General features: G+C 48.9%; 1 protein-coding gene and 1 pseudogene across 2 annotated transcripts; both read left to right on the plus strand.

The window, feature by feature from the left end:
- The first annotated feature begins 3,446 nt into the window (after nt 1–3,446).
- LOC121158986 lies at nt 3,447–5,115 on the plus strand (annotated as a pseudogene).
- A 16,840-nt stretch (nt 5,116–21,955) lies between these two features.
- TMEM170B (transmembrane protein 170B) lies at nt 21,956–56,621 on the plus strand. Of its 2 annotated transcripts, XM_040984143.1 has the most exons (3): nt 21,957–22,138; nt 43,818–43,988; nt 54,326–56,621. In XM_040984143.1, exons 1-3 carry the CDS (start codon nt 22,042–22,044, stop codon nt 54,454–54,456), a joined length of 399 nt encoding a protein of 132 aa, XP_040840077.1. In that variant the 5' UTR covers nt 21,957–22,041; the 3' UTR covers nt 54,457–56,621. The 2 variants fall into 2 exon arrangements, with proteins under 2 accessions (XP_040840078.1, XP_040840077.1); XM_040984144.1 differs by lacking the exon at nt 43,818–43,988 and having other exon boundaries at nt 21,956–22,138.
- Nucleotides 56,622–70,756: the final 14,135 nt, after the last annotated feature.

Consider the following 70,756-nt stretch of genomic DNA (forward strand, 5'->3'; position numbering starts at 1 on the left):
CCCAAAAAGGTCTTTTTTCTTCCGTAACACTCTAGTACTCCTGGATGCGATGGGCATAAAGGTGGGGGAATTTTGACCGAGTTCTTGGAGACAGGAGCAGCCAGGACATTGTAAATAATACAGACAGGTACTGGGGCCTGCAGGAGTTCCAGCAGAAGTTCCGGGAAGAGAGAGGTTGGCTGGGAACAGGGTGGGCCCGGCATTGGTGATGCTCCCTGGTCAATCTCTAGACTCCAAGGAGAAATGTGGAATTTCTGCCTCCTGAAACTGATCAACCAACGCTGGCTAGGAAACCTCAGGCTGTGATAACCGAGATGTGGGGAGTGAAGAGGATGCTGATGTGATCCGGCTCAGTCTCCAAAATGCAGTCACAGCAACTACATTCTTAAAGTAAGGACCCAGGGGTTTTTTTTTTTTTAAAGATTTATTTTTATTATGTTTTTATTGGAAAGGTGGATATACAGAGAGGAGAGACAGAGAGGAAGATCTTCCGTCCGATGATTCACTCCCCAAGTGAGCGCAATGGCTGGAGCTGAGCCAATCCGAAGCCAGGATCCAGAAACTTTTTGCGGGTCTCCCACGCAGGTGCAGGGTCCCAAGGCTTTGGGCCGTCCTCGACTGCTTTCCCAGGCCACAGGCAGGGAGCTGGAAGGGAAGCGGGGCTGCCGGGATCAGAACCGGCGCCCATATGGGATCCTGGGCGTGCAAGGCGAGGAGCTTTAACCACTTGCGCCACCGCGCGGGGCCCAGGACCCAGGGTTTTTATACCTTGCAGTTCCTCTGCCTTCAACACATGTTTGTCAAGATCAGTTGTCCATGGCTTTGGGAGTAATTAAAGCTGTTTGGTCTTTCTCCTGTCAATCACAACGGCTTTGAAACTCAAAATATAATTTATGTGTTATTCCAGAACAATGAAGAAAAAGGTAAATGAACTGAAGAAAATTTACCATTGTCAACGTACAGGCATGTGTGATGCTCCTGAAATACTTGGGCAACTCCTGTAGTCACGTGTTTCATGAATGCCTTGGTGAGCTTCTATGCTCTGTAGTGCATTCACTGATTCGGACTTAACTATTGCTCTTGTTCATAAGAGTGTCCTATTTTTAGAAAGAGACTTCGGGAAACATAACCACAGCCCTGCTGTCTTCTATGCAGCCAGCAGCGTGACCACAGGAGCTGAATTCCCGAAGAAATGGAACACACTTGTAATTGTCACAAGTTTTGGGTTTGAGGAAGCCACAGATTTGGCAGCCAAAACTGATGCTGACTTCAAACTTCCTGAACAACTCTGGGAACTCAGCAAGATAATCTGGAATATACACTAAACACGGAGAGTGACTAAAGAAATAACCATTGGTTCCACAGTGAAGCCTTCTTATTATTCACTCCCTTAAAGACCTCTTCCGGGAACACGACTTCTTAGTTCGTCCAGGTGTACTCGCGGCCACCTCGGTCACACAGCGGCCACCTCGGTCACAGAGCGACTCCCACTCGGCACCAGGAGAGCCAGGACTGAGTGCTGTGTACGATCCCGGCATGCTCTCTGCCAACCTTCATCACGCTCTCTGCCAACCTTCATCACTGGGAGATGTGGCCAAACCCCAGGGAACGGATACTATTTTCACCCACCTTATGGGAAGCGCCTTGTTCATCCTGCTTCAGTGTTTCTCTTGTCTAGCACGCTTTGAATGCCTCAGTGCTCTTCCTTGAGGAAGGTTTAGAATGAGAGCCGTGATACTGCAAGAGAGTATCTCAAATAAGGCTAAGCAAACCTCAGGGGGTCCCCGGTACCATAGCCTAGTGGCTAAGGTCCTTACCTTGCACATGCTGGGATCCCCTAGGGGGCACTGGTTCTAATCCCGGTGGCCCCACTTCCTGTCCAGCTCCCTGCTTGTGGCCTGGGAAAGCCACAAAGGACAGCCCAAAGCCTTGGGATCCTGCACCTGTGTGTATATTAAAGCTTACAATTTCCCAATTCATGTTAATGATATTCACATGTGAGCCCTTCGGGTGGAACTTGGGATAAGGTGGAACATAGGATGGGCCCTTCCCAACGGCAGTCATGACTCTTGGTATGGAGCAGTATGCCACGCACCAGCATGGTCGTCCTGCCTCACCAAGTGATGTTCTCTGCCTGGTTCCAGTGCAGCAGGAATGGCACTCACCTGGCACTGGGCTTGCCGATTTCCCATCCTCCAGAAACGTGCACCACATCAGTCTTCCTTCTTTATAAACCATTCAGCCTATGGAATTCAGGTATAGCAACCGAAAATGGACCATTGCTAATGTTGTGTTTATGGTAATATTTTTAACATAAATTCCTTCTCTCCATCCCTGTCCAACATTCACTTTCTCAATGAAATTGTAACTTTATGTATGTATGATACATGCATGGATTTAATGGAACTATCCCCATAACGCCATCAAAACAAATCACACAGAACCTGAATGTTCCTTTAATGCTACCTTCTGGAAAGAGAGGTCTTCAAAGAATGAAGTCAAATCACGGTCATTTAACAGTGAACTATGAATGCTTGATGCATTCAGTGGGAAGTTTACAGGCAAAAGAAAAAACACCTGGAGGTGAAGGATTAACCAATCAAGTCATTGCACCAGACCCCGAAGTGTAAACTTTTGAGACACTTTCCAACCATAGTAACCATTGACTAGCAGATGTTTTAAGATGTTGTTAAAAAATATATATTGAGTAGCGCAGGAAATGATGAGCTAGAAGCAGCCACTGTGACATAGCAATGTGACACCTTTCACTTGATTTTCTCTCTGTGGAGCAGCTCTAAAGAGATCCTAGAGATTTGTTTCTTTTTCTGTTTGTTTCATCACGAACCAGCTAAGCAGGAGGACAATGCATCCTTCTGATGGGGCTTTGCCCCTGCTGTCATTCTGTTCCCGCACTTTCCTGGAGCCCCTACCCTCCTGCAGGAGAGTTCCACCTTTGACAACTCTTGTGTTGCTCACTGGAGAAAAAAAAATGGAGGTTGGAACAGAAGATGATCCAAAGCTGTCCCACCCCTGGTGGTTGTGCACTTTCGTTTTCTTGTGTTTATATTTTAACAAAACTATAAACTTTCCAGCAGGTGCGCAATGAATGCTGCTGTTACATGGTCAACACAGAATCAAAAGCAGAGAAGAGTGACAACCTCTGCAAGCCACCGCTAGGAGAAAGCCCAATAAATGGAGAAAACTGCTGAACGCACAGATTAAATGACCCAAACAATCTTGGAAAGAAAATAGTAAATAAATAAATAAAAAGCAGCAATGGTGGAGAACAACACCATCTGAATTCACAATGTACTGCAACTGCATTAGTCAAGTTGATGTGGTGCTGCCAAAAGGCTGAACAAATATAGACAGGACATCTTTTTTGACAACAGGTTTGCTGTCAGAACACAAGTGTTGTGAAAACCACCGCCAAATCAAAGCCAAAAATGGAAAGAAAAAAAAAAGAAAAACCCCATTTGGGCAGGCCCACCACTACTGGCCATCTGATCTACAAATGTGGCAGCATCAACAAAAGAGCCATTGCAAATGCAAGAAGGAGGCTTGCTGAGATGGACAGGGCTCCTTCAAGCAGTCCTGGGTCTTGGATGAACTAAAAGCAGAGTGTGTCACCATGGACATCTCCCTGTGGAAACTGCAGAGCAGCAAGTATTACATGACCATCACTGATGCCCCAGGACACAGAGACCTCATCAAAAACCCGACTACAGACACATCTCAGGCTGATGGTACTGCCTGACTGTTGGTGCTCGTGTCGCAGAATTTAGTGCTGGTATCTCCAAGAATGGGCCGTCCTGTGAGCATGCCCTGCTGGCTCACACCCTGCGTGTGGAACAACTAATTGTTGATGTTAACAAAATAGGTTCCGCTGAACCACCTAGAGGCAAAAGAGGCACAAGGAAATCCTTAAGAAAGTCAGCACCTACATTAAGAAAATTGGCTACAACACCGACACAGTAGCATTTGTACCAGTTTCTGGTTAGAATGATGACAACATGTTGGAGCCCAGTGTTAATGGAAAGTCACCCGCAAAGACAGCGATGCCAGTGGAACCACCTTGCTGGAAGCCCTGGATTGCATCCTCCCACCAACCAAATCAACTGGCAGGCCTCTGCATCTGCCCCAAAGGATGTCTACAAAATGGGTGGTTTGGAACTGCCCCTCTGGGCCGAGTGGAGACTGGTGTTCTAAAACCTGGCATGGTGGTGACCTTTGCTCCTATCAACGTCACAACTGAAGGCAAGTTTGTGGAAATGCTCCACAAAGCTTTGAGTGAAGTTCTTCCTGGTGACAATGGGGGCTTCAATTTCAAGAATGTGACTGTTGGGCCTGGGCCTGGCATGATGTCTCAGTGGCTAAACCCTTACCTGGCCCACACTGGGATCTCATATGGCTGCTGGTTCGTGTCCTGACTGCCCTGCTTCCCATCCACCTCCCTACCTGTGACCTAAGAAAGCAGTAGAGGATGGCCTGAAGCTTTAGGCCCTGCACGTGTGTGAGAGACCGAGAAGAAGCTCCTGGCTCCTGGCTTCAGATAGGATCAGCTCCAACCATTGCGGCCACTTGGGGAGTGAATTAGCAGATGGAAGATCTTCCTCTTTGTATTTCCTCCTCTCTGTGGCTATGCCTTTCTAATAAAAAATACATAAATCTTTTTTAAAAAAGAATCTGTCAAAGCTGTTCATGACAGCAACGTGGCTGGTGATAGCAAAAACGATCTACCAACCGAAGAGTTCGCTTTATGACTCAGCTCATCATGCTGAACCATCAAGGTCAAATCAGCGCTGGGCATGCCCCTACGTGGGATTGTCTCACAGCTCACATTGCTTGCCAGTTTGCTGAGCTGAAGGAAAAGATTGATCCTCCTTCTGGAAAGAAGCTGGAAGATGGCCCTGCATTCCTGACATCTGGTGATGCTGCCATTGCTAGCACTGTTCCTGGCAAGCCCATGTGTGCCGAGGCCTTCTCGGACTACCCTCCTTTGGGTTGTTTGGCTGTCCGTGATAGGAGACGCATGATGCCATCGGTGTCATCCAGAAGGCTGCTGGGGCTGGCAAGACTACCACGTCTGCCCGGAAAGCTCAGAGGTCTAAGTGAGTATTAGCTTTCATACCTGCCACCCCATCTTCATCAATGGTGGCACAACAGTCTCAGAGCCGTTGGTCTCAATTGGCCATGGAAGTTTCCTAGTAAAAGGCTGGTTCATGATAACAACACATCGTAAAACTTTCAAAAGGAAGGGTGAGTGTTTTGTGGACCATTTGTTTCTCATGTATGGTGGTTTTTAAGTTAAGAGTTTTTGAAAATCAGTACTTTTGCATGGCAACAACCTGATCAAAAATCTGTCACGGAATTTTGAGACCCATTAGAATAAAATTTAATGAGAAAAAAACAATAATATGGAGATCCCAGAAGTAGACTCATATTTACACAATTAATTTTCAACAGAGGCACTGAAGCAATTCTTTGAAAGCCAAGGAAACTCTCTCCTGTGTTGTATCTTTGAAGAAATTTTAATCTGTCTTCTACATGCTACCTGGATTTTATACATTTAAAAAAAAGGATGTATTTCTTTACTGGAAAAGCAGATTCACCGCCCAGATGACCTCAACCAAAGTCAGAAATCCGGAGCTGCATTGCAGGAGCCCCTGGAGCCACTCGGGCCACCTTCGCCTGCCTTTGCAGGCACACGAATCAGGAAGCTCGAGGTGATGGGGAGCAGTGAGGACTAAATTGGTGCTCACAGGCAGGCTGAGCGTGTAGATGAGCAGGAGATAATATCTCTAGCTTTAAAAAGGATACAAATGAAAATCATGAAGACAAGAAATCACACAAAAAATTATGTTTTGGAGTGGTTTTTTGTCACGCCACCTCCAGTGGAGCCTGTGTGAGAAATCACCGGAAGCTTCAAGGAAGGATGCCTCCTGGATCCGGCTGCATCTCTAGTGGTCTTGGCGTTCCTAGCTGTGCTCTCTTTGCTCTTATCTTTATGGCTGGAATAATACTGTTTATGTGCGGCAAAGGCTCAATGTTCCTTCATAGTTCTATGAAGCCTTCTGACAGGAGACTGGACAAGGACAGCAAGCAGTCTGAGATAAAAACTATCAAGTTACTAACTTGAATGAACCTACTTAGGACTATTTTTGAGAATTCCTAAAAAGAAGATTATAGTAGAAATCTATAGCTTAAAAAGCTACACAGGAAGAAAAACTAGAAATATAGGCAAGTTAATATTAAAACCTGTGTAACGTGCAAAACACAATGAGAGCTAACTGCTTAATGATTAAAAGTCAAATGGTGCCAAACTGCGTCCACAAGAAATAGCAACTACAGGCTGTCACCAGGCTAGTAGAGAACAATCTTTGCTCAACACACCTGCTTACCTCCCTGGAAATGTAACCACATGTATAAACAAAGAAAATGTCCCTTTGCAATAATCTATTGTATATAAGCTGATGCCTTGCTTTTGCAAAATGCACTCAGATACAATTGCCTTGAGTTGTCGTGTCTGTCTGTCACTTGCCAAATCCTTGCCCACCGTTCCCGGGGTCCTGTTCCCGTCAGACTGATTGCTCCCAGCCGAGCCGGTCCGTCGCAGTTTTTTTTTTTTTTTTTGGAAAGTAGGATATACAGAGAGGAGAGACAGAGAGGAAGATTCTCCATGCGTTGATTCACTCCCCAAGGGACCACAACAGCTGGAGCTGAGCTCATCCAAAGCCAGGAGCCGGAAGAGTCTTCCGGGTCTCCCATGCGGGTGCAGGGTCCCAAGGCTTTGGAGTATCCTCAACTGCTTTCCCAGGCCACCAGCAGGTCACTGGTTTGGAAGCTGGGCCACCGAGATTAGGGCGAGTGCAAGGCAAGGACTCTAGCTGCTAGGCTATCATGCCAGGTCCAGAATGATTTTCTTAATTTATCTGATTTCATAAAATTTTTATGTTTTAGCCTCATAGTTTCACGTGATTTTTTATCTCCAAAGTTCCCTTGCAATGCAATAGTTTTTTTTTCTGCATCTAATGACAACATTAGCTTTCTTTTCAACATAGTCTTATGATTTTTTAAATTCCATTTTAACTGTAAACTGTAGTCAAATTGCACTTCCAGTGTGTTATCATTTAAACAGACAGTTCTTGAACGGAAATTATTCATTTCACAATCCCTTATCTCAAACAGCAATTAAAGTTTTATGTTTAATGTTGAACAAGTACAGCTCAAGGAAGTAATTATGGAACAGATTTATTTTTGCTGTCTGTGGTCATTTAAGTTTATTCTGTATGCTTAGTTCTTCCTTGGGCCCTGATGAAATTTAGGCGAGTCACAAACTAAACATTTCAACATCACATTGAAATATGCTGTCACAAGTCCAGCCCCAGAAGCCGTCTCCTGGCAGCCAAATTTTCTGTAGACAAATCCAATCCAAGGCCATAGTTAATGACGTTCTGGCCATCTGACTTAACTGGCCAACTGTGCTCCCACTCAGGAATTCCAGAATTAACTCCAAGGATAAAGTTTATCTCTTCGCTGTGACCTGTGTTGTGGCTTGAAGACCAGGTCACAACCGTCTTCAGAGACGAACAAGACAGGAGATGCAGAAAGGAGAAGCAGAGGGGGGCCACAGGAACCTGCTGCACCCTGTCAGCTGTCAGATGCTGGTTTCACTTCCTTCTAGAACTCTAGTTGCATTCCTGTCTCTGGGTCTACGGAATTCCTCACTCATTGTTAGTAGTCAATTCCCAGCTATTGGCGGGGAGGGGACGGTGCCATGAGGCAACCTTATGTTTAAAAGGTCCAAATCAAACAAAAATGAAATGGCTTAGGAGCATTTATCCCTCAACCAACCAATCCTGTTTATGGTCCATGTGTCCTTGGTTTTTCCCACTACTGAATTCCTCGGTTCATTTGCTGTCAATTCAATCTCCTCGTTGCCCAAGTGCTGAACGTGGCACTACCCAGATCTTTTCTGTTCCACAAAACTTCAGGGTCACACTAGAATTTCCGCACACTAGATTTTCTTGATTGATTCAGTGGCTCTTATGATTGTTTTTTAAAATCCTAATAGCTTCATATCATCCTTGAAAAAAAATTTTTTTTGGTCCATCGCTTCAAATGTAGCCAATAACTTTAATATTGTAAAACTTGAGTATTTTTGGCTTTTGAATATCAATGGATTCTGTTTTTAGAATTCAGCCTGGGTTAAGCATAACCCAAGGGATTTCCAAAAATTCATCAAAACTGGAAATAAAAGATATGTTAAGTTTCCAGAACTTTTGGAAGTTTCTTTGTATCTTTAGTGATAACAGCAAAAATAAATAAATAAATAAATAAATAACATTCATTCACATTGCTAAATAAAAATTCAATCTTACCGATATGTTTTTTGATTATATATTTTAAGAATATGTCTAGAAAATGTGATAGCAGAGAATGAATACGACTCTATCTTGATAACTAATTTTTTGCTGCCGAGTTTGGGAGAAAATTATCTTCACAATATTAAAAGATTGTTAGCTTGGGGTAAAATATTTTAGTTTTACAAGTTCAGCAGCTAAAAATAGCTTTTGAAATCTTAGCTTTCTGCACTTTTCCAAGAAATGCCGCTCTCAAACTGTTGCAAAACTTTCCTACCTGAACTAGGCAGACGCTCTGCAGTATGCCTGGTGCTTGCGACATGAACTTTACTCTCATGTTTCTTGTAAACAATCTCATGCTTCTCTATTTGTGAGGAAGAGATGTACAGTCACAGTAAAAAAAAAATAAATAAATAACAGGACAGATTAGAAGAAGCTGAATCTTAGAAGTACTGAGACGAGAGAGAGAGAAATGGAACTTTTACCATTTTACCAAATGGAACTTTTTCCATTCTTACAGTTCCATTACAGACAAAGCGAAAACAGACACAGGCAGAGTCCATCCTGTATGCTGCCCACTCTTCTAGAACTCCCTTCTTTAGCTCCACAGACATGAATCAAATGGAAAGAATCATAAAGAACCTACTAGGGGGGAAAAAAGAGGCAGGATTTGGGAAGATGAAGGTCTGAGTGCACAATGTCATGCAAACCATGGAGCTGCCAACGCACCCCATTTCACACAGGGGCAACCTACCCTGCTTCGTGTAGGCGGCCGTAGGAAGTGGTACCAGCTGAGTACTGTGAACAGAGATACGGCCTGGGCGTTAACTTGTGAATCACTGTGCAGACAAGGAATAGGATGGAACTTGAGGTGGGGAGATCAGTTGGGCAAGGTTATGCAAGACCTGTTGGTTGGGTGGAGACTGGATCTGGGCAAGCTAGCGAGGGCATCGCTGGAGTAAACCTCCTGGGAAATAGTAGACAGTGTCGGTGAGGATGAGACAAGAAAAGGGCTTTTCAAAAAAGAAACGTCCTGGCCCTGAACATGCCGTGATGGAGATGAGACTGGAACTATTGTCTAAAAGAAGCCTGGGCCATGGGAATGTGGTGTAGCAGTTAACTCAGAGCTTGGAATACCTCCATCCTGTATTACAATGCCTAGGTTCGAATCCTGCCTCTGAGACCAGCTTCCTGTTAACACTCACCCTCGGAGGCAACAGGCGATGGCTCCACATGTGGGTCATCCACATGGGAGAACTGACTGGAGCTTTTGACTTTTTGCTTTAGCCTGGCTATTGTGGGCATTTAGCAAGTGAACCTGCAGATGGGAGGTCTCCCTGTCTCTGCCTCTCTTTCAAATAAAAATAATTAAAAATAAACACAATGAGTATGGCGATGCAAAGCTGGAGCAATGGGGACAGGACAGAGTGGCGAAGTAGACTGATGTAGCCCGAGTGGCCAATGGCGTTGAAATTACAACCGAAGCCAAGAAAAAGGAGGTGACTTTGAAAAGCAAGCATATGAAGGCAAGAAGAGAGGAAGCTGGGTTGAGATGCAGCTACATTTAGGGAGCAGCATCACTAAGGGAAAGCAAGGTCAAAGGGAACATGCAGCCTGGCACGTGAGTCTCTGTGTTGTCAGAGGGTTCAAGAAGCCGACTGGCTGACAGGGGAGACGTGGTCATCATGCAGGAGAGAGAGGAACGATCCAGAAGATGAGCAGCTTGAGGAGATGAGCTTCAATAGTGCTCACAGACTGGAAAGCGGACTTTGTGGACAAAGGAGGCTTGAAGGGGCGAGACAGTGTCCACGGCAAAAGGAAATATGAACTGCGATGGCCTCTGCAGCTGAACCCTGGGTCCACCCAGACTGGACAATTTAATGTGTGGGAGTTGATCTGAGTGTCACAGCACTTGGCAAAGAGTGTCTCTCGGATTCACACCCTTTCCAGAACCTCAGAATATGGTCACATTTGCAAAGAGGACTATCATTAGTTGGCATAGATAGTTGAGGTAAGGTTGTCGGTACCTAATCCTCACCCTGCAGCAAAAGCGGTTCTTCACGCCCCTCTCTATTGCATTTTCTGCACCATCTTTCACAGTATAAAATGGCAAGGTCCTTAATTTCCAGCTGGACAGTCCAGGTGAGGTACAGGGAGACCGAGCTGGATGCCGAAGCTCCTTGGTGGCCAGGCTCTGAAGATCAAGTCACATTTGGCTATGCAACTTTGTGGCTGTGTGTAACCCTTGGTCTAACTCTGAAAGATGACAGCTGGTCAACCATTGCCTAACTCGGTGACTTGCTCAACAAACTAGTTCTGAATTTAGCTTTAAAACATTGTTTTCCATTCCTTTGGGTGTTATTAGTGAGGATAGGGAAGCCAAGGGAAGGAGTTGCCTGCTTTTCTGGGACACACGCTCCTCAGGCAGGCTTAGGTCGCACGACCTGGCCCTGACGCAGGCCATCCTCCTTAGTCTATTTTTATAACTTTCTCAGCACTTGTGGAATATTTGCCTGTGATGGAATTTGCGTATCTCTGACTATGCTCATATATATTATGTATCATGTAAATTATGTAATATATTTCCCGATTACACACCTTATTAGGTATAAGCATACACTTACTATTATAGACACAATAAATGTATCCTATTATATACATGTTGTATACCATGCATATTATAACACATTTTATTTGGGTATGTACATATTTAATAGTAACACATAAGTATGTAAGTGTATAATCCATCCCAGGCTATTTTTTCTTCTTTTTTTAAAAAAAAAATTATTTTGGCAATGAAGTAGTCACAGGATGTGGTCAAGAACTTGCATTTTCTAACATATTGGTCACTCAATACCATGTCAATTAACTCCATAATGTAGTAAACTGGTGTTGATGTTATGTTGTGGCTTTTCATTGGAGGGGATGATATTTTGCCAGCTCTACTTTCAGACCAGGGATGGTCTCCCAAGGAAACTGTTGAGTTTATGGGGACAATAAGAGGCTGGACTCTATGCATGGTACATGCTCGCAATGAAGGAATCATGACTGGATATGAACTGTACTACAATGTGGAGGAATCCAACATGGGGGGAGAGCAGGGGGAGCGTTGGGGGAATCCCAGAGCCTATGAAACTGTGTCATAAAATGAAATTTAAAAAAAATACATATTTACTTATTTAAAAGAAACAGGGAGTCATGCATACAAACCTGCACACATTTCTGTATGCTGAGATCTTTCAACCACTCCCCAGATAGCCCTAGTGACTTGGGCTGGGCCAGGTCAAAGCAACAGCTTGCAACTTCATCCAGGTCTCTCACATGAATGCAGGGACTCAAGAACATGCGCCATCTTCAGCTGCTCTCCCAGGAGCATTGGCAGTGTCCTTATGGGATCCCAGAATTGCGGGCAGCAGCTTAACCCGATGAATGCCACATCTGCCCCCTGCAGGACTGCGGCTTGGCCGTGGCAAGGTTTCGTGAACAGAGAAGATTCACTGAGATTGTTTGAATTTAATGAAAGAATCATGAGAGCTTCTAAATGTGGTCATTCAGCTGGATTCAGCAACATGTTCCCAGGAAACAGAACCACCAAAAACAAACAGGATGTATTCCTACCAGAGTAATATTAGAATATTCAGTAGTAAATTGTGGGGGTAGGGGTGTGGGGTGGGGGGAAGATGACAAAATACAATAGCTCTACGCAGAGAAAATGCAGGTGAGCTTCCAGATGAGCCCTGGGGCTCTGTGCTCGGTTGCAGGCACACTTCCAAGGCAGGTGAGAGCCACTGGATCTTCCAGATGCAACTTTCCAGGACCCATGGGTATCACCACTCTAATGAGTCAGAAAAGGAGGCAGAGCACAAGGGAACGACTGTGGGAGCCTTGTACAGGCAAGACTTGATGTGGCAGGGACGCACATCAAGTCAGAGGCCACAGTGCAAGGCAGGCTGGCAAACCCATCCACGCGTGTGCCCGGGAGGAGGCACGCTCAGTGAACAGCACCTGTCCCCATTGCAACAGCCATTCCACATTCAAGTCTTTTAGGGGTTTTGTGAGCTTGCATTGCAGAAGTTTTGCTGAAACAAGGAGCAATTTGGAAAGCCGTGATTTAATTCAGAGGATTTGGAATCAGAGAGCATTGGGCTAGATAACTTTGGCAGGTGGATAACTGCTTAGAACTACCTTTTTTTTTCTTTTTTTTTTTTTTTCATTTGAAAAGTGGAACTGATAACAGCACAACCTGACAGAGGCAGAGTGAGGGTTAACTGAGGTTACAGTCTGCTATGCAGAAAGTAGAATGTATCAAATGAATGATAGCTTTTAAGTTGTCCCTGACAATTCCACTTTTCCTGTCATTGCTGCTTTCAGTAATATGAGAATTATGGCTTCTGTTCATCACATCCTACAGTGAAGACATCTTCAAAGCACTGGAACTTTTTGGGCTACCCTTCTGTGGTGGTTACCTTGATTGGGTCATGGGGTACCCAGATATATGGTCAAGTGTTTCTCTCAGTGTTTCTGTGAAGGCATTTTGGGGTAAGATTAAGATTTAAAGCAGTAGAATAAAAAAGGTTCATCGTTCTCTCCAGCCCATGAGGGGAAGGTCTGAATAAAGCAAAGTTGGTCTGAGTAAAGCAGAGTTCTTCCTGTCTGGGTGCTTTTGAACAGAACCATCAGCGCTGCTGTTCTCGGTCTTACACTTGCTCTGTGGCCCCCAGGTTCTCTTGGGCCTCCAGCCCCCAGCTCATGTGGCAGAACCCAAGCTCACCTGTTTCCCTGGGGAGCAATACTTTGTAACACATCTCATTCTACAGACACATTCAATGGATTCTCCAGAGAGCCCTGACAAATGCACCCCCCTCTAATTTTCAGTTACAATGTTGCAAACATTTGGGAAGCTCTGAAAGTCCCTGTATTTATAGCTGTTTCTGAAAAAGTTCTACCCTGGGGAGGAGAATAGGACTGAATTTCAATGGTCATTTCTCACCAAACTGGCATTTCTATTTTCTCCTGAAACACTAGCACATGTGCCTCGCGTTAAACTCTTTCTTCATGCTCAATCATGTCCTTCCACCATTTGCCAACGATGCAGAAGGCATACGTGGCACAGAAGGTGTTCAGGAAAAGCAGGTTGATTCCCAGGTAGTCCCAACTTTAAGGTCTCCCAGTCTTTCCATCACGGGGAGTTCTTCCTGGCCACATCTTTCCAATCTTGCTGGCTTCCTTCTATTTCTCAAATCTTGCCTCTTATTTTCTTTACTCATATGCAAACTTCATGGTTCCCAGTTCTGCACTGCTGGCCACCTTCTGAAAACTATTACTGTTGTTACTTTACGCTGCCAAGAAAAAAAAATGACTCCTTTGACAACTTTTATCTGGTGTCTGAATGTATTCATAAGAATGAAGGATTAGGGCGCAGTGTATGGTATAGCAGGTTAAGGTTCTGCCTTATGGGTGTCTACCCCAATCCTGGCTACACCACTGCTAATCTAGTTCACCACTGTTGTGCCTGGGAAAACATGCATGCAGATTACCTTATATCAGAGAGAACGTATGATATTTGTCCCTTTGGAATTGACTTGTTTCATGGAGCATAATAGTCTCTAGCTGGGACCCTACAGTTGCAAATGATAGAATTTCATTCTTTTCCATGACTGAGTAGTAGCCCATGGAATAGATGCATCATAATTTCTTTATCCCGTCCTCTTTTACCAGATATCTGGATTGTTTCCATGCCTTTGCTATTTTAAATTGTGCTGCTGTAAATATAGGATTACAGATCCCTTTTTTATATGCAGATTTCATGTCCTTTGAATATATTCCCACTAGTGGGATAGCTGATCATACAACAGGTGAATTTTCAGTTTTCTTAGCACTCTCCACACTGACTTCTATAGTGGTTGTACTAGCCTACACTCGCACCAACACTGAGTCTTGTTTTGTGGCCTACATATGTAACATGTTCAAGCCTGAAAAAAGTTCCATGAAAAAAAAGTATATTCTCCGTAGGATGAAAGGTTCTGTAGATATCAATTAAATTCATTTGCTCTAGTGTCTGGGTGAGCTCTATTGTTTCATTACTGAATTTATGTCCTGTCGATCTGTTCACTGTTACTTGGGTATCAATGTCCTCCATTATCATTTTATTCAAGTCTATTTCCTCACTTACATCCATTAACATTTGTTACACATAGCTAGGTGCCCTGGCATTTTGTGTATATGCATTTATTATGGTGGTCTCTTCTTGCCAGAGGGATCTTTGATCATTACGTGGTATCCTTCATCATCTCTTTTAATACTTTTCATGTCAAAGTCTACATTATCTGGTATAAAAATGGCTATGCCAGCTTGTTTTTTCTTTCCAGTAGCCTGGAATATGTTTTCCATCCTTTTACTTTCAGTTTCTACTGTTGCTGAGATGTGTCTCCTCTAGGCAACAGATGATTTTTCTTTTTTTATCCAGTCCACTAATCTGTGATGTTTGCTTGATGAATTTAAGCCATTTACATTCATGGTTAATATGGATAGGTGGTAATTTGCCGTTTCATCAATGGGTTGTTCCTTGTTTGACTTAGTTTACTGTTGGTATTTTACTGAGATGCTCTCCACATTTGCCTTTGATTTTGGTAGGTGCTATTCATTTTTTCTCTGTCAAGAGAACATCTCTAAGTATGCTTTATAGGGCAGATCTGGAAAAGGCTAATTCTTTGAGTTTTTTTTCTTTTACTGTGGGAAAATTTTATTTCATTTTCAAAGACAAAGGAAAGCTTTGCTGGATAAGTTACTCTGGGCTGGAATTTTTTCTTGTTAAACTCTGGTATATGGGACTTTTTTTTTTTTTTTTGGCTGCATCCCATGTGTTTTGATGCCTTTTATATCAGTTTTTTTTTATTCCAAATACTTTCTGTTCTTTCGTTGAATTCATTGCTGGCTCATGGATTACACGGTGGCATCATTTTTCCCAAGAGACTTTTGTGTTTCCTTTTTGTCACCCATGTGTTGGTTACTCAGTGGTGTGTTTTTTCATGGTGTTGTAACTTGTTGTTGTTGTTGTTGTGGCTGTTGTTCTAACTCATACAAGTTGTTGACCTTGTTTCATGGCTTTTCAGTTATGGAAACGTATAGTGATGGAGTCCTGGGTTCTACCATATCCAGATGTGGGGAGTATAATGCAATGTGCATCCCTGCTTCCAGACGAAGGATGGATTCCCAATGAAACTGTTGGAAATGTGTAAACAATGGGATGCTGGACTGTCTGTACCAGCAATGTCGGGGCACACTTAAATAAGAGAATGATGAAATTATGGTTCCTTATGAAGGACGACACCATTGTAGTAAAACAGGGACAATCTGGCAGGGGGTGGGTGGTTGGGGGGTGGAATCCCAGTCAATAGGGAAAAAAGGGTAAATAAACAAATATATTTTTAAAGAAATCTGGAATAGTCACCCCATTCTCTTCTGGCCTATGGAGTTTCCTCTGAGATGTCAGCTGTAAGGCTGATTGGGGGTCCTCTATAGGTCAATCAATTTTTATTGCATACACATTTAAGGATATTTTGCTAATGTTTGAAGAAAGCTTGATTATCATGTGTCATGGTGAGGATCGCTTTTGGTCAACCCTGTTGGGAGTTCTGTGCCCCTCCTGTATGTTGTGTCTCAATTCTTTCTCCATATAGGGAAGTTTTCCTTTATTATTTTATTGAATATATTTTTAAACCCAGCTTCTCTTTTTGCACCTTCTGGAACTCCCATAACTCATATGTTTGGCCTTTTAATAGTGTTTCTCAATTCTTGAATACTCGGTTTTTTTTTTTTAGCTTGACTCAGCTGTACTTCCAGCTTTTTGATTGTTTCTCATTGTGACAAAAAATATCTTCCAATTCTGATACTTTCTTTTGCCTCCTTCTTTCTATTATTGAGATTTTCCACTGAATTTTTAATTGGGTCTATTGCATCCTTCATTTCCAATAGTTTGGCTTGATTTTTTTTTTCAGTGTTGTTATTTCCTGTGTGACATATTCCTTAAATTCCTTGAATTCCTGCATGTGCTTCTTGTCATTGATAAGAAACTTTATCACGGGTTTTAAAATTCTTTATCTTATCCCCCATTTTCTGGATGTCTTCCTCAGTTAACTGATGTTGGCAGAGGCTTTTGCTCCTTTGCAGGGGAGTTTTCAGTAATATTCTGTTGAGCCTCTGTCTCTTCTTTTGCTCTTGATCATTGCACTTTTGGTTATCAGATTCTTCTCCTTGGGGCAGGTTTCTAAGCTTTGTCACCCACAGGTCTACAGTTTGATTATGCTTGGTACCCAGGTGTTCATGTGTAGTAACTTGTGCCACTCCTCCAATGAATTTCAGTCCTGGGCTTCTACCATGGTCTCCATACAGCCAGCTCCTGGCTCACAACTTTCCATCTGCTGTGACCCCATGCTGTGGCTTCATCATTGCCAGTACAGCCTTGCTCCCACTTCTAGTTTCAGCTATGCCCGGGATTAGGGAGACATCAGCCGTCCTAAATCACTAGATTGTTGGTGGTGCTGGACTTGCCAAGACCTGCTGGCCATTAGGCCTGAGGACCACCTGGCCATATTTTGGCTAGAACCCATATAGCCACATCACTACTGCTTTCCCTGTGCAATGCGCTGTGCTGGAAGTGAGTTCACTCCCTGATTAGCACAAGGAAAGCTTGGCATTGTCCCTCTAGTTTCACAGCCTTTGCCTCACTACACAAAATGGCACGTGGCATGGCCCTGGTGGAGTTCTGGGGCTGCTGGCTGTTATATCTGGGGGCCACCTGAACTCTTTAGGGTGGAACATATAGGATGCCAAGTCAGTACTGTTCCCCGTGGGACCAGTGCAATGGACTGGGCTGGAACCTAGCGCACCCCTTGGTTAGAACATATCCAGCTCACTGTTGTCCCTCCAGTGCCACAGCCTTTGCCTCACTGCACAAAATGGCGCCTGGTGTGGCACTGGTGGATTTCTGGATCTCCTGACCAATAGGTATGGGAATCATCCTGTCCTATTTTGTGTGGAACCTGTAGGATGCCAAGTCGGGGGACCAATGCAATGTGCTAAACCAAAAATGAGCTCGTTCCTGGGTTAGCACATATGTATCTCACTGTTGTCCCTACGGTCCTACAGTCTTTGCCTGACTTCACAGAATAGTACCCCATGTGGCACTGGTGGGGGTCTGCGCCATGAAATCCACCCTGGAAATCCACCCTGTTTCGGCACCATGCTTGGGGTCTGCTGCTCTTTCTCTGCTTGTAGTCAGATCAAATGAATCAGCAGGATGGGTGGTTCTTTGCCGGGTTCACCTCCTGAGCTCCTTGTGAACTCCCCTTTCCACCTGGCTGCTGGTGGAGCTCTGGCCACCACCCGCTGGCTGCTGTTGGGGTTTCTGGTCACAGCAACGCTCTTCCATTGTTTCTGTTGCTTCCCCCTTTGTGTTTCCAGGTACCCCTCTGTCGTCAGCCTGTCCGCTCCTATTTCCTGGTCAGTGATTCTCCATCAGTTTAAACCTGTTCATACTCTAGCGTTCTTTGTTACCAAATATAAGATTGTAAAAGTGTGTGTGTGATGCTTGAATCTTTTTCTTCTTACCTCCACATTCTGAGGTAAGAGTATAAATTCTTACACAGCAAGTGTTATTATTACTCTCCCTTTTGAAGACTTACAGGAACAGACTAAGAGCCACACTGCGGGTGGGCAGCAGGCCGAGGAAGTCCAGTAAGTGGCCTGAATGGGTGGTGCAGGGAGAACCCATGAATGCCTTGGAAAACATAGCTAGAGACTTGGGCAGCACCTCTCTCCCCCTCCTTCCCATATAGGCCCACATAGCCCCCTGGTCCTTCATTGTCTTTGCTGTGCAGTGCTCCAGTCCTCGGCAGCCCCATAATGCTAGGCCAGCACCCCATATCTTGTCATATTTTACTACTGATATAAACCGGGACCCAGAAATTCTAGCTTTTTAAATTCCTTAGGTGAGAAATTAGGAATGATTCAACTTCTATTGCGTAAGATGCACAAACGTAAAATGTGAACTTCCACAATTGTCTTTTTGCCACATTGTTTGGACAGCGGAGTTTTCCAGAGGAGGAAACTTGGCACCTCTGATTGACTGTGACATCAGGATATCAACTCTGACAGGTCCACTGAGAATCAGTTCATCCACGTAAATGGTAGTGTAATACATGTTTACGAACAATACGGATGAATCTTTCCTCCTATTTCCGTCCTTTCTCCTCCACCGAGTTTTGTTTTCTTCTCCAGAAAACAACCACCAAGAGCTTTCATGTCTTATGTTTGTGTGAGCGAACACGACTTGGGAAGAAGTGTGGGGGCGTGTGGCATTTGAAGAACATTCATCTAAGTTTCAATTCATCTTGGGAAAATTAAATGAGCTAATACATAGACACTGATGCCAAACCCGGCGGGAGGAAGAACTGTGACAAGCTCTGAGCTGACCAGGAGGTCACCAAGAATGCAGGGTGCCGCTTGTGATCACAAAGATACCCCAAGAGGATGTCATTGTAAACAATAAAGGGGAAAAAACTGAAAAGAGAATGGTGGGAAGGGTGAGAGGGTGGGAAGTTACATGACATTTCTAAATCTGAGAATAAGCAATACATGAAATTTGTTCACCTGATATAAATAAAAATTCTTGAAAAAAAAATAGATATTATATCTACGAAAAATTCCTAGGATTTGAGACTGCTGAAATGTGCAGCAGCATACAAGCACATTGCGTATGTAATATAAGCTTGCAATATAGTCCTGTATAGACTATTAAGGACAAGCTGGCAGCAGGCACGGCGGGAGGGAAAAGAAAAGTCTTTGATGGTTGAGATTTTTCACATAAGATCAAAATTTTTATGTTCCAGTTGATTTTAAAAGCTTTCTTCCAGGTTCTCCCTGGAGAATTACTAGAGTAGCTAAGACTTACAACTATTCCTTCACTCACATGGGAGAAATAAGCCAAAAAAAAAAAAAATCTGTGAATTGTGTCTTTTACACCAAAGGGCACAAGCTTGCCAAGTGCTTTTAGGACCCCCTCTTGGGAAGTTTTGCATCCCTGGTGCAAACGCGACTAGCTTATTCTTGGACTGCTGCAGTAACTCATCATCAGAAACCCACCAGAAAAGACTGCTATAACTTCTCCTCTGTGTGAACTAAGAGTTGGGTTTCCCAACACTGACTCGGGAAAAGCTTCCGTTTTCTCAAGCGCACAGTGGGCATCACTGGTTGCATCCAGGCCAAAACTAAAACAGAACAAAACGAAACCTAACTTAAAAGCAGCGAGGAATTTTCAAATCCGCACATGACGCTTCGTGCATACGCGACTATGCTACTGCTGGGAGATGCCGCCCAAATGCTGAACACCTTGGACTGAGCTTTCAGGCAGCTGGGGAGCTGTCCCCTGAGGCGCCACTGCTGAGCCTCATCTTCTCACTTCCTGACAGCAACAACTGGACTGTGTGTATGTGTGTTGATGCATGCAGATCAAGCAAAATGCTGACTTGATCCATCACTTATTTCTCTCTGGAGCAGCCAGGCGCTGGGCACTGTCCCAGGTTCTGAACGTTGGAGCTAACAGTGCGTATTTGCAGGAACCTCAATGGATTCCCTGTCAAGTCTTGCTCAGTCTGTGATGCACGCATTAGGGCATGTGGTCACACTTCACGGAGCTGGATGCTCAGGGTCAAAGCATCCTCTGTGATAACAAGAGCTCATCTACCCGGAACCTTAGTTAAGGAACTAAGGGTGAGTCCAGAAAGAAAGGACGGCTGCTGCTACGTGGAACCGCAGACAGGGAATACGGAAACGGGTCAGCTTTCCTGTCTAGTAAAATGAATCTGAAAAATAGTTAATTTTCTTTCATGTCTCAAATGAACATTACGTCCAGGAGGTCGAGAAATGCTACATTAAGACTTCTGACTTAATTCCCATCAACTACGCAGAATTTCTCTTTCCCACGTTGCAACACTCTAAGGATCATTTGTATGTAAATAAGTATTCAAGTGTTATTAACGAGAGCGGCTTATAAATGATTCAACGCTGGGCCCTGCCAGATAAACGTCCCCTTGTAAGTCTTATCAGAGGACAGAGGAGTTGAGAAAGATATGGCTACCGCATGTTCAGATTTCCACAAAAACTCCTTCTTGATTGTTAAATTTAAAATGTTTCACATTCCAAGGAGTTTAACCTGCCAAGTTGTATTTTCAATGCTGCAGGACTTGAACTGAAGAAGAGTACAGATTCACGTCCTAGGGAGAGAAACACGTTCATTTTAGATAAAACAACACTAATACTCACCCCTTCCCACTCCTCTTCTCAAAAGAGAAAAACGAGAGCCAGGGCCAGAGCTGGACTGAGCGTCTGGACACCTGAGGGGCCCTTGCTTCAGGGATTCCTGTGCTGTGGCCACAGGGGCGCCTGGTTCTGGCAGGAGAAGGCACCAACGAAAGCTAAAAGCGGGTCTACTGCCGTGTTGGCGACTGTAACATAAAATTCAGCAAGCGAGTGGTCCTATCTAGGTCACTGGACTGAGTCAGGAAAAAAAAAAACCCCGCAAATTAGCAACTGTATGTACTGAACTATGCACACCCTTAAAAACACTGAACGCAAAATCTCTACCGAGAGCGTTTCTTCCTTCCAGGGCAGCAAGCCGCAGGGTGGCAGCGCTTGGCTCCCAGCCCCGGGCGCACCCCGCATCCCACCCCGCACCCGGCCCCGGGGCGCACCCCGCATCCCACCCCGCACCCAGCCCCACATCCCAACCCGCATCTAACCCCGCATCCGGCCCCGCATCCCACCCCGCACCCAGACACGCATCTAGCCCCTCACCCAGCCCGGCTCCCAGCCCCGGGCGCACCCCACCCCGCACCCCGCCCGCACCCGCCCCGCACCCCGCCGGGGCACCCGCCCCGCACCCCGCCCGCACCCGCCCCGCACCCCGCCGGGGCTCCCCGGGGCGGCGCCCTCCCAGCAGCCAATCCGCCGCCAGGCCCGCGGTGGCGCCAGTGACGCGGGAGGCGCTCGGCCCCGCCCCACTGCGGGCCGAAGCCGGCCGGCCGACGGAGCGTGCGCCGCGGCCCCGGGGGGCGGAGCGTGAGGAGCGGCCCGGGCCCCGGCGGCGGCCGCGGGCGGAGGGGGCGGTTCCTGGAGTGTCGGCGAGCCGAGCGCGGGCGAGCGGGCAGGAGGGCGGCCGGCGCCGCAGCAGCGAGCAGCCCAAGCAGCCCGGCCTGCCGCTCGCTCCCGCGGCCGCTGCGCGCGCCCTCCTCCTCCTCCTCCTCCGGAGGCCATGAGCCGGGCCGCCCCTGCCGGCTGCCCCGCGGCGCCGGCCTCCCGGCGGCGTGACCTCGGCCTCCGGCTCGCGTGTGCGGCCCCCGCGGCGCGGCGCTGCCCCTGACACGGAGCGGCGGCCCAGGGCCTCGCGCGGGGACAGCGCCCGGCGCCCTCCGCCCGTCCGCCGTCCTCAATGTCTCCCCGGCGGGGAGGGGGCCGCCTGGGAGACTCGCAGAGCGGCACCCTCCGGAGGCCCGGAGCCCCGCAGCCTCCCCCGGCGGTGGCCCGGACGGGCCCCGCACCCGCCGCTGCCGCCCCCCGAGCCTCGCGGCCGCCGCTGCCGCCCGGCGCCCCCGGAGAGGGCGGCGGGCGCCCCCCGGGGAAGATGAAGGCGGAAGGAGGCGACCACTCCATGATCAACCTGTCGGTGCAGCAGGTCCTGAGCCTCTGGGCCCACGGGACGGTGCTGAGGAACCTCACGGGTAATGGCCGGGGCCGGGGTGCGGGGGACAGGGATGCGGTACCGCCCCTCGCCGCCGCCTCTGTCCACGCTCGTGGGGCGAGGCGAGGAAGGCGTTACGAAAGAGGGGCGTCCCCCGGGTGGGAGTCTCACCTGCAGCCCCGCACGGGGACACCTGGCTGCGGGGACTTGGGCGCAGTTGGCCTGGGCGCCCTCTACGCGTGCACCTGCCGCGCGACCCTTTAGTTAAGCTTAGCTCGTGGCCTGTCTGCCTGGCACATCACACGCCAAACGCAGGACTTCAGTTCCCTGCTTCATGAGAGTAGTTTGCGTCCACTTCTATTATTATTATTTTTTTGCAGAGTGGATGACTGAGTAGGTGATAGCGGCTCAGGGGCTGGGCCTAGGTCTACTGCTTCCTGCATTTTAGCTTTTAGACTTGCATGTCTTGTCTCCAGTGGTTTCCTCTTGTCCATCAGTCTCCAGCCAGAGACCCGCTGCCTCTGGGATACGTGATAATTTTGAGCATTTCCCCTGCTCAGCGGTGTCCTCATAACATCAGCTGGGTGTTTGTTACAGTGAGCCAGAAAGCATGTATTTTTCATCTCATCTGTAGTTTTCCCTAAGGAAGAAACTGCTGCTTAGGTTGGAGGCGAATGCTTCCCGGGGTAACTTCTGAGTTGCAGATTTTAAAAGCAGTCCCTGCTTGCACTCTGTACATGGGATTGAGTGAATGGCAATGTGACAGCTCTCAGAGCCCGCCCCTCAGACAGACAACTTCCATGGTGATCGCACAGGCACATCTGTTGGTGTGTGTGGTGTGAGATCCGGCAGAGCCGGGGGTCCAGCTGTTCATGCAGAATTGAGGGCTAGCAAGGCCACCTCTGGGGCTGTGAGTGCCTTCGAGTGTGGAAACTCTACAACCACGATAGTTCTGCCCTGGTTAACGGTGGCCTCACTTGGAGGCTGTGCAAACTGACCTGATGTGATAATTACAGTTTCCAGGCACGGTTGTAACATTCTGAGAAACAGACTTGACCTACAGACTTTCATGGTGTCAGCTGAAGGGGCTTGTGGATTGCTTCAACTTTATGGCTTTGCTGCTTGCTGCTGACCACTCTTTCCTACGGCAGGTGTATACTTTTATTAGAGTAAAATGAGAAGGACTTAGTGAATGTGTGGGTGCGTATTAAGGAGCAGGAGGTGGAGCTAGCTTTGGGGCCCGGGCAGTCCAGGTGCATGGCTTGTCAGGATTTGGCAGTTTGTACTGTGAAATTCTGAGGCTGATAGTGTCTGCCATGCCACTGGTCAGTCACTGGGTTCATAATGGGTGCCATCCAGGGTTGCTTCCAATGATCTTCTCACTGATTTTTTTTAAAAGTAATTATTTGTAAGGCAGAGGAACAGAAAGAACCTCCATGTGGAAGTTGACTCGTCAGGTTCACCCCTCAGGCCACAGCTTGGAGGGAGCCAGGCTCCATCCAGGAGTGTGATGTGGGCAGCAAAGACTGAATGGTTAGCACCGTCTCGTGGGTGATCAGCAATGCCCGACTAAGCGAGGTTCTGTGTGTCCAGAGCGAAAATCAGACCTTGTGTGAGGGGACCACACTGCCTCTGAGACGTGGAAGGCAGCCACTCCTGGTGGGCCTTCTGCGCTCCAGTGCCCTCGGTGAGCCCCTAGGCAGCGGAAATGAGCCCGGAGAGGCAGCGTGCAGCGCCACTGGCAGCAAAGGCGAGCGTGCACAGTGCCCTCTGAACTGAGACAGCTCCCAGTTAGGCATCTTCATGTACGGTTTCAGGCTTCTCACTGGCTCCTGGGAGGGTGAGAAAAGGGATGTGAGAGCAGTGGAGTTCGTCCCGGTAATGGTAGAGCCGTGCCAGGCCGAGCCAGGGTGGGGCCAGGGTGCCTAGGGTGGGGCCAGGGTCTGTCTGCAGAATGCCCTCTCTGCTTTGCCCTTTCAGGCGCAGTACAGGTCTTGCTTAATCTTGATATTTCTGCTCCTTGTGCATGGTTTTGTCATGCTTTTCAGTTACTTTGTATTGTCCATTTGTTTCCTCTGGACTGAACTTTGAAAGGAGTCTCCTCGGCGTTTTTTTGCACCTGACAGAGAGGTAGCCCTAAATCCATGATCACTGAGTTTGTGAAGTAATGCTTAACGCTTGCGCAGTTTAACCATTCTTCTTTATGCATTCGGACATTGGAGCAAGGGGAGCTTGCTTCCCAGAACAGGAGAGAACTCATCTCACTCCACTTTCTTTTCACAGTCGGAAGGGGTTTTTGTCATCACCCTGAATGTGGAAATACAGTAGGAATATGGTGCAAAACTGGGCTTTCAGGGATGACTGCGTAAAGGATTTGCAGAGCTCTCGTTAATGGGAGTCCGGTTACTAAGTACCAGACAAAAGGGAAGATGCTCCCCTTGAACAAACAAGTTTGATGCTATCCTCTTTGTATCCTAACACGGGAAAAGTTGTTGACCTTTTTGTGTGTGTGTGTATATCATGATGACGAGCCTTTAGAAAAAATAGCTTTGTGTATTTGTTATTTTGATAGAAATCGGATTTGACAAGTAGTACAAAGGACTAGCAGCATCACAGGGTGTTCGAGCTGGAGCCAGGTCACTTTGGGAACCTTGACATCACAGTTCTTTCCTGACGTGCTGTCACCGGGGGTCTCAGTGCCACGGTGTTCCGGGGGGGCTCCCAGTGCTCCGCTCTGCCCGCCCTGTCTGCTGGGACTCCTGTGGTGAACATCTGTCGCTTAGGCACAGGAAGGGAACTGGGTGCTATGCTAGAGCGGCCAGCGCCTCTTGCACTTTGGGGCCAGCATGAAGCTCTTCTAAAGGTTATTGGAGCAGAAGCGCTGTGAAACCATGGCAGTGTGCTTAGAGATGAGTGGGTGGCCATGTTGGCAGCGCGATGACCCCGTGCTGGGCAGGCCAGCGAGCGCTTTCGCCATGCTGCTCCGGCAAGCACTTTTTAAAAGCGATGACTTGTTTATTTCTGCAATGTTCCCTTTATTATTTTCACATTGCGGTTGACCAGCAGTAACTGAAACCGTGGCAGACCGTGTTGTAAGAGCTTGTGTTGGGGGCTGGGGCGGGGAGGGGCACGACTGTTGCAGTTTGGCGAATAAGCTGCTGGAGATTGTAAGGTGTTAAGAAATAACACGCTCTGAAATGGTAAGTTGCTACTGCACTTTGTGACTCGCCACGGTCGTTGATTTTTCGTGGTTTTAGAGACTATGCTACTGAGTCCGTGTGGTATTTAGTTTTCTTCCTTCTCGGAACCCAGTGCCATGAGGGTTCCAGACACAGCAGATGAACTGCTGGCCCCTTGTCCCTGCTGTGTCTGTCTCTTTCTTTCTCTCTCTCTCTCTCTCTCTCTCTCTCTCTCAGGTGCTGGGTCAGGCCCCTGGTTCAGCTTTGGCAGCAGGCGTGGGCACAGGTGCTGGGTCAGGTCCCTGGTTCAGCGTTGGTAGCAGGCATGGGGGCGCAGGTGCTGGGTCAGGCCCCAGGTTTAGCATTGGCAGCAGGCGTGGGGGCAGGTGCCGGGTCAGGTCCCTGGTTCAGCATTGGCGGCAGGCATGGGCACAGGTGCTGGGTCAGGTTTCTGGTTCAGCATTGGCAGCAGGCATGAGCACAGGTGCTGGGTCAGGCCCCTGGTTCAGCTTTGGCAGCAGGCGTGGGCACAGGTGCTGAGTCAGGTCCCTGGTTCAGTGTTGGCAGCAGGCGTGGGGGCACAGGTGCTGGGTCAGGCCCCTGTTTCAGCATTGGCAGTAGGCATGGGCGCAGGTGCTGGGTCAGGCCCCCGGTTCAGCGTTGGCAGTAGGCGTGGGCGCAGGTGTTGCCCTCCTGCTGTTGGTGGCTAGCACTGGGAGTCATTCAGATGGCACAGAAGGGCACATGCACTCTGGTGCTGGATTTCTGTTGGATTACATACGCTCATACTGTCATGCCTCACATTTAGTCTCTGCTTGCTAAGCCATTTTAGTATGATAATGCTAGCAGAAAGAAGGGAGGGTGCTTGGTGTCCATGAGCCTGTCTGAAGGTGCCCACAGCGTGCTGCCACGGGGCGAGCGTTTTCCATTCGGCTCCGAGGCAGGCACGTCCTTCCTGCTGTTGCTCTGGACTCTGAATCCCTGTTGGGCTCACTTGTTCCTTAACTCTGTCTTGTAAGGAGGCGAATTGATGTGTGTAAAGAGATTTGAGATGCTTGCGTGGAGTTTTTTTTGTCTTTTGTAAATAATCCTTAAAAGCTGGCTGCTTTGCAGTAATTAAAGAATGATTGTTCAGGATGAAGGTGCTGTTAATTTTATGATGATGGTCATGGTCAGGTTTTACTTTCTTAATTCCCACCTCATTTTTTTTGGAATCCTAAACCCACATACTCTGGCACTGTCAAATCAGGGACCTGATGCCATTTCTTAAACCTGAAGTAGTTCCTGGATAAGCGTTGGCATTGCTGAAATTAATTGTTAATTGCTGTAGTGAAAACGTGTTGACGTTGGCTTTGTGTAGTGACTGAAGCCAAGGTCCCCGAGAGTGGCCTTCACTTGGAGGACTAGATGCAGGGGGAGGCCTGCACTGAGGAGGAGCTGCCCGGGCTCGGGGGCGAGGTAGAAAGGCCGGCGGGCCGGGGAGAGCCCAGGCATGTAGGTGTGGAATTTTCATAGCATCGGATGAAGAATTCCTAGGCTGGCTGTAGTACTTGGTACCCACTGCGTGTCAGATACTGCGAATATCATTTGCATGTGTCTCATGTCCTAAAATTGACATGACCATGAAATCTATCTTATTGAACAAACGTGAAATATCAAGTGATTTAAGCTGATTGTAATTATATATTTTGTGACAGTATGCTTTAGTGGTATAGTCATGAACAAGGTGGTAGCAGCACTTTTTAAAGACTTCTCATTTGGGCCTGGTGCAGTAGCCCAGTGGCTAAAGTCCTCGCCTTGCATGTGCTGGGAGCCACTGTGGGCACAAGCTTGTTCCTGGCTGTTCCACTTCCCATCCAGCTCCCTGCTTGTGCCCTGGGAAAGCAGTCGAGGATGGCCCAAAACCTTGGGTCCCTGCACCCATGTGGGAGACCTGGAAGCTCCTGGCTCCTGGTTTCAGATTGGCTTAGCTCCAGCCATTGCGGCATTTGAGAGTGAATCACCAGATGGAAGATCTTCCTCTCTGTCTCCTCCTCTCTCTGTATGTCTGACATTGCAATAAAATGATTAGATAAATAGTTCTCATTTAACTATCAAAATTCTGTCTAGCATTCTTACCTTAGCTAAATGGATTAAGCCTTTAACACCAAAAAGGAAATTTTCACCAAACTTGTATCAGTTAATATTAGTTTATAGCATATTCTATTACTACGCCCCTTTAATCGATTTATTTTTTTTGAAAAGCAGAAAGAGAAAGAGCTGTGTCTGCTGCTTCATTGCTCCCTGCCCAATGTGGCTGCAGCCGTGGGGACTGGGGCAGGCCAAAGCCAGAGCCTCCAACTCCATCTGGACTTTTGATGTGAGAGGCAGGGCCGGACACTCGAGCCAGGAGCGCCAGCAGGAGCTAGGCTGAAAGAGGGACATCAAGGACTTCCTATGGGCTGCCAGTGTCACAGGTGGCAGCTTAACCCAGCGTGCTGTCACCTTGTGCCCCTTGCCCTTTGTTTGATGTACTGTCCCCTATATTTGAATGTACATTAGCATTCTAAATGGTCTTCCTCGTCTTTTTTGGTTTGTGGATAATTCTTACCGAAAAAGCTACAAACCTGGGATTTCTGAGTTTCAGGAGGAATCCAGCGGACAGCCTGGGCTGCTGTCCAGAGGCTGGGGCCGTGTCCCCGCAGTGCTGGCCAGAGACAGAACCCAGAAGCCCATTGGTCATCTGAACCTGATCTTGGAAGTGGCGTGCCACAGTTCTGCTGTGCTCTGTTGGTCACATGGACCATTGTGGTACACTGGGGAGGGAACTGCACGCGGGCAGACTGGGCATCCTTGGGGCCTTCTCGCAGGATGAGCTGAGGAGCAGGGGGACCTTGAGAGGGCTCACCGGGGGCCCCCGGAGCGAGGGGCAGGAATGACTGTGAGAGAAAGAGAAGGCGACCGGGAGAGGCAAAGAGCTGCGTGGATACGTGGAAGAGTCCTGGGGCACAGCGCTGTTAACAGGGTTCACTGGGGGTTCTGGAATTGAGTCCCATCTCATTTTCAGTGAAGATGAAACCACCAGCCCCAAGGAGCAGGTGACTTGCCCAGAGGAGCAGTGGGTCCCAAAGAATGAAGCAGGTGGTGGAAGAGAGCTAGCATGGACGTCCCCGTTGGAGGGGTGGGCAGGAGTGCCTGCCAGACTTGATCACGTTGCCAGGAGTTCTCAGCGGCTCCTGGTGCCTGTGCCTGGCAGGCAAACTTGTCTTCCTCAGTGAGTGGAAATCCATTTTCATGATACAACTTTCTCCTCTCTTCCCCTGTCTGCCTCGAATCTCCCTTCCCCAGGGCTTGTTAGAGAGCGTGGCCATGGAGCAGCGAGTTGTCTGTGTCAGGCCCTGGGCAGAGCTGCCAGGTTCCGATCTCTGAGACCCAGCCAGGAGGCCACATGTGAGGGTCCTTCTCTGATTTTGCTGGGTGCGTGGTGATGTCGAAGTTCACAGGGACTTTCAGGACCTCCAGATGCTTAGAAATTTCAGTATAGATGATTCCTTTATTTTCAGTGAGATTATGTGATAACCTGGATTTACTTTTAAATGACTATCTTTTACAAATACATTATATTAGAATGCATCTTTTAAAAATGTCCTCTTGCGCCAGGTGCGATAGTCTAGTAGCTAAAGTCCTTGCCTTACACGCACTGTGATCCTATTTGAGCGCCAGTTTGTGTTCTGGCTGCTCCACTTCCCATCCAGCTCCCTGCCTGTGGCCCGGGAAAGCAGAGGAGGACGGCCCAAAGCCTTGGGTCCCTGCACCCGCGTGGGAGACCCGGAAGAGGCTCCTGGCTTCAGATTGGCTTTAAAGCCAGATATACAGAGAGAAGGAGAGACAGAGATCTTCCATCGGATGATTCACTCCCCAAGTGAGTGCAACAACCAGTTGAAGCCGGGAGCCAGGAGCTCCTCCAGGTCTCCTATGCCAGAACTGGCGCCCATATGGGATCCTGGCAGGTTCAAGGTGAGGACTTTAGCCACTAGGCCACTGCGCCAGGCCCCAAAATAAATTAATCTTAAAAAAAGAAATCAAGGAATTTGAATCACAGAACTTTATAAAAGTCCTTTTTAATTGTATGTGCCATAAACCACAGAAAATAATGACTCTTGAATGATACTAATATAAAAAGTCTAAGTGGTGTAGTTTTATTGAATCTGAGTTATATGGAGGAATTAAGCATTGCAACGTTTATGTGTATACTTAGATAATGAGAAGTAATTGGAACAGCATATACCCTTCGGATTATTGAGATTCTTTTAGAGAAAGTTTTTAAATTAATAGTCTTAAGTAAGCAGCATGGGGCAATGAAATACTTTATACTTTTAATCTTCTGATTTTATTTATGATATTGCTTACATAGCTGAGTGGGCTGCACAGCCGCGTGGGCCTCTGGTTGGGGGAGGGGGAGGTCGAGGCCTAGAGGGGGAGGGGATGGGGGAGGGGAGGTCGAGGCCTAGAGGGGGAGGGGATGGGGGAGGTCGAGGCCTAGAGGGGGAGGGGATGGGGAGGGGGAGGTCGAGGCCTAGAGGGGGAGGGGATGGGGGAGGTCGAGGCCTAGAGGGGGAGGGGATGGGGAGGGGGAGGTAGAGGCCTAGAGGGGGAGGGGGTGGGGGAGGGGAGGTTGAGGCCTAGAGGGGGAGGGGATGGGGGAGGTCGAGGCCTAGAGGGGGAGGGGATGGGGAGGGGGAGGTCGAGGCCTAGAGGGGGAGGGGGTGGGGGGGGGGGAGGTCAAGGCCTAGAGGGGGAGGGGAGGGGAGGTCGAGGCCTAGAGGGGGAGGGGATGGGGAGGGGGAGGTCGAGGCCTAGAGGGGGAGGGGTTGGGGGAGGGGGAGGTCGAGGCCTAGAGGGGGAGGGGATGGGGGAGGTCGAGGCCTAGAGGGGGAGGGGTTGGGGGAGGGGGAGGTCAAGGCCTAGAGGGGGAGGGGAGGGGAGGGCGAGGCCTAGAGGGGGAGGGGATGGGGAGGGGGAGGTCGAGGCCTAGAGGGGGAGGGGTTGGGGAGGGGGAGGTCGAGGCCTAGAGGGGGAGGGGATGGGGGAGGTCGAGGCCTAGAGGGGGAGGGGTTGGGGGAGGGGGAGGTCGAGGCCTAGAGGGGGAGGGGATGGGGGAGGTCGAGGCCTAGAGGGGGAGGGGTTGGGGGAGGGGGAGGTCAAGGCCTAGAGGGGGAGGGGAGGGGAGGTCGAGGCCTAGAGGGGGAGGGGATGGGGAGGGGGAGGTCGAGGCCTAGAGGGGGAGGGGTTGGGGGAGGGGGCGTGGATGGGGGAGGGGAGGTCAGGAAGCCCAGTTTGGCCTTGATAGTGTCTGTTACCTTTTACATTTCGGACAAATCCCGTTTCTCAGGTCCAGTTTCCTCATCCTGGCCAGTTTGGCATACTGGGTGAAGGGAAAGCTGATCCAGACATTTCTGCTGAAGAAAACAAAAGGCTTAGACGTTTTATGAAGAGTTAAGAATCCAGTTGTTACGTTTGCAGCTAAACACGTTTCTTCAATCTCTGAGGTTAAGCCACTTTTCCTTTCCAGCAAGGCTGCTTCAGGTCTTGAGCGTGTTTACCCTCAGCTCAGAGCGTCTCTTCTCTGAACACCGGGCAGAAGCAGGCCGCCTTGACACCTGATCCGGGACCTCACAGATGCCGTGCAGAGCTGACATGGCCTCTTTGCTGCTGCCGCTGAAGCGTCACCTCTTGCTGACCTCGCGCTCGGGGTGTGCCTGGTCTGACCTAGCCCTGGGTTGCTTGCTGCCTTCCCTGCTTGTGCGTGTGTTTGTCCCGCCTTCAGTTTTAGGGATGTATCAGAAGGAGAGCATTATGGTTAAGTTTTAGTCACAGGTGTCCAAGCTCATGGTTGAGCACTCAATAGAAACAGCCCTTGGGGCCCGGCGCGGTGGCGCAAGTGGTTACAGGTCCTCGCCTTGCACGCCCGGGATCCCATATGGGCGCCGGTTCTAATCCCGGCAGCCCCGCTTCCCTTCCAGCTCCCTGCCTGTGGCCTGGGAAAGCAGTCGAGGACGGCCCAAAGCTTTGGGAACCTGCACCCGCGTGGGAGACCCGGAGGAGGCTCCTGGCTTCGGATCGGCATAGTATTGGCCCGTTGCGCTCACTTGGGGAGTGAATCATCGGACGGAAGATCTTCCTCTCTGTCTCTCCTCTCTGTATATCCGCCTTTCCAATGAAAAAATAATAAAAATAAATCTTTAAAGAAACAGCCCTTGGAAATGTCCTTCTGTAAGATTATAAAACATGGCATCTTGGAGCAATAAAATCAACAGCATCTCAGAACTATTGGAACCACTTAGGGCCCAGCACAGTAGCCTAGTGGAGCAAGTCCTCACTTTACATGTGCTGTGATTCCATATCGTTGCCAGTTCACATCCTGCCTGCTCCACTTCCCATCCAGCTCCCTGCTTGGGGCCTGAAAAAGCAGTCGAGGACGGCCCCAAACCTTGGGACCCTGCAACCACTTGGAACACCCGGAGGAGGCTCCTGGCTTCAGATGGGCTCAGCTCTGGCCGTTGCAGCCACGTGGGGAGTGAACCAGTGGATGGAAGATCTTTCTCTCTGTCTCTCCTTCTCTCTGTAAATCTGACTTTCCAATAAATAAATGAATCTTTAAAAAAAGAAAAGAAAAGCCACTTAAGCAGTACCCCCAGACCATACTCCACGCTGGGGACCCTGGATGGCGTCAGGTGGCTGTCCTTGTCAGTGGGTCCTGATGCGGTCGGCCCCGGGGAGCAGCCCTCCCCCCTGCCCTCTCCACCTTCCCCAGATACAGGAAGAAATGTGACTGGAGGCAGCTGTCTCATGCGCTTCCCCCACTCCTCAGCCCTCCCCATCCTAATCAGAGGCCCACGTGGGCATGCATCCATCGCAACTATGGAAACATCATCAAAAATACAACGAATTATTTCAGAAAGTAAATAGAAACATTGTATCTGATGTTGAGAAGGTTTTTAGGTCAGTGATTTTAAAAAAACATGTTATTGTTGCTATTTCTCTGCATAGTCTGTAAGTTCAGCTGTTTGAGGGGTATGAGACTTAGCAGCTGACACTGTTATGTAATTGTGCTGTTGTATTCCACTTTTTTACAATGGATCCTCAGACTGTTTAAGATTTACTTTTTTAATTGGAAAGTCAGATTTACAGGGGGAAGGAGAGACAGAAGGGAAGATCTCCCGTCCACGGCTTACTCCTCAAGTGGCCACAATGAACTGATCTGAAGCCGGGAGCCTCTTCCAAGGCTTCCACACCAGTGGTGCAGGGTCCCAAGGCCTTGGGCCGTCCTCGACTGCTTTCCCAGGCCCCAAGCAGGGAGCTGGATGGGAAGTGGAGCAGGCTATGAATCGGCCCGCATATGGGATCCCTGCGTGTACAAGGCAGGGACGATCGCGCTGGGCCCAGGAGCCTCAGACTCTTAAACACCGATCAGTTATGTGGAAGTACGTGCCGAACGGTGTCCTTCATGAAGGCAGCATCGTGGCTTAAATATAATGAGCTTTCGGGGCTGTTGCAACTAGTCCTAAGCTGATCTCTTTATTTTCACTGAGGTTACTTGATTTGCAAGGCAGAACAACAGAGAAGAGCAGGGAAGGAACTGACTGCTGGTTCTCTCTCCAAGTGGCGTCGTGAGCCAGGACTGGGCCAAGCTGAAACCTGGAGCTGGGAATTCAGAGCTCTCCCCTCGCGGAGGTGTCTGGCTGCTGCTGCTGCTGCTGTCCCCCAAGCCTCACTGCCCAACGGCGCTCCCATGTGGCATGCTGGCGGTGGCCAATGTCCCCTTTCGTGTTTCCTTAAAGCAAATGAGAATGTAATTGTTGCAAATTAAAACTCTGTCACTATTCAAGAAAGGACATTGTCATTTAGGGTTTACAGTGATGCGCTGATGAAGGGAAGGTGATTTTGTCTCTGTGGGTTGTGACAATGCCTCCTTCAGCCTTAGGGGCGGTGTAGCCGAGCAGTCCTACCGGGGTCTCAGTGCGCTTGAAAAGCCGTGCCTTTGCTCTACTCGAAGGAGCAGAAGTAGATCAGTATTAATATCCAGAGTAAAGGTTTCAGGTAGACAAATAGGGCCATTTTCTTTGAGTAATTAAAAAAATAACAAAAATGGTTTGACTATTTACTTCCAGTTTAACTTTTTGTTTGTCATTTCATTTCTTTGTGCAGTTGTTTCCACTTAGTATCATATTCCTTTTTATCTAAAGAGCCTCCTTTAAAAGGTTGAAACAGAGGTCCTCCGGCCAGGAACTCTCCACGTGACTTCTGTTTGAAAAAGTCCCTGGTTCACCTGCAGGTTTTTGCTTGCTTGTTTTGTTTTTTTCTCTCTCGCCTTTAGTTTTGAAGGAAGTTCTGCTTGATACAGGCTTCTGGCCTTTGAGGATCCCTTCCCCACGCCTCAGCCCCTTCTGTGCTTTATAAATGTGACTCTGGGTAGTTTCCAGTGAGAAGTTTGTTATACTTTTTATCTTTGTTCCTTCATATATATCAAGTCATTTCCCTCTGATTGCCCTCAATAATTTCCCCTTATCTCTGAGGTTTTGGTCATTTCACTGTGATATTGAGAGATGTGTATAGGGGGATTGTTTTATTGCTTTGAATTTTTTTTTTTTAAATTTTACATGAAAGAGTTTAAGACTTTTAGAGAGAGCTCTCCTGTCTGGCTGTTGGTTCACTCCCCACATGGCTGAGATGGCCAGAACTGGGCTGGCTTGAGGGTGGAAGGCAAGAGCTTCTTCTTGGTCTCCCACACGGGTGCAGAGGCTCAAGACTTGGGCCATCCTCCACTGCTTTTCCAGACTGGCTGCGAAGTAGAGTAGCTGAGACTCGAACCAGCAACCTTATGGGATGCTGGTGCCACAGACTTGGGCTTGATCCGTATACTACCTGGCTGGTCCCTATTGTTAGTTTATGATTCTTTAAGGTGACTGCTATTTATCTTGCCTGGAATGTTCTGGATGTCTTGAGTTTGTAATTGAGTGTGTTAAACCATTTGATATTGTTTTTGAGCTCTTTTATACTTCCTTCTCTGCTCTGTTTTTTTCTGTGATCTGCCAAACCTGTTGGTAGACCCCTTCAAGGTGTTTTCCGCTCTGCTGGTGCTTTCGAAGTGCTCAGCATTTCCTGGAGTCTTCTCCCCTCTCCGAGGGTCCTCATCTGGGAGCTGATAACCCACTGGACAGTTTCAGGCCTCTGGCTGGTGCCTGGGTGGGTTAGGGTCATCGCGGAGTCGAATCTGTGGCTGCTTTGTCTGTCCATGCTGGGTGGTGGTTTTTGTCTGTGGGTGTATTCTATAAGTTTTGCTTCCTTTATTTGAGAGGTAGAGAAGGGGTCTTTTCCAGCCTAAACAGAAGGTGTGTGTGTCGGCTTGTCCCTTCAGGATGATGGGTGTGGTGCCCTTGCCCCACAGCAGATGGTCAGAGAAGGACCCATTGGTTGCCTCCGTATGGGGATGTTCCCTGGTAGCACGGGGTAGGAGGTGATGGAACTTTTAAGGAGGAGAGGCCTGAGGGCAAGAAGTGATTGGGTCCTTAGGAGTGCTGCCCCCAGAAGGAACTGGGAGTTTACAGCCGTCGGGGGCCCTGCTGCCCAGCTCCCCGTCCAGTGCCCTGCTTGCTCACCTGCCGGTGCCTCCCGTCCTCAGGCCTCGCCAGAGCCCAGCCTGTCGGGACTTGAGCTTGCCAAAGTGTGGGCTAAATAGACCTGCTTTCTTCACATTTCACCCGGCCTCTGGAATGCAGCCACAGCAATGGGCAACTCTCGAATGCAGGTGTTCAGCAGTGGAAAGGTGTGGAGAGCCTCCACATTTTTCTGCATTTCACATCTTTAATCCTGCTTGCAAGAATTTGAGCACTGTTGTGATGGACTGAGCAGGTTTCCATGCTTCCAAATCTGGAAGCTTATCATCATGATCTATCCACACCAGAAATTAGAGAAGCCAGGCATCGCATCTCCTGGGCCTCCAGCTATCCGGGTCATCAGCAAACCCTTCTAATTATTTATCAGATTACTTGCAGTCCTGAGGCCTGAGTCCTAGGCCTTAGCATCCCCCTGGATTCTTGAGCTAGTCATGTAGTCTTCTATCTGCTTCTAGAGCTGCCTTCTGCTGGCTGTCAGAGGCATCTCTTCAAAAGGTCATTCTGGGTGTAACTCTTCAAAGCTTTTCATTGACCTCATAGTGGAGGCCACGCTCTTCAGGGTTCACATAGGACCCCCCACCACATATTCCCTGTATTATATGTACCGAGAGAGAGAGAGAGGGAGAGAGAGAGAGAGGGAAAGAGAGAGAGAATCTGAGAATCACCTGGAAGATCTGAAAAACCCAGTGTCTCAGCTGCATCCTGGACCGGTTACATGGGCGTTGCTGCTGCTGGGGTCCGTCCCAGGTGACTGTAGATACACCTGCCGGCGCCTACCCTCATCCTGCCTCCTGGGTACGTCCTGTTTGTTCTAGAATTCAGGTGTGGCTGTGACTATTCCTGAGGCCTTGACAGCGTTCCCCCTTGCTTAGGACTCTGTACCCCATAGAACATCACTTCCAGATGCCCTGTGCAACCCCAGGCAGCTGAACCCATGCCATTGGAGTATTGTTAATTAAGTACCTGAGTGTTAATTTTTGATAATACATGGCTGTAATTGTTAACCATGTGATGGGGTAGTTTAGTCCCCCAAAGTCAAAGTCAGCTAGACCAGGGCCAACGTTGTGGCATCGTGAGTAAAGTGCCACCTCTGATGTGTCCCATGTGCGTACCATTTGAGTCCTGTCTGCTCTGCTTCCAATTCAGCTCCCTGCTAATGTGCCTGGGAAACTAGTGGGAGCTGGCCCAAGACCCTGGTCCTCTGGTCTCTGGCATGTTACTACTGTAGCATGAAGCTGGTCACGGGCGGTATGAATGAGTTTTAGGGCTACAGAAACATGAGCTTCATACATCTTTAAAAATTATTTATTGAGAGACAAGCTCAGAGAGAGCTTCTTTCTGCTGCTTCACTCCCCAAAACCACACACCTGCCTGGGCTGGGACTGGCCAAAGGTGGATCTAGAAAATTCCATCCCAGTCTCTGAGGGAGATGGCTATCCAGAAGGCACGCTTGCCGGAAGCTGACCCTGGAGCAGTACTGTGATGGGAGCAGGTGTCCTGATACGGGATGCACACAGCTCAGTTGGGGTCCTAACTGCCAGGCCAGATGTCTGTTCCAAGTTGTTGGTCGTTTTTGCCTGTTGCTTAATTTTGCTTTGATTTTTTTAGGACCATTTCTAAGTATGAAAGGCATTGTTTAGCTCACAGATTGCACAGAAACAGTGATGAACTGCATGTGGGACATGGACCACACCTCGGTGTCGTCTAACGAAGAGGATGTTTTCAAATTATGGGTGCATTTTCTCATGAGGAAATTAATAAGCCCTCTGCATGGGTCAGACCCCAAATCCAGGCGCCTCTATCAGACATGTAATGGGAGTGAATTGCACACTTTTTATTTGGTGAAATAAAAAAACCGTAAAATATTTAATTTGCTTGAAAATATTATATAGATTGTTTCTATAATGGCAGAAAATTGTGAGCAGTCCCACATACTTTTTTTATTTTAACAGGTGAGCTATTTCCGTCTTGGTGCCTGGCATATTTTGAATGCACAAAGCATCCTGATATCAACTTGACGAAGACGGAAGGGTTGTTAATGCTTGTCTGAGATGCAGTAGGTTTTGGTAATGACATTTGGAAGTTTATGTGAAATTACCCTAGACTGGTAACAACTCCCGCCTCTCCTGTGGAATCCTTATTTGAGGGATTTGATTGGCGCACGCTTGTACTGGTGCCCGTCGAGAACTGTCTGAGTTCCCACGAGCAGCCCAGGGTGAGAACCACCGGCTTGCCATGACATCTTCTTGCATGAGCTAAAGGACAGAATGACACTGATTTCTGAAATCAGTATATTTGCAGCAAGCTTTTAAATTCTTCTTAAAAGATTTATTCATTGCTTTTTGAAAGGCACAGTTACAGACAGAGTGAAAAATTTTCCATCTCCAAGTTTACCTCCCAGACGGCCATAAGAGCCAGCACAGGCCAGCAGTTTCGCTGCTCCCACACGAGTGGCTCCAAAGACTTGCTCACTTTCACTGAGCAAACTTTTTCTTAAAAAAACAAACAAACAAAAAACCACACCCAAACCCCCCCTTTTTTTTTTTTACTTATTTTTCAGTTTAAAAGACTCACAGAGAATAGTAGAGACAGAGAGATCTCCCAGCTTCTGATTCACTCGCTAAATGACCCCAATGACCAGAGCTGAACTGATCCAAAGCCGGAGCCCTTCCATGTCTCCCGCATGGCTGCAGGGCCAAGGACTCCAGCCATCCTCTGCTTTCCCAGGCCACCAGCAGGGAGTTGGATCAGAAGTGGAGCAGTCAGGACGTGTGCCAATGCCCGTATGGGACAGTGGCACTGCAAGTGGAGGATCCCTGTGCTACATCACCACAGCAGCCCCTAAGCACACTGTTTGACCTGTGGGTGATGGTTTCCGTGGTTAGGAAGGAGGGCGGCGTTGGCATCAGACCCGCTATGTCACTGGGATCTCGGGCCAGACCATGGCAGTGGAGCACCCCCACCCCCCGCTCCGGTGGATCAATGATGGATTCAGACTGGCTCTTCCTGTCCTAAATAGGACTGGATTGGCACCCACTCCAGCCTTGCGTGAGGAGGGTTTGTGCGCCTTTCCATTCCCACACCTGCCCGCTTGCTCTCTGCCTCCCCACTATGGGGAAAGGTCCGAGGGTGGACTTCCCTCCCCCCAGTAAAGGCATCTTTGCTAGCAGTTGACCGAAGCTTTTCTTTCCCTGATGATCAGCACCCTGACAGTAAGATAGCATTATCCATCCTGTATTTTTGTTTGTAAAAGAAAGCCATTGGTATGCCCCCTTTGGGGTCATTTTCTGTTTATATATAGACAGACTTGTGGTTTGAAGTAATAAGATCAGGCCCCATCTATAATTCTTTGACTTGCTTTTATCTAAATATGTAGAGAAATTACTTTCTCCTTACTAATTCCGCTCCGGAATGAATAAAAGCACCATGAGTAGTGTTTGAAAGACCTTGTGTCCAGGGCTGGCGGGAGTCAGGGTCAGGAGCAGAGCTCCTTCTGGCCTCACCTCTCCCGCCTTGCTGACCGCTGGGAGGTAAGCTGAGAGAGGCTGGGAGCGGGGCTAGCCCTCCGGCTGCTGGAGCCGTGCCGGAGGAAGGCCTGTTCCCTTGCAGGGAACCAAGACGCTTGGGGCTGGGGCACTTCAAACTTGCAGTGGTCTGCAGAGGCCATTTTTATGATATCTGCTTTGTGTTGGTTTAGCGCTAAGCTCCTGCTGACCTGCTCCCTTTGTGGTTGCCCAGTGATTAGAGACTTGGGTGAGGTAGACTGGGTTGTGGGCAGAAAGCAAGCTGTGGGTTGAGGGCATCCACTGCAGCCGACCGGCGTTGGCTCTTTGGATCGGTTCTACAGTTTGCTCCTGCAGGCTCAGCTCCTGTCGGAAGTCCACAGGCATGACTTTGGACTGCATCCGGCGTGGGTTGGTGGGCATCACCTGCCAAGTTGGCAAGTCTGCGTGATGCCACCAAGCTCTCGTCTCCTCAGGGGTTGTCCCAAGAGGGAACCAGGAGGCGTTGGTTTTGAAGGTAGCGCTCATCGGCCAGCTGTTGGAAGGTGCCCCCGACTGCTGCGCCCAGCCTCTGCTGCCTGCCTGGCTCACAGTCAGGACTTGAGCTTGGCTCTGCCGTTCACTCTGACCCACGGGCTGCTGCTTGTAGCATGCCGTGTCCGTGCCTTGCAGTGTGTTTAAGTTAGCCGCGATGACCCCATCGTCGCTGTGCACACCCAAGTGTCTAGCCGTGGTGGTGCAAAGCTGAGAGGAGTCCGTTGGCCTACCCTGGGCTCATATTTGGCCAGGTTAGTGTGGCACAAGCAGTTTGGAAATAAGGGCTCCCAGTTCTCCTTTATTGCTTGTATCAGCACAGTTTCTCGTTAACTGATTGTTTTAACTTTCAGTTTTAGTATGTTGCTCATTGGAGTACGTTTGAGAGAGGAGTTGTTCAGGAGATCCAGCAGTCTAGGGGTGAACTGATCCGCCACTCCTTCCATCTCAGCAGCCTGTCCCTCACCTGAGGCTCTCGGGGCTCTGCTGCCTGGCTCTGCTGCCTGGCACCTGACCGACTCCTGCGGGCTTCCTGGGAGTGCCAGTGCGAGCGGGCCGAGGACCGCCTCGCTCACCAAGGCTGGCCCGGTGTCAGGATGGGACGTCCGTCAGCTAAGTCATTTCATGTGGTTGTTGTGGCATAAAACACAGCATCACTGAATATTCCTGACAGTTCTGGCTTTTTTCTACAACAAAGAGTTCAACGTTTGTTTTGTCAGAGACAGCAGCGCACTTGGTTCCAAGGGGTAGGCCCCCTCGTGGCCCCCTCGCGCACGGCTCTCTGGACTGCTCGGCAGCAGGCTGCTTGACACGCTCTCATGGTCATTTGACTCCTTTGATGTCTCGGGATTGTAAGAGACATTTCGACTTAAAATTTTATTCTCTGGGCCTGTGCCGTGGTGGAGTCAGTTAAGCCAGTGCTGCAGTGTTAGCGTCTCCTGGGGGTTCAGTGGGTTCAAAAACCCTGCCGCGTGCTCTGTGACCCAGGCCCCTGCCACGGCACCTTGGGGGCACAAAGTGCCTGCGTCCCTGCACCCAGGGGAGAGACTTGGAAGAAACTGCTCCTGGCTGGGCCCTGCCCAGTTGTTGTAGCCATTTGGGAAAGTGAATCAGGGCTTGGATGTGATCTTTCTTTCCCTCTCTGGAACTGACTTTCAAGTGAATGTGTGATTCTTTAAAAAAATAACTTTTACTTTTCAGCTGAGTTTATTATTGAGGGAAGTAGCAATATATTTAATAGGCAAAAAAATTCTACTTTTTTTTTTAAAGATTTATTTGTATTGGAAAGTCCGATATACAGAGAGGAGGAGAGACAGAGAGGAAGATCTTCCCTTCAGTGATTCATTCACTCCCCAAGTGGCTGCAATAGCCGGTGATGAGCCAATCCGAAGCTAGGAACCAGGAGCTTCTTCTAGGTCTCCCACGCGGGTGCAGGGTCCCAAGGCTTTGGGCCGTCCTCAACTGCTTTCCCAGGGCACAAGCAGGGAGCTGGATGGGAAGCAGGGCCTCCAGGATTAGAACAGGTGCCCATATGCGATCCTGGCACATTCAAGGCAAGGACTTTAGCTGCTAGGCTACCATCCTGGCCCGCAAAATTCTGCTTTTTATAACGCCAAATAATTTCCCTGTTCATGATACTAAATCTAGTCAAGATATTATTTTTTTCTAATTGCGTCACAGGGACATTCGAGCAGAGAACTTCTCGGAGGGTAGATGTGTTATGATGTTGTAGGTGAACTTAGGTCCAACGTACAAGGTGACGGCTCTGGGAGAGCCCGTGCTTGTCCCGGGGCGAGGTGTCTGTGGAGCATGCTGATGTGTCAGCAAGCTTCCTCCCAGTGTCGCGGCCTTGTGGAGTGTCATGTTGGGAAATTAGGTCGTTTAATAACCAGACATCTTCTGGGCAAGTTAGACCTTTTTAATGTGTGCGTGTGATTTTTTTTTAAATTGAAGCCATTTGCTCTGGAGCGACAGTGTGATATGAAAGCAGTGTGCATATTGCTCTGAAAGTTGGAAGAGGAAAACTGTAAAAGGCACGCTTTGTCGATTTCTCCTTAATTACCAGTATCTGACTCTTACGTCATTGAGAAGCACCGTGGTATTTTAATACACATTGTAAATCATATCAGATGTTTCCTTGCAGGAAGTTCAAATTATCTTGAGTCTATTCTGTGTTCCAGTTTGTGTGAGCTTGGCAGGGTGGTGCTGAATTTTTATTTTTTTGGATCATTTTAAGAAATATATTCCTCCTTCCTTTTTAAAATCAAACCGATTCCATTGCAGTTGGTAAGAAATCATCTGGAGAGCGCATCAGCCACCCAGTGGGAACATCAAGGGAAACGTGCGTGTTACGTCACAGCTGAGATCTTGAGGCCGACGCCACGCCCCTGCCTCGCTGTGCACCTGTCCTCAGCTCGGCGCAGTTTTATCACTTGGTTGTGTGTCCGCCACCATGAGCAGAGCACAAGGCCGTTGTGTTGCTACCAGGAGCTCTTGCGCTGTCCTTCTGTACCCATACCCTCCATCCGGCACAGAGAATTTCTGTTCTGTTTGAAAATTTGTGACCTTGACTCAATTGTATTTTAAATATCCATAATTAACATATTTTTACGCATTTTTGTGAATTGTGACAAAAAAAAAAGCTGTCTGCAGAGACCCCCTGCTTGTTTCCTGTGTCTCACGGGGTCCTGTGAGGGTTTCCCGACACCAAGCAGGTCTCACGGACACCACTAGATGGAGTGCCCTGAGCTGTGGTTTCGCAAGATGGGGGAACTCGCAAGGGTCCCCACTTCAGATACCACCTGAAAGACAGACTTTCTCACACTTAAAAATATGTATACACAAATATGTATATAAACACATATGTATACGTATACGTGTGTGTGTGTTAGAAAGGGAACAACCAATTTCATCTGCTGGGTCACCGCCCGGCGCCTGCTGGGTCAGCGCCCAGCGCCTTCGGCTCTCAGGGCTTGGCAGGCACTGGGCTGCAGCAGTGTTCCATCTGGCTTTCCATGTGTGTGGAAACCCACGTGCTTGGCCTCTCATTGCTGCCTCCCAGGTGTGCCGACAAGAAGCTGGCCAGGCAGCAGAGGCACGGCTGAGTGTCAGGCACTCTGAAATGGACGCAGGCGCCACACACAGCAGTTTAGTCTTCTGTGCCACGGTGCTTGCCCTTCCGCATACTTCTGACTGGCTTATAGATCTGGGACTCCCACGGAGCGCCTCCTCAGGTTTGATAGTTTTCTAGCATGGCTCACAGAACCCAAGTGAGCACTTTTCTTAGATTTACTGGTCTGCTGTGTACGAACGAACTTGGGGACAGCCAAATCAGAGAGCTGCATCGGGTAAGGTGTGGGGTGGGATGGAAGGAGTGGGGCTTCTGTGCCCAGTGCACCTGCTCCCCTGCCTGCCCGTGTTCAGCCCGGAAGTGCGTCACATCTAGTGGTTGGGGAGTTTGCACAGAGCTCGACTTCAGCCCCCAGTGGACTGGAAGGTGCAACTTCACCATCACACGTTTTCTGGAGTATTTCTGTCTCAGTGTGCATCACAAGCATACACGTGGTTTTATCCACAGAAAATAACGTAAATAGCCAAAAATCCTTCCATGTGCCTGGAACCGCGGACTAGTACTGAATATACCTATCAGTGACACGGAGCACCAAATCTGTCATTGTTGGGTGGACGTTCCTGTAAAGTTTAGTCCATTTACAGGGTTGTGTAACACATCTCCACCTCTGTGTCATCTTGCAAAGAGGAAGCTCTCCCATGCTCCAGAGCCGCCAGCCCCATGTCTACCACATGCACCGCAGCCCCCCGCAGCCAGCATCCCGCTTCTGTTTCCTCTGGGCGGACCCCTGCTCCTTTTGCAACAGGTGGATTCCACCACAGCATCATGACCCCAGGGTTCGCCTACGTGCAGCCCGGGACAGCATTCCCTTGCCTTCAGAAGCAAGCAGTTTCCCATTGTATGCCTGTGCCACATTTTGTCTGCCCATTCCTGGCTCGGTGGACTGTTTCCACCTGTTGGCTCCTGTGCCAGCACACCGTGACACTGCTCGGAGTTTCGGGTTGTAGTTCTCTTGGGTGTATACCTAGCCTTGGATTTGCTGGATCATATGGTAACTCTGGTTTTAATTGTTTGTTTTTATGGGCTTGCCTTCTGTTTTCTGTTTAAATCATCTTTAGTTTCCACTCGCAGTCTATATTACGCTGTGTTGGTGTTTGGATTGATAGGTTTTAATGCGTTCGTTTTGGTGCTGTTTGTTCAGTGTGGTTTGTAACGCCTGGCATGGAGTGAGTGTGTGATGCAGATGACCCGTGAGGTACTTTGAACTGCAGAGTTCCGTGTGACAAGGGTGATCCCTAGGGTGACTGCTTTACAGTGTGGGGTCCACTGTAAGTCTTAGAAACACTGCCTGAACTAGTTAATATATATTTAAAAAACACAACGGATACTATTATTCAGGGCCCAAACCATGATGTTGAATGTTGGGACAGAAATGTGGCAGGGCTTTAGAAGTCACTAGAACAAGGGACACGGCTGGCGCGGTGCTTGAGAGTTCTACATTCTTCCCGTGTTGTGATTTTCACCATGCGGTGGCAACAAAGGCTCCCAGATCCTCAGCCTGGCATCATCCACTACCCCCAAACAGGGCAGACTCGTGTGGTCCCAACCCGGGATGTCCAGTGAGAGGGAATGTTTGGTCAGCCTGGCTCCGCTGGCTGCCCTTTGGTGCCTAGAAACAGCTGCACCTCGCCCTGCTCCCCCACGGGTGTTGGCTTGTGCCTCGGGGCTTCTCGGATGAGTTGCAAGAGGATGCTTAACGCTGTGCTCTTCCCTGCAGAGATGTGGTACTGGATCTTCCTCTGGGCTCTCTTCTCGTCGCTCTTCGTCCACGGTGCTGCGGGCGTGCTGATGTTCGTGACGCTGCAGAGGCACAGGCAGGGCAGGCTGATCTCGGTCATCGCGGTCAGCGTGGGATTCCTGGCGTCCATCACTGGGGCCATGATCACTAGTAAGTGCCTTGGGTTTCGTTGAAGAATGCAGCTTGCGTAACGACGGTCACGGGGAATGTGCCATGCGCATAAGCTTTCTCCTGGGACGCGTCGGAGCTTCCACATGTTTTTTGGGGAATGGAAGTTCAAAGATTAGTCTGCTGCCAAAAAAAGAATAATAATAATCCGAAGTCTACACACATGGGGGTGTCTTCACGGAGTTTATCCAAGTGTGTGTGATGGAAAAGCTGTGCGTGGTTTTCTGATTCCTTTGTGGCACAACACGCTTTTTAGCTGCATCTTTCCATGAACGTGTTAAAGTCCTTTTGTAATTGTCAGTGTTTTATGTCATGGCTTCGTTTAATGACTAATGAGATGGCAATTGTACCTGTATTAGGTGGATTCATTGTGCAAGACTTTGTAGGAGATAAAGACTTTGTGGATATTGGCAAGGCAAGATTCCACCAAGAACACTTCTCTTATAGGCTAAGTTGTTCTGCTTCAGAATTGCTGACTGTCTAGTGAGGGGAAAGGTAGGCATAAATATATGACAATAATTATACTTTTGAAACAGTGACAGTGTGGGCCCAGCGTGATAGCCTAGTGGCTAAATCCTCCTCTTGCATGTGCTGATTCCCATATGGGTGATGGTTCGTGTCCTGGCTGCTCCACTTCCCACCCAGCTCCCTGCTGTGGCCTGGGAAAGCAGGTGAGGACGGCCCCAAGCCTTGGGACCCTGCACCCGTGTGGGAGACTTGAAGAAGCTCCTGGCTCCTGGCTTTGGATCAGCACAGCTCCAGCCATGGTGGCCACTTGGTGAGAGAATCAGCAAACGGAAAATCTTTCTCTGTGTCTCTCCTCTCTGTATATATGCCTTTCCAATAAAAGTAAATATGTCCTTAAAAAAAAAAGCAGTGTGGGTAGAGCACTTAAATTCTCTGACATTATGTGCCTGTAAGACATCATGCAGTTCATTTTTCTACATATATATTTTTTAAGATTTTTACAAAATTTTATTTGAAAGAATGAGGGAAGGAATGAAATACAGAGACCCCAAAATTTTTTCCAACTACTAAGGTGGAAGCTGGGATCTAAGAACTCCACCCAGGACTCCTGTGTGCATGGCGCGGGTCCGAGCACCCCTGGGCTCCCGTGTGGATGGCGCGGGTCCAAGCACCCCTGGGCTCCCGTGTACATGGCGTGGGTCCAAGCACCCCTGGGCTCCCTTGTGGACGGCCCGGGTCCGAACACTCAGGCACTCGGGCCACCCCGGCAGTGTTCTCAGGCATGGCTGTGGGATCAGAAGCGGAGCAACCTGTGCTTGAAGCTCACTGCATTGCAGGAGGAGGCTTAACGCACTGTGCTATGACCCAGACTCCTTTTCCAGAAGCTGTCTGATGTGTCTTCTCTCAGTTATCAGGCACTCTGGGGTGGCCTTGCACACTGCCAGTGTCACACAGCTCCCGGCTTTGTTCCCCTTCACTGGCCCCTGCTCCAGCCTTAGCTGCAAAGGATGGGCTGCGGTCGGTGGAGTTGAACTTCCAGGCCTGCTGTGCACACTGCAGTGGGGGTGGGGTGGGGAGGCGGACAACGGCCTCGCTGCTTCTAGAAAATGCTTGCACCTGCAGCTGCTTGCCCTTGCTGCTGTGGCTCTGTCCCTGCTATCCCATGGCTGCACCTGTCCTGCCTGGCCCTGGGGAGTCTGGGCACTCGGGTGCTGCCACCGGCTGTGACTGGGCACCCCCGAGGCTCTGCCTCCTCTTGGCTGCCTTCTGGCTCCAGAGCTGCCCAAGCACCTTGCTTTTCCCTTTGGAGGCCTGTCCCCTCCCTCCCCGGACTGGCTGAGTAACCGAGACCATGATTTGCACCGCGTTATGGTGGGAGATTCTATCCGGAAGGGGTGAGGCCAGCTCCTGGGGGAGCCTGGGGCCTGGGCGGCCTGCTGCCAAGTTAGGAGGTGTCTTTAGGTAGACCGTGGAGAGCGTTTGGATGTATTTGAACAAAGGACAGTGTTTGCAATGGGAATACTGCTTCCAGGGCTGGTTATAGAAAGTTTGATAGAACAATGAAAGAGTAGAAACCTTGTGTGTCTTTGTCACCGTGCACCGTCACCCCCACTGGAGCACACTGATTGCCCAGGGAACCCTGCTTGTATAGGTGGATACTGCAAGAAAGAGAAGAAAGAAAGAACAGCAGGGGAAGAAAAACAGTAAGTCGATTAAAGGAAGAGTAACTGATGCAACCGGATGTGAGCTTGAGCAAGGCTGCGTGCTGGCAGGGAAGGAGTTGATGTAAGAGTTATGACAGGAGATGAGAAAGGGCCCGGCGGCATGGCCTAGCAGCTAAAGTCCTCACCTTGAATGCGCTGGGATCCCATATGGGCGCCGGTTCTAATCCCGGCAGCTCCACTTCCCATCCAGCTCCCTGCCTGTGGCCTGGGAAAGCAGTCGAGGACGGCCCAAAGCCTTGGGACCCCACACCCGCGTGGGAGACCCGGAAGAGGTTCCTGGCTCCTGGCTTCGGATTGGCATAGCACTGGCCGTTGCAGCCACTTGGGGAGTGAATCATCGGACGGAAGATCTTCTTCTCTGTCTCTCCTCCTCTCTGTATATCTGACTTTCCAATAAATAAATAAATCTTAAAAAAAAAAAGAGATGAAAAAGTGGTACTGGTGCCTTGCCGTGCTGGTGTACGGAGACTGGCAGGGTCCCCAGTGCTGTTGCTGTGGGCCATTGCTGTGAGTGTGGAGCTGTGAGTGGAGAAAGAGCCGCCGTGGCTCAGCCACTGGATTGCTAGGCCTGCGTGCCCACTGGTGGGCAGCCACTGCGTCCAGCTGCGGGGGCAGCATGGGACGGGTGGGTCGCCGTTCATTTTCTGGTGGCATATGTGTGCCTCTCCAGCCCACTTCTATTCGGTCCGAGTAAGTGAGCCCACAGGTATAGAACCGCGATGTTACATTTTGAAATCCTTAAAGTGCAGGTCAATCTGTGTCCAGATCAGCAGTGAGGCACCCGTGTCCCTTCTGGCACAGACGGCTAAAATCTCACCGTGACTGCTTCCGCCACGGTTGCTGTCACGCTCACGGCTGCGCAGTCGAGCAAACGGCACGTCAGAGTCCCCGTCGATGCGTTGCGGTGCGTTCTCTCTGAGGTAGCGTGTGGTTAGTACTGATGGGAGGATGGAGGTTTCTCTTTAATGCCTGATTTTAGCTGTTTAATTTTAGCCAGTCTGAAGGGCTAAACAGCTTGTTGCTGGGTTTTTTTTTTTTAAGATTTATTTATTTTATTAGAAAGTGAGATATACAGAGAGGAGAAGAGATGGAGAGGAAGATTTTTCTGCCTGCTGATTCACTCCCCAAGAGGCCACAGTGGCCAGAGCTGTGCCAATCTGAAGCCAGGAGCCAGGAGCCTCTTCCGGGTCTCCCACATGAGATTAGAACTGGCGCCATATGGGATCGCGGCACATGCCAGGCGAGAACTTTAGCCACTAGGCTATCGTGGTGGGCCCAGCTTATTGCTGTTTTAACTGCGCCTCTCTGCTCTCCACTGCACTTGGTCACTCCTGCTTGGAATGCCACACATGTGGGTTCCCATTCTGTGCTTTCCCTGCGCTGCTCCGAATTCCTCTTAAGTTATTTGTGTTTCTTAGAGATACCGGCTTTGGTTGGCTTAGGACTTTGAAAATAGCTACCTCGATTTTGGGGGCGTTCACTCATCTTCATCCAGGGTGTTTATTCAGTTGAAATCCTTAATTGCGATGTAATCAGGGCAGAGAGGGATTTTCTGTTTGTTTGATTTTGCCCTTTCGTGTATAATTCAGGGTTTAGTTAAGCAATTCTCCCTGAGACCAAGGTCAGAATTCATCCTGTTCTATAATCTGAACTAAGTTGTACAGTTGTACGGTTTTCCTTTATTTTTGTTCTGTAACACCTCAGGGCTGGAGTCAGCAGTAATATGGAAAGAAAGAACAGGGCTTGTTCCAGTCACATTTGTTTAGGGAACACACACCTGGTGTTCGGCCATTATTACTCCTGGGATTGGATAGGATTCTAGGGTTTTCTTTCCTCCCCCAGCTCATATAGGAAGCCAGTTTTTTTTAAATCATTTTATTATTTGATGATACAGTCCATAGGCTCTGAGATTTCCTTTCCCTTCCTCCCCGAGTCCCTCCTCCGATTTCCCCTGTGTCATTACAACAGTGTAGTCCATAAACAGTCACAAGTCCATCGTTCGGCTGTTCAAGTGTCTCCTGACACTGTCGGTGTAGGCAGAGTCCAGCACCCTGTTCTTGAGATATGTTTAACAGTTTCGTTGGGAGACTGTCTCTGAATTGGAGGTAGAGATGCACACTGCAGTGTATCCTCACATCTGGATATGATAATCTGTATTACAGTTACCGAAGGAAGTGGGTTGTAGCACACCACCCATGAACAGGTGTGCAGCGCCCCCTGCTGGCGTGTTCCCTGTGAGTGCCCTGCTGCCTTGGTATTCCTTGTAAGCTGTTAGCTCCTGGCTTCGTGGAGTGTCTTGATACCTGTTGGGAATCTGCTCCTGCCTTTGCTTTACAAGCTCTATCTGTTTGAAAGGCAGAGTCACAGGCACCCGCTGCTTCGTTCTCCAGACGGCTGCAGTGGCCAGGGCTGGGCCACGCCGCACGCAGCTTTACCTGCTCTGCCAAAGTCAAAGTCAAAATACCAAGTCCTGGGCCTTTACTGTTCTATATAGATTGTAGAGTATGCCAGCTGATTCCCTCAAGTATTTGACTCCGGTTTTTATTCGGATTTATTTGAATGGTAAGGTGACTTGGGGAGCAATTGACTTACTAAATTATGCTAACGAGTGTGCTGTCTCAGTTTATAGAGGTCATCTTTTCTTAGTCTCCTTCCCCAGCCGAGTTTGTATCTTTTATGTAATTCCTGAACACTTGTGGCCCTTGGCGTGTTATGTTCCTGACTGTATTGCTAACTCTTCTTGGTGTAGAAAAGTAATAGTCAATTTTGTAAATCTTTTTTTTTTAAATTAGTTCAATATCTTGCCACCATTCTTATACCAAATGTCAGAGTAGGACAGATTTTTTTTTTTTTAGATTTATTTATTTATTGGAAAGTCAGATATACAGAGAGGAGGAGAGACAGAGAGGAAGATCTTCCATCCGATGATTCACTCCCCAAGTGGCTGCAACGGCCGGTGCTGCGCCGATCCGAAGCCGGGATCTTGGACCACTTGTGAGTCTAACAATGTCATTTTTGATGTTGGTTTTAAGCCATTTTAGAGCTTTTCTGACTGAGGGTGATCAACTTAAAGCATGCTAAAATTCAGCTGTGGACGCAGTACACAATTGAACTCCAAGAAAACTCTAGCTACCCAAATCTCAAACATGGCTGTGGTTGGCCATTGTCGGTTATCATAACCAGGAGAGGGGAATGCCGTGTGGGAGTCTATGGGGAAATAAGAGGATGACCAGAAGCTTCTAAGACTGAGACTTTGTCCCAGGTCCACTCTTACTGTACATCCATTGTGTGTGTACTCTGTGGTAAAACATCTCTCAGTAATCTGAAGTCTTTTAAGAAAATAGCCAACCTACAGGTAATCAGGGAACCTCCCAGGCTTTCGTCTGAAAACAGGGGAACCTGGGGAGTGACAAGCTTGCACCTGTTGTCTGAAATGAAAGTCCACTTATAAGGAGTATTCCCTCTGTCTGTGTGGCTTGTCTAGAGATAGAGAACAGGGTGGAATTCAAGAATGGAAAGTGACAGAAGAGCGACACAAGGTGGCAGTAAATGAGAAGGTCAAGAGCAGCAGCAGTTGGGGGAGGGTAGTGAGGGGACAGGAGGGATGTCCCAGGACGAGAGTGGTCAAGCTGCATTGTGGGGCATTTTTAAATACTAGAGAAGTTCTATTTTTTTTAATTTTACTTCCTTTTATTATTATCATTATATAATGCAGTTCCATAGGCCCTGGGATTTCCCTTATCCCCTCCCCCCTCACCGAGTCCCCCTAGATCGTTACTATGGTATAGTTCTTCATACACAGTTCTATGTCCATCATTGCAGGTTTGGACAATGACAGAGTCCAGCTTCCTATTGTCAAGATGTACTAACCAGTTTCATTGGGAGTCCATCCTTGTCTAGAAGTAGAGATGCATACTGCATTGTATCCTCACATCTGGGTATGATAGTCTCCATTACACAGTTACTATACATTCCCTTAAATGAAAAGCCACAAAAACAAAATCAACAGCAGGAAGAAAAAAAGGAAATTAACAACACCATGAAGTTAAATAACATGATATTGAATGACTAATGTCACTGAAGAAATGAGAAAGAAAATCAAGAACCTTCCAGAGGAAAATGATGTTATTGTATGTTCTAAGAGTCATTGAAAAATTTAATCAGAAAGTGTTTTGAAGAGATGAAACTAAAAAAAAAAATCAAAACCCATGAGATACAGTTTCTGCTGATCTTTGTTGGTGAAATGTGTCTCCTGTAGGCAACAAATAAGATGGGTTTTGTTTTCTAATCCAGTCTAGTAATCTATGATGTTTGGTTGATGAATTTAAGCCATTTACATTCAGGGTTAATACAAATAGGTAGTAATTTGGTTCTGTCATTTTAGAATGGATTGTTCATTGATTTAGTCTTCCGTTGTTATTTTACTGGGATGTTCTTCACATTTGCCTTTGGTTTTGGTAGGTGCTATTCCTTTTCTCTGTCAAGAGAACATCTTAAGTATCATTTGCAGAGCAGGTTTGGAAGAGGCATATTCTTTTAACTTTTCTTTACCTTGGAAGAATTTTGTTTCATTCTCAAAGATAAAGGAAAGCTTTGCTGGTACGTTATCCTGAGCCGACAATTTTTTGCTTTTACAATCTGGAACATGTCACTCCATTCTCTTCTTGCCTGTAGAGTTTCCTGTGAGAGATCTCCTGTGAGTTTAATTGGCATTCCTTTATATGTCAGTTCATTTTTTTTTTCACATGCACATTTAAGGATCTTTTCCTTATGTTCAGTTGAAGAGAGCTTGATGATCATGTGTCATGGTGAAGATCATTTTTGATCAAGCCTGTTGGGAGTTCTGTGTCCCTCCTGGATCTTGTTTCCCAATTGTTTATCCAGATTAGGGAAATTTTCCTTTATTATTTCAGTAAATACGTTTGCAAACTCAGCTTCTCTTTCTGCACTTTCTGGGACTCCCATAATTCTTATATTTGGTCTTTTAATTGTGTCTTTCAGTTCTTGAATACTTTTTTTGGCCTGATCCAGCTCTGCTTCCTGCTTTTTGTTTGTTTCCTGCTGGTGACAGGAAGTATCTTCTAATTTTGAGATTCTTTCTACTGCCTTCATTCTATTTTGGAGTCTCTCCATTGTACTTTTAATTTATTCTACGGCATTCTTCATTTCTGATATATCATCTTTCATTGATTCATTTCCAGTGTGACATATTCCTTGAATTCTTTGAATGCCTGCTTTATGTGCTTCTCGTTGTTGATAAGAAGCTATTTTTATAGCAAGTGTTTTGGGGCCTGGCGGTGTAGCATAGCAGCTAAAGTCCTCACCTTGAATGCGCCAGGATCCCATATGGGCACTGGTTCTAATCCTGGCAGCTCCACTTCCCATCCCGCTCCCTGCCAGTGGCCTGGGAAAGCAGTCGAGGATGGCCCAAAGCTTTGGGACCCTTCACCCATGTGGGAGACCCAGAAGAAGTTCCTGGTTCCCGGCTTCGGATTGGTGCAGCACCGGCCGTTGCAGCCACTCGGGGAGTGAACCATCATCGGATGGAAGATCTTCCTCTCTGTCTCCTCCTCTCTGTATATCTGACTTTGTAATAAAAAGAAAAAATAAATCTTTAAAACAACAAGTGTTTTGAATTCTGTATCCCCCATTTTCTTAATGTCTTCCTAAGTGAACTCTCAAGTTAGCAAAGTCTTCAGTAATATTCATTGTGCCTCTGTCTCTTTTGCTCTTGGTCATTGTACTTCTGGTTATCAGATTCTTCTCCTTGGGGCAGGTTTCTAAGCTGTGTCACCCACAGGTCTACTGTTCGCTATTACTTATTGCAGTTGGCACATGGCTCTTTGTTTGCAGTCACTGTGCCGCTCCCTCCAGCAGGAGGCTCAGGTGTCTAGGCGTAGGGGTTTACTGTTAGGCTGTTTATTCTGTTCCATCGAGCTGTGAGGTTATTTTGAAAAGCTCATGGGGAGATGGAATTAATGCTTTGAGACAAAGAGCACAGTCACTATGCACTTAAAGTGTATTTTGGTACAAAATATTGTGAAATCCACACTTTTCCTGTAATTAGCATTTTCAGGAATTTTTTAAAGACCCCCCCTCACATATGTGTGTACTAGCATAGAACGCACATTTTTTTACGTTTGCTTCTGCTTTCCTACATAGACAGTAAGCTTCCATCTTTCCTGTGAGTTCTCACAGGTCTGTGAGGGACTCCGTGGTGGACACTGAGCACTTAGCCCAGCTGATGGGGCTTATTGGAGGTTGGAAACAGTGATTGCTCCTTATGGTTTGTGCCCTTTTTTATGGTCTTCACCTTAAGATCTCTTTTCTGGGCTCTTATGTGTGTCCCCTTATGTTTTGGAGTTGACATTTGTAGCTTTGGATTTAGCGTTCACAGCCTTCTTCCCTTTTGAATTTGCTGTGGGTTACGGGGTGACAGGGACCTGTGGCATCCACACAGCTCCCAGATGTTTGAACACAGTCCAGCGAGAGTCAGCTTCGTCGCTGTGCGTCCCTGGCCTCGGAGCCGGGATGGGTGTGTGTGTGCGTGTGTGCGTGTGTGTGTGTGTGTGTGTGTGTGTTAGGGCCAGCCAGTGTCATGCCCCTTTGCCTGTGTTGCCTGGGAATGTCTAGGCTTGCCCCCCAGTACAGGCCCAAGACACTGAGTGGGTGCCTAGGCGCCTTCAGAGGTGCTGAGTAGTGGAGTGTAAACTTTAACCCGTTGTGCCACTGCAAAACCTGGATTCCTTAACACACACACACACACACACACACACACACACACACACACACACACACACGGCAAGTTCGGAGTCACAGATTTTATTTGTCACTTCCAAGTCAGCCTGAAATTAAAAAATAATAATAACGAATGTGATCCATTTCTAAAATTTGGATATGACAGTTATGAGGTTACTACCTGACGGGGTAGAAGCTGAAATGATTATGAGCTACTCTGTTATTTTCTGGATGGGGGGGGGGGTTCGTTACTAGATCAGCCTGCCAGACACCCCAGTTCTTGGGCTTTGTGTGTGCGCTGGGTGACTGACCCTCTGCGAGCCTCGTTTCCACTGTGAGTTAGGGGTCACCCCGATGGGGTCCATGGTGTTTGAGTAACGTGGTGTCTGTGAAGGCCCGACTCGGATGCATAGTGCGCCCTGAGTACACTGGTGTTTCTTATATGTTAAAACACACACGTGAAGGTGTTTTGGGCTTAGATCATTAATTTTCTTTCCCCACTTCACATTGCTTGTGGAGGAATGTGGTAACTTCTTTTGGGGAGATTTTGAGTGATATATGGTTTTTAATCCTTAGCTATTTTTGATAGATGAAATTATATTTTCAGCTAGTTTTTATGAACATGTTTTTGTTTCAAATAATTGTAAATGCGTTGCAGTAGGATGATTTATTCTTTCTCTTTGAACCCTTGTAGGAGGTGTAGTCTTCCGCTTTGATGCCCTGTCGCCCTGTCAGATGGCATAGTAAAGGCTTTCTCTGGTGATTCCCCAGTGTACCTTTGGAATTAGCCTCGTGGGTCCCCCATTACCGTGTTGGCTATTTTAAGAGCGAGTGTTGGATCAGAAGGACTCTGACGTCGCCTGTAGCTCTCACATGCTCTCACCCCAGGAGGGGACGTTGCTAAAGTGGGCCCCACTCCTGCAGGTGTCAAGGTCACCCGGTGTCATGAGATCCCACCATAAGCTTCCTTTGCAGGATCGACTGGAGGACAGGCCAAATATTCTTAGATTTTCCACGACATTGACGAAGGAGTTCATTTTACTAAGAAAATAATGCTTCATGTTAAAACTGCCTTTTGTAATTAGGGAATTACTGCGGTGTGGTTTTTCTGCATTTTCACTGTCAACATGGGCGTAAGGCCAGTTGAATGCCCAAGGTGAGAGAGTGAAGTGTGTAAAGTATGAATTACTCCTTTTTTTTTTAATAAACATATTTGTTAATTGAGTTAGCAGTGTGTGCCATTAATATATATACTTTGGTTGAATAGCAAAGGCTGTTTTTCAGCACGGAGGCTAATACAGCGCGGAAACTCGGAGGAAGTGTGTGGGAGTGCTGACCGAGGGGCGGTGTCAGCCCTGACTCAGGACCTGTTTCTCTCCTTCCCTGCAGGTGCAGCCGTGGCCGGCATCTACAGAGTGGCAGGCAAGAACATGGCGCCCTTGGAGGCGCTGGTGTGGGGCGTCGGGCAGACTGTACTCACGTTAATCATCTCCTTTTCAAGGATCCTCGCCACACTCTGAAGCCTGCGTGGGAATGCCCGACCTCACCTAAGCAAACGGAGCGCCGGATCGTGGTGGTGTTGTTAACCAGTAGAGACAGAATGGCACGGGCGCTGTGCCCTCCCGGTCCCGGGCCAAGGCAGGCCTGGCGCGGTGGAGAGAGGCTGCCCTCTGGTGTTGGAGCGGATGCACTCCCGCACTGCGCCCTTCGTGCCTCGGTCCCACGCAAGGTGCACGAAGACGCTCCGGGAAGCCACCAGAAATAAAGCACCTTGTTTAGTGGCCATTGGGGCCCGCCGTGGCGTGGAAACCATCGTTCCTAGCGGCATCGTGTCAAGTCACGGGGATGTTTCGAGGAATTGCAATATGTGCCAAACTCTTTTCTCTCCCTTAACACTGATCATGTGACAACTTGCCAGTGTAGCTGTAGATGAGTGCTGTGAACATATGTGACACGAATTCAGGTAACGTTGTGAGATTCTGTGTTGTGAGCCGAGTCTGGTGTGAGTGTCCAATCCCAAGTTGTCGGTGTGAGAGAGCCGGTGTGGTCGTCAGCGTGCTGTGCATCTGGACCTAGGGCTTCCTTCTGTTTTGGCATTGTTGTTACTTGACTCACGCAGGACGTCAGAGGCTTCTTCCCGGAAGAGGAGCAAGCCTGTGGGACGGACGGGGCTCTGTGGGGCGCACACTTGCCACACGGTGAACGGGCCCTTTGGGGGCATTTCCCTTCTGTGTGTGTGAAATCATGGACTTCGTGGGTCACAGGAATTCAGTGTGGAGAGCTGCTTGTAGATTCTGTAAGACAGAAAGGCGCCATGCATGTTGCATTCTTTGGCCCTTCTCAAGAAAGCGTTTGCCTCCCTCCTTGCTGCAGAGATGGTCTCCACAACCAGACGGGCATGAGTGTCCCAGTGCGGGCATGGCACCTGCTGACACATCTGAATTTCTCTTTTTTTGAAAAGTGGAAACAGTCTTTCGTTTAAGCAGTGCAGTGGATTAGGCTCTGGAGATAAAACCTGGTTTAGGGATAAGAGGCCAGTGACCTTGACAGGAAGGGGAGTGAGCCATCTTTATGTGGACGTGTGAGGACATCAGTGTAGGCATTGTAACTTTGGATGTTCCCACTTGGCTTATCGGCAGGGCCCCAGACGTGCCCTGGGTCATTCATTAGCGTGTTCAGCTCGTAGGCTGCCGTGGCGGTGACATCACGGAATAGGGGCTGTGGCCTTGGCACGCCCCTGTTGTCCTTGGGGAATTGTGGACGAAGTAGGGGGATTAGAAGGCCCAGCTGACCTGGGCTCCCGGGGGACCAGTTGACATGAGAAATGTGCAGATTCCCACAGAAGCTATTAACAAGAATATGACCTTACGGACAGTCTGAAAGGTCACCTGGCCTGGTCGCCTTACCGGCTCAGCTGACTTAGGTAAAATACAGCAGATCCAAGTCCCCGTTTAAATGTAAGGCCTTTGTTACCGACAGCCCTCCAGCAGAAAAACACCGGAGAACGCCTGAACAGCGTGGCAGGGAGGAGCTGCCGAGGGGTGCTTTGCTGTGGGGAAGCCAGGCTAGGGAGATGAGTTGGTTTAAGAAAACAGTCAGCTAAATGGTTCTGTGCTCTTCGGGGTCTTTGGAGGAAATCTTGAAGTGATTCTTTGAACTCGGTGCCGGGATGGAATCGTTTCCAGGCGCTCTTCGTCTTTCGGATGTTGTCTTGGGTTGAACTGGGCCTGACTTGGCTGGGGAGCTGCTTCTCTTTCCTTCCCTGGGCCTTGCTTGCCTCGTGCATGGCCACGCTCCACTCCCCCTCTTCTCCAAGCAGGGCGCAGCATCCGCCCGCCCACAAGACGTCCCCACTACCACGGGGACCCACCTTGCCTCTCGACTCCCGGATGGATTTATTTTAGCATGTGTAGGGGCGCGTAAGCTTTGCCGGAAGATGGCGTGGCAGCATTTCATGGCTGGCTGACTGCTACAAAGAGCTGCAGGCTCTGGGTTCTTCCCCGGGGGAAGTGCGGATCAGGGGGTGGGAGTCAGCTTGCAGAGGGCCCTGCAGTGAGCTCATTATCAAGTCGGTGTGTCATGGGGTGTGTGTAGGTGAGCACTCTTCGTTTAGGGGGCATTTTGCTTTCTGTGGCTGTTGTCATTTACCTCCACTTGGAGTTTTGGGCTGTGCGTCACTGCTGATTTTCTGAAATGCAAGCGAACAGCGGGAGCTTTTGAAATTGAGTCAGCAGTTATTTCTATTGCTGAGATTGTTGAAGTTAGCATGTTTTCTCAGAGACAAGACCTGTCTGATGGTTGAGATTCCATCCCTAGATGCCACTGTGTGCGTGTACCAGTTGGCAAGCTTTCTGTTCATGGCAGTCTCACGTTCCGCTGGAGAATCTGCAAGACATTAGGGATTTTTGCATTTGGGGAAAATTGTCTTGGTTTCCTAGTGTGGGGAACGCTCGTTTGGGACATGGCATGAACCTTTTCTTAAAACACATTTGTGACTTGGCAGTAACTGTCCCTCGTGATCGGGGCAGAATGGGACCACCATCAGCCCCCGCAGGTGACCGCCCTCAGTTGCCAGGTCAGCACTGCTCAGGGTGACCTTGGTTCCCCCAGAGAAGCAACTCCTCTTTCTCCGAGCAAATTTCTCTTTAACACACCAGTTAGGAAAGTCCACAGCTCGGAGCTTGTCAGGGAACCTCACGTGAGCCCCTAGAGCTGCTGAAAGCCTTCTGTAGAAGCAGCCGTGGGCTAGCCCGGAGAAGGAAAGCTTAGCAGGCCGTGTTCAGTAGGGACCCGTGAGCCGTGCTGGTGGTTGCTGCAGGCAGCTCCGCAGCGCCCAGGAAGCGTGAGGGTTTGCCTGTGCTTGCCTGGAGAAGCGAAGAAGTGAGGTGGCCTGTCTGTGCCGTACTCGTGTTGTGAAGGAACTGGTGACGTGCGCTTGCGGGGAGAGGAACAGACAGAACCTCCCGCTGAGGCAGGGCAGACACACTCCTGCGAGCGAGTTCAGTTCCGTGGTTGACACGTGTGCATCCCCTCCGCGCGATGCGCCGCTGTAGCAGGCGTTTCCCTGCAGGGGTGAGGGCCTGTCCTCAGCCCCACCAAGGACCAGCAAAGCAAGATTACATCCTTAGCAGGCGGGGACATTCTGCTTCCTGAGTCTACTTTTGAGTTCAGACCCTGTGTGTTCCCCTGCATTCGTCTTGTTCTCAGCGCAGCCACTAACTGGGCCTGTGCTAACTGCGCTGTCATTGCTGTGACAGGGGAAGGACAGGGTCCAGGCCAGCAGCCTGGGCTTTGGCGCAGGACCTGCCACCTGTGGCTTCCTGATGCTGAGGGTGGCATCGAGCGGCCATGAGCCCTGCTTCTGTCTCTGTCGGGATGCGCCCGCAGTAGCCAGCCTCGCAGTGGTGTGGATTGGCTGTGAAGGATTCACGGTCACGGGAGTTTTTAAATTGGACTCGGCCACCAGAGCCTTTTGATTTGTTGCTTTGTACAATTCATGTAGTTTTCTTCCATCTTTGCCTTTTCCCTGCTTGGGTTTTATGAAGGAAGCTAAACAACAAACAGATTATCTTATAAACTTGCTTCCTCCACCTCTTCATCTTTCACATAGCGGGGGTCGCTGATGGTGGATGTGGCCCTGCGTTCTGTTTGCCAGCCGTGGAGAGAGCAAAGGGGCAGGTGTGGCCAGCAGTCCCCCCTTCCCACACGGGCCCAATGCTGGAGCCCCCCAGCCAGCCGCAGCCGTTGACCGTCTTGCTATACCTTAGGGATGGAGGACGGGGCGGGGGGTAGTCCTGTCCCCGTCACCCGCCTGTCACAGGCCCTGACCTTCACTCTGCAGGGCAGACATCGGGGTCTCGTCGCCCACCAAGCCCTTCCTTTCACGGTCACTGTCTGGTGGCTCACGGGTCCACCTTCAAAGGAAAGGCCACTATGTTAACGTCCTGGCTGCCGCACAATCCAGGAAGGACCAGGGTGCTCGGTTACTTCTGAAGCATTCTCAAACTGCTTCTCTCTCTTGCCGTTTCCACACTGGCTCATGCAGTCTCCTTCAGGGCCTCTTCAACAGTCTTGATTTTGTTTTGCAAACGTGAGGAACACGGAAAATTCACGAAGAAATTCTGATAGACGTGGGTTGCAGACAGCTGGGCTTCCCCAGGAGTCCTTGTGTCTTTCAGTAAGCAGGAGGGAGACGTGGAGTGGTCTCGGTGGACTCAAGTTCGCATGGTCGTCTTCTTTCCCTTGTCTCCCTGTCCTTAAACCAGCCTGGGAGACCCTGCGGGGCACAGGGGGCGTCCTTTGCTTCAAAGTCCCAACGCTTCTCAGACGTCCGGCACCACCTCGGAGCATAGAGACGTGGTGTTGGTGGAATGCCCAGGTGCGAGGCATAGCGATAACGCCCCCTCTGCCCCCGTGAACACAACCCAGCCCCTTGAGTTGAGGCTGTGGGTTGCACAGTGTGTGTGTGCTGTGTGTGCTGTGTGCCCACACGAGCCGCTCTCTGCACGTGTGAGAGCTTGCTGGCCGTGATGCATTTTGAAAGTGTGTGTGTGTGTGTGTGTGTGTGTGTGTGTGTGCTGTGTGAACTTTTGCTCTTCTAACTTAGGAGTCTGCCGCGTGGAGGCAGCACAGCCTAATGAAGGTTGATGAATTAGTCACTAAAACATGAATTTGTGGATTTGTTTGGAGGAAGTAGTTAATACATGAAGTGTTTGCCGCGAAGCAGAGGTGCACCTGTTAGCACTTTATTGCGTGAGTGGAAGCCCTCAGCTGGGGCACGAGCTGAGCTGTGAGCCCTGAGCGACCCCTCGCTGGGGCCGGGGGCCTCGTCTCCACGCTTGTCACACTCACTGCCCGTTCCCTGAGCCTGGCGAAGGACCCTCTCCGGGTTCGGAGAGCTAACCTGGCAGCGTCTGTGAAAATCTTCCTTCTCTTTCCACACGAACATCATAGGGCATTGTCTGAGCCATGGACAGAATGTGGGAAGCTCCGGGTGCTGGTGGGATTCCAGGGGGACGTCACCTCCGTGGGCGAGGCAGGAAGGAGTGGGCCTCTGGCGGTGTGTTCGTGTTTGCACCGTGCACTGTACCAGCGCAGTCTTGCCTGCTCCCTGTCCAGGGGCCGTGCAGCTGGAAGACGGCGGGGCGGACGCCTGGCTAGGGGGAATGGTCAACCGCTCTGTGATGCATTTCTCCTAAACCTGCCGTGGCGGCCCAGGAAATGACCGCTTCGTTAGGGTCCTGTTAAGTGATTGCTAATTGGAGAGTGCTTTTGATAATGAAGGTTTACTGTATTGTTGTTGTATTTTTTTTTTAATTAAAGGATTTGCACATCATCATCAAATAGCTTTGGAATCGAATTTTATCAAGTTTTCTCCAAAGGAAGCAAAATAAGAGGTACTTGTTTGAAAAGTTGTGAGAATGACTTGCTGTTAGTATGAGGTTAGCCGCTAGTCTAAATGTTGCCACTCTCTTACTATTTGTGGTATTGGATGTGTTTGTGATGGAAGAATCTTAACAAAATCTGCCCCGATCCCCTTTCTAATATTGATGTGAACAAACTATGAAATTCCACAGTATTTGCTTCCTAGTAGCCGTGTAACTTGACACAGTTCCTGCAGGCCCGCGCTCACGGTGGGGCGAGGAGATAACTTTATCTTCAGGTCCCCTGGCACAGAGGCGTTTATTTCATTGATGAAAGTGCAGGTCATCTACGTAAAGTTTATCCCCGGCCTGCACTGTCCAGTTTTGCTGTGATCCCCGACGGGTGAGGTTGCAAGTCGGTACTTTGGAAAGGCTAGATGTCGCCTGGATGCCTTGGGAGTTAAGCCACTTTGACAAAGTGGATGGAGTGAAGTTGAGGATCGGACTGTGTTTAGAGGAGTTCGGGGTCTGGGAAGGTAGCCTGGAAGCAGAGCAGCGCTGCCAGCCTCCCCGCGGCTCGCTGAGTGCCAGGCGGGGCGGCCGGTGGCCATGTGATCCCGTGGTCATGATGTGATTTTTCTCTTTTTTTTTTTCTTTTGCTGAGTAAGTATGGAATGGGGGGAAGTACAGTCAGGAAGATTCAGCGTGGGAGTCTAGACTTGAGTTTTAGTGTAACCGGCGTGAGTAGTGTTCGTTTTACTTCGTTGCCCACGGGCAGCCATGTGGTGTACCCCTTTCGAAATGTGCTTACCATCAGGGACTTCTTTTTACTGTAGAAACACGTACTGTGAAGCGTAGAGGCGGGAGGAATAAAAGCGGAGGGGTAACGCACAAACACGTGTTTGCTGGAGCCCCCGCACCGTCCGTGTGAAGGCAGTGCACCTGCCGCGAGGACCGGACCCCGTGGGGGTGTGAGGACGCCTGTTTACAAGGAGCAATTTAATTTTGCAGGATTATTTTAAAAAGAAGTACGTTTATATATTATACCTAACAAGCTGTAAATATTGTATACTATTGATTTTTAATTTTGTATAAGCAATTTTTTTATTTCCCCGATCCATGTACAAACCTCACTGTACATAGAGCATACACTTTTCCTGGAGAACAGAGATTGGGCAGTGCGTTTTAAGTCTTTTTCATCGCAGCCAGCATCCGGCCAGCCTTCGAGATGCCGTCCTTTCTTTGGAATCACTTTCCACCAGTTTGATTTTCCTTCCGAAGCGCAGCAATAAACATATGCAAGTTCTTTCCGATGACAGGAAGTTGGTCTACAGAGGTGAGACCTGGGTTCCCGGACAGGGCCTCGGAGCAGAGGCGCCGCTCACGTGCCCAGCGCCTGATCCCAGGGCCGGGCCGAGGCCCCTGGCGACCCTCCTGTGCATCACCCCCACGGTGAACTCTGCTGACGCACGCGAGACATCTCCACGGTGAACCCAGCACAGTGTCATCACACAGAATTTATTGGATTAAAAAATTTGTAAGATACAGTATTTTAATAAAGTTTCTGTATTTGATTTCACGCACTTCTGTATAAATAAACCTGTCTTTAAAAGCTGAATGGGGTGTCTGCTCTTTTCCACTCGCCCACCGTGGCGTGGGTGCAGCTCTCACTGCCCTCGGGATTTTTTTTCCAAGCCAGTTTGAGAAACTACGGATTCTGGAGATTGGCCTGAGAAAGGCGCTAAGCATGAAGGTTAAAGGTGAATCTGAAGATGGTTTACAGGTTTTCCCGGGACCAGATGCGGGTTCTAGAAGCATCGGCTGTGAATTGCTGTTTGAAGGACACTGCCCTTCGTGGCTCACACCTGCCCTCTAGTGATCGCTTGTGGGTCAGACACTCCTGGGTGACTCGAGTATTGGGGTTCCCCTGCTGTGCCATGCTGGGCCCCCTCCTCCTGTGCTGTGCTCGGGGTCCACCCGCTATGCCATGCTGGGGTCTTCCTGGTCCAGTACCCCTGTTTGCCCCTGCTGAGCTGGGTTGATATCTGCAGAATATTCTGGAAGCTCTTAGTCCAAATGGTATTAAGAGAATTTGAAAAATTGTCAACTCAGGATTCACATTTTCAAGCCGATAGATAGTTTTATATTCTCTGCCAGGATCCCCAAGGGACGTGCTAGATACCCAAGTAAGCTTAACTAGTGTCTTGCCCGAGAAGGGACTGGAGGTGACAGCTGCCGCTGGGACTGTGACCCTCACCCCTGCTGGAGGGAAGACTGACTGACTTTAAAAATCACGCACCTGCTGCAGAAGTAGGCATGGCCTCATGTTGACTGACATCTGATGTCTGTCACCAAATCAAAATGTAGGGCTTTTTTTTTTTTCACATAGCCTTTTCCTTTGTTGTTAAGAAAAAATTGGGGCCCAGTACGATAGCCTGGTGGCTCGAGTCCTCGCCTTGCACATGCCGGGATCCCATTTGGATGCCAATTCTAATCCCGGCGGCCGCACTTCCCATCCAGCTCCCTGCTTGTGGCCTGGGAAAGCAGTAGAGTTTGACCCAAAGCCTTGGGACCCTGCACCTGCGTGGGAGACCCGGAAGAAGCTCCTGGCTCCTGGCTTCGGATTGGCTTAGCTCCAGCCATTGTGGCCACTTTGCAAGTGAATCATTGGACAGAAGATCTTCCTTTCTGTCTCTCCTCCTCTCTTTATATATCTGACTTTCCAATAAAAATAATAAAGTAAATCTTAAAAATATCAACCATTTTAGAAGATGTTATAGTTGCACTATTTTTGGCTCTTTAAAATCACACTTTTCAGAGCAGGTGAACTGGGTTTCCAGATATTTGTCGACCACTGGCAGAAGACCGGAAGTTCCAGATTTGTCACCACCGTGACAGCAAGTCAGCAGCAGGTAACTTGGGAGGAAGCTGGCTGGGTCTTCCAGAGAGCGACGGGGACGAGGGGGACTCCATCGTCCGGACTGATAGAGCAGACGCTGCAGCATCTGTGTGTAAGCTCAGCTCTGGCTCATCCATAGACCGCACGGTGCCTAAGCTTCAGGGTGCACAGGCAAGCGGGCAGACCTTTCTCCATGCTCTTACTTTTGTGCTATCCTCTGTCTCCAGACATGCGTTAGGCCAGTTTTGTGAATATTCTTCAGCCTCAGAAACCTGGACACAAATGGGCAGTAGATGATTTCCTTGCAGAACTACTTGTCGGCCACTAGATGGCGCAGTGATTCCATTGTAATTTTTCCCTCGGGCTTGGGCTTGGCTGTTCTTGCTCATGAACCCAAACTTAGTGTGAACTTTTGCACTCATTTCTATTGGATGAATGTAGCAGTTCTTTTTTTTTTTCCCCCCCAAAATAAACACACGTGAGTAACTTAAGAAAAGCTAAGATTTTTATCACCGGCTAATTAAACTTTTGGAAGAATATTTGGAGTGTTCATGATTGCTTGCAAATCAGATAACCGTAGTAGCAATACGATTTTGGTAATTCATTAACCCTATGCCTAGACTTATGCCTTTTCCACAAATTCCAACTTTGCCTTATGGTTTTTACCAAAGTTAAAATGTCCACCCATCCCGGGTGACATAGAGTTATATAATTGATCGACTTGCAAAGATCAAAGAGCTTCCGACCACATAACGTAACTGACCTGGTATCATGACTTCCTCATCCCTGTTTTGCGTCGGGAACTTGGGCCAACTTACTTCACTGATCTTTGCAGGTTCTCTTTCTGTGACAGGGTTAAAGCATGCGCTCACATGGGTTGCATTCTCTGCCCTGTCCCTGGGTCCCTCCCTGGGCGTGGAGGGGGCTAGGCTTGGCTGCAAGAAGGGTCAGGCGCTTCCCTTTTGACGGTAGAGTCCGATTTGGCACACCTGCAGAGCACCACGCATTCTTAGATTTCTCCCAATTACGGGTCAAAACTGTCCCGTTGAACCACAGGCCGTTTCTGTAAGAGATCCTGCTATGGGATTTTTTTTTTTTTTTTTGAAACATAACTCCACAAGGAAGAGGCTGGCTGAAAATCGGAGTGGACAAACTTGCTCAGCCAGCAGATTCCTTGCATTTTCCAAAACCAGACACGTCCAAGATGAGGAAACCACTGCGGCCAACATCCATCAGGTGCTTGGCCTTGCCGGTCAGCGGGCTCGTGGTCGGCAGCCACCCCCCATGCTCCCAGGCTGGTGGTCGGCAGCCACCCCCGATGCTCCCGGGCTCGTGTTCGGCAGCCACCCCTGATGCCCCTGGGCTGGTGGTCGGCGGCCACCCCCATGCTCCTGGGCTCGTGTTCGGCAGCCACCCCTGATGCTCCTGGGCTGGTGGTCGGCAGCCACCACTATGCTCCTGGGCTGGTGGTCGGCGGCCACCGCCCGATGCCCCTGGGCTGGTGGTCGGCAGCCACCCCGAATGCTCCAGGGCTCGTGGTCAGCAGCCACCCCCCATGCTCCCGGGCTCGTGGTCAGCAGCCACCCCGTATGCTCCCAGTGCGTTCCTGCTTCTGCAGAGGCACACTTGCAGTCCTGCCTTAGGGAAGGCTTGGTTCAAGTTTTATTGCATGGGGTGGAGTGCAGCAGTCAGAGAGACAAGACGGGTCTTGCACACGAGCATAGGGCAGGACTGAACCAGATGGATCAGAGAACGTGCCAGATGGATTTTCAAAGAACCGTCCCTTTTGTGCCCCCTGTGCTGGCCTGGGAGACGTGTCGGTGAGTGACTGCAGTGTGGGGGTACAAGGTACTGGGCTTCTGAAGGCCGGGGTGCTCCCCAGAGTCCGGCCCTGCGTCCACGTGAGGTTCATCGTCGCCCTGACCGCTCTGCACCAGGTGTGTCCCTGATAAGCATGGAGATGGATGAACTCCTTCTGTACTCTCAGAAGTGCGAAGTGAAACTTAAGGGAGCAGCTTCAAAACAGACCTGTTATTCTTGAACTTCCCTAGACCAGGGCCAGTTCAGCAGCACAAACATGACACTTCTCGTGTCCGTTACATTTCCAAGCTTTAGTCTCCTGCTTGCTTGAAATATTAAGTTGTTTTTTTTTTTTTAACAAGGTCAATGAGAAAGAATGAAAATCTCACACACAAGCTGTAGCATCTGATTTGTGGATTTTATTTGTTCTTGTCTTACAAGTGCCTGGAGAAAACACATAGAAGTCCCATCATGGATAGAGGAATTATGGTAAGAAATGCTGCCATTCAACTTAACGCTCTCACGTAATCTTCGCGTCAGCAGTCTCGTTTTGTCTTCCCAAAGGTTAAAAAAGATCGTTTTAAAGGACAGCTGCTTGATTAAACAGAGGTCCTTTATGAGGCCTCAACAGCTGTGCCGACACCTGCCAGTTCGAAGTACAGGCCTACCACTGCCCATCGGCTTCGCCCAGGGTGATTCTCCGGGACCTGGAGGGATCCCAGGTAAGTCCCGGGCAGCCCGTTCTCCTCCTTCTGCTTCGACTTGAATCCTTCCAAGGAAAGGGTGTGAGAGGCCCCAAGTGTTCATTGAAGGGTTCATCGGTCTTCTGTTATATGCCAGTGTTAATAAAAGTGCCACCGTGTCAAATTAGGAGCGTTAGAGGCTCAGCTTCATTATGGAGACTCCTGTTTTCATAAAACGGAGCAGCGGAGTTTTCAGAGTCTCAGTTCACCCTCTCAGTCCAGTACCCGCCAGCAGTTCTCGGGAAGGGAACAGTTGACAAGGCAAAAGGAAGCGTTACATCTTCGTGGGCATGGTAAGTTCAGGAGGGAGAGAAGCAATATGGGTCCCTGTGAGCTCACGTGGGGGGCTGTGGGGATCTGCTGGCCAGCCTCTCGATGCTCAGCAGCAGCTGCTGCTGTTGGGTGCGATGAGAAAAAAGAAAAGCTGTGTGCTGGTGAACGCCAGCTTCAGGAGCGGGCCCAAACACAGCACCGTGCCGTCGGGGATCTGTGATGGTTGACACTGCGCTGGGGAAACGGCCTGGCTGCAGCTGAACTCGGGGGTTCAGCATCCCATCAGCCCCACAATGGGAGAGATGAAGAGCAGAGAGAACCCATTGGCAAATAACCCCAAGAGGATTTTCGCCTGACATTGGAATTCTTGTCTCTTTACAAACAGCACTTTCTATTTTCAAGTATTACTCTCAGATATATATATAAACTCCATCTTCACTCTGTTTCTGGAGGGGTCAGAAGTGGTCAGAGGTCAAAAGATTTCTGCACGTGTAGTGTGGGTGGAGAATTAAGAAGGGATGAAATTGATCATTTTATTATTAGTATTATTCAAAAGAACTGTTCCAGGAGTTAACAAAATAAGACCTTGGAAAGGGTTCTGTCACAAGAGGAGGGCTTTTTGTTAGGGTAAACTAAAACTGTCAAGCCGAAAGAACTGGTTTATTCTTAAATACCCATTGGATGCATTTGAATTCTGGAAAACATCAGACGTCAGCTTCAGAGGAGTATCAGATCATTTGGTAGGGTTCCAGTTTCGTGAGGAACACCTCAAAATACTCCGTAGTTATCTTGGCTGTTACTAATCCTGTCTGCTCTCGGTCTTTTATCTCAACAGTCCCAAACTCTGCCTTTCAAAAAACATACATATATTCATTGGAAAGGCAGAGTTACACAAAGAGAGGGAGATGGAGAGGACCCCACCTTCTGCCTCGCTCCCCAAGTGGCCACAATGGCAGTGGCGAAGCCAGACCAAAGCCAGGCGTCCAGAGCTACTTCTGGGTCTCCCAGGTGGGTCCATCTTCTGCCACTTTCTCAGGTTCATAGGCAGGGAGCTGCATCGCAAGTGGAGCAGCGAGGACTCCAACCAGCCGCATACGGGACGCTGGCGACGCTGGCGTGGGGTTGACTTACTATGCTGCAGCCCTGGCCTCCAGACTCTACCTTCCAACACAGCAAGAAGTGATCATTCTCTCACTCTGTCTTCAAAATTTTCCGAAATTCCCACTTTTTAAGCCACAGGGAAGCAAGGGTCTGCTTCAATGTAAGCAGTGTTTGTTAAGGTGATCCAGGGACACTGCACGGAGGAGGGCTGAGAATAAGAATTCCAAGCACAACCTGCCCTTTAAAGAGATTCATTTTTGAAAGAGTAACAGAGAGAGATGGAGAGATCTTTTGTTCTCTAGTTCACTCCCCAAATGGCCACAGTGGGTGAGGTTGGGGCAGAAGTCAGGAGCCAGACACCAGAAAGTCCACTGAGATGGCCCACCAGGGTGCAGGGACCCGAGGACTTGGCCGTTTGCTTTCCCAGGTGCATTAAGGGGGCTGTGTGTGAGCTGAGCAGCCGGGACTTTAGGCAGTGCCTGCATGGCATTGGCAATGTTGCAGGCATGGGGTAACTTGCTGTGCTAAAAGGCCAGCTCTGCCAAATAATAAAGCTTGGATCCATGTACCGGTCAGAAGTATTCACAAGTCCCACGTGGGTGCAGGGTCCCAAGGCTTTGGGCCATCCTCCACTGCTTTCCCAGGCCACAAGCAGGGAGCTGGATGGGAAGCGGGGATGCCAAGACTAGAACCTGCACCCATACGATATTCTGGCATGTGCAAGGCAAGGACTTAAGTCGCTGGGCTACCGTGCCGGCCCCTGGACTTGGTTTGGTCTTTTGATATCTAAGGGTTTTTCTTTTAATTTCAGAGGAAAGAGAGAGAGATTTCTACTTCATTTCCCCAATACCTGCGGTGGGCAAAGCTGACCAAAAGCTGGGAATCAGGTCTCCCCTGCAGGTGACAGGAGTCCAGTCACTTGAGCCTCCCAGGTATTCGCGGACCGATGCAGGTTTCCTAGCCACTAGGTGGCGTGCCTGCTCTGCCACCTGCATTGCCTCTGCTGCCCAGTGTTGCCCCCTGGGTGGCTATCCAGTGGGTGCTCACCTCTTGTTCCTTCTGTCTGACCCTGGTCTCTGGAGCCTTCCAGGCCCTAGCATACCGTGTTTCCTAGAGCCGTGTCCCTAACCTCCTAACCTGAACTCTCTGCTGAGACTTCCTGGGCCCAACTCCCCTGGCCTGGGATTTGCTGTCGGTGGGCTCAATTCAAGGTAATTTAGGACTGTGTGACCTTTACAGGAAAATACCGGAGGAGGAGCTGGCATGCTCCAACAGGCTCAGCTGCAGCCTGCCCGTTTGAGGCTCAGCTGCTTTGCTTCAGATCCGGCTTCCCGCTAAGGTACCTGAGACGGCAGTGGAAATGGCAGAATCCAGTGTTTGGGCCCCTGCCACCTATGTGGGCGACCCTGGTTCTTGGCTTTAACTCGGTGCAGCCCTGGCTGTTTTCGGCGTTTGGGGAGTGAGCAAGTAAATGAAAGATCTCTCTCTTTCTCTCTTGCTTTCACTGCCTTTATTCTGCCAGTCTTTTTAAGTTATAAAAAAATGTATCAGAAGTTTGTGAAAATGATATTAAAAGGAGTTTATTTTTGTGCAACGCTGTTTTGAAACATGTAAGTAGTTTTTTTAAAAAAATTTACATTTTTCTATGACTTTTTTTGACAATCTCTTGTATGCAGATCTCCATTTTTATTTTATTTTATTTATTTATTTTTGGTACCAATATCGACTCAATCTTTTAATTCTGCATTCTTCAAACTGTTGAGAATACATGAAGCCGTGCGCTTGGGGACAGTCCCATCTATAGCCACAAACCGGACTGTCCCCCAGTGACACTAGCAGGCTTGCCACCTGGTCACCTGCATGCTTTCCCAGGATTCCTGAGTCTGCCCTGCCCTGGTTCCCCCACCAGCACGAATGGCCCGGCCAGAACAGCCTTCCCTCCTCATCAGCACTGCCTGTTATTCTGAGACCCTCCTTCGGTTCCCCCCAGCAGCACTCTGCGTTTCTACTGTCAACAGACAGAAGCAGCCACCTGGGCCGGCTCTGGGCGTCTGACTTCTTGGAAACCCAATCTGCCCAATTATCCTGTGTGAAAAACGACAGGTCAGGAGGAGGTGAAACCAATTGACCCCAAGTTGGCAGTTTGGTCCCAGAGCGAGCGCCGAAATGCGAATTCCCTGGGCAGGTCTCTGCTTTCTTCTTTGTGAAGTTAGTTCGTGGGACAAGGGAGTGAATGCCTCGTGGGAATTCTCACCATTGCTTCCCATCTGGACACTCCAAGTACCACCGGGTACTTGGCAAGTGGCCTGGCTAACTCGGTATCCCATCTCTTTCGTAGATTGATCGCAGCACCCGCCCCCACTCCCACTGCAGTCTCTGACTGTCCTCTCCTCCTGCAGCAGGTCTCCGCTGGGTTCTGGTCTCTGCACCTGCTTGTGCCCATTTCATTCCACCATCTACCAGGCACCAACCAAGCACGGAGCCAGCTGCAGGGGAGGCTACACCTGGTGGTGGTTCCTGCGGGCAGACTTCAGTGGTGTGAGAAGTCAACAAGGAAGGAGGAAGTAATGAGGAAGAGAGAGAGTGTATGAGGGAGAGAGAGAGAGAGAGAGAGAGAGAGAGAGAGAGAAGCTTAATTGGAGTCAAGCCTCAGGGAGAGGAAAGGAAGCAGCCACAAAAAAGAGCAGAAAGCCTTGCCAGATTTGACATTCCTTCCACTGCTACTGAGAAAGATAAGACTGCGAGTGGCTAAGGGCAAGTGCAGTGTTCACCCTGCGCTCTCAGGAAACCACTGCACACGTTCGCCCCACCATTGTACGGAGTGCTTGTCAAAGCGAGAGCGGTGGAGGCGGCCTGCCTGGGGCTCGGTCTGCAGACCTGTGCTCCTGGCGGCTGAACGGCGGCTCATGGTGCATCCCCTGGCCTGCGGGGACCAGGGGACATTGTCAGCCTGGCCACGATGTGTAAAGGCTGTGCCCTACCCCTTGAAGTACCCCGCCTCCCCATTAACCAGCCGCATTTCCACACCATTTCACCACTGCAGACAAGTGTCTTCACTGCTACAAGAACTCTCACATATTCTTTCCCAGAGAAAGCACACTTTAGCCATGGGCCCAGCTGCTCGGTCATTTCCCTTGCATCTTCCTCACCAACAGCCTCATCAGCTGTCTTCCTGGATTTATAACTGTGCGTTGAGATGCTCTAAGCACTAAACAGTAAGCAAATTAAAACATCTAAATCAATGAACAACTTATCCTTGCTATAAATTGGTAGCAAAGCTCTCTTGAATTACCTCTGCAGTGAATAAAATACTTAGCTTTTTGTTAAAATAACATGAGTAGCTTAAGCCTGCTGTGCGACTTTTGGGACACCCTAGAGTCATTCTTTCTGAACCGCAGATTAGATACCACTACCTGATTAATGTTATATTAATATTATATTGACTGACTTTGATAATACACTGTGGTTATAAAGACTGGATTCCTATTTATAGGCAAAAACGTGTACTCCATGCTAAAGACAGATACTGTATATTGCATACCCTCAAATTCTTTAAGAGAACAAAAATACCCAGACTTTCTATCCACAGAGAATGATCAAGCAAGTGTGGCCCCGTGTGAAAACCCAGTTTATCTGAGTACATGCAAGTTGTTTGAATTATTTTAGCAATTGTGGTGTAGCTTTGAAACTATTTCCAATACAAGTTTTAAAATATATTGTGTCTAGCATGCAGTGTGATAGCCTAGTGGCTAAATCCTTGCCTTACCTGCGCTGGGATCACATATGGGTGCCTATTCATATGCCAGATGCTCTACCTCCCATCCAGCTCCCTGCCTGTGGCCTGGGAAGGCAGTGGAGGACGGCCCAAAGCCTTGGGACCCTACACCCGCGTGGGAGACCCAGAAGAAGCTCCTGGCTTTGGATTAGCTCGGCTCTGTCCATCTGGGGCCATCTGGGGAGTGAACCAGTGAACAGAAGATCTTCCTCTCTGTGTCTCCTTCTTTCTGTATATCTGTCTTTTCAATTGAAATAAATAAAATATATGTGTTTGTGTGCCTAAAAATATACACACGCATTCTGAAATTACTTCAAGTAGTTAAAACATACAGACATAAATATATACGCAGAGACACATTTATAA

This window comes from Ochotona curzoniae, unplaced genomic scaffold (genome assembly GCF_017591425.1).
Source record: "Ochotona curzoniae isolate NIBS_2020 unplaced genomic scaffold, NIBS_Ocur_1.0 contig_4064, whole genome shotgun sequence".
Taxonomy (NCBI): Eukaryota; Metazoa; Chordata; class Mammalia; order Lagomorpha; family Ochotonidae; genus Ochotona; species Ochotona curzoniae.

Bases quoted from the DNA above. Each gene is read 5' to 3' on its own strand.
- TMEM170B (XM_040984143.1), top strand. From the start codon at position 22,042: ATGAAGGCGGAAGGAGGCGACCACTCCATGATCAACCTGTCGGTGCAG. The intron at 22,139-43,817 runs GTAATGGCCGGG...TCTTCCCTGCAG, and splicing joins GGTGCTGAGGAACCTCACGG to AGATGTGGTACTGGATCTTC. The intron at 43,989-54,325 runs GTAAGTGCCTTG...CCTTCCCTGCAG, and splicing joins CACTGGGGCCATGATCACTA to GTGCAGCCGTGGCCGGCATC.